The following is a 71,475-nucleotide window of genomic DNA, read 5'->3' as shown; positions in this document are numbered from 1 at the left end:
GTTGTACTTACTCATGTTTGGGGTGTCTCGGAAGGGAACCGAGTCGAGCTGGGCACTAATAGATGTTAGTTACGCTGGAGGGTAGGTTGATAACCTGTGAAAGTATGCTGAATCTCCCCTGCCTTTTTCATATCTTTTATTCCCCCTTTATCGCTTCCTGTGCTGCTATTTCCTTGCGTCGATAGCTTCGAAACCATTGTCTCTTGCAATGTTTCTGTCGTCTTGTTATTACTTTATTTTATTTCTTTCTTAGACAATATCCATACCCAATCTTTGTATATTTTTATTTGTTGGTATCTGCTTTTATCGTTAAAATACAACCAAAAATCTCTATGGATACGACCTCGTTACGTACTACAACCAAAGAATCGTGTATACTTGCACGTGTTATCAACACAGTTTTGTGGACGCAACAGCGCGCAACTACCGCAAGGTGTTTGAGAGAGAGGGAGAAATATGCACACAGAACAAGGGGAGAGAAAATTAGAAAGGGAAAAGAGAAGAAAATTAGTCTGTACAGAATCGTTTTCAGCACGATCAAAGGTTGATCTGTAGTCCAATCGAGGTGAAATTTTGACAGCGTGTTCAACATGAGGGTCTTCAATCTGAACAGTGTAGATTTCTTTTGGAGTTTCCTGCCGTCAAATACAGTGGATAGTTGAGTGCCACTTTTAAGTAAGATCTTTCTAATAATTTTCTTCTTCTATATTATTCTTGTATTTGCCAATACGTATTGTCATGAGATATTATTGTTGAATGTAGAAATGGCAAAAATACTCGCAGAGTGGGTACCCGACCCGATCAGGTCGAGGATTCCCCGATTTGACCAGGGACGATATCAAACCGGAGATTCCAAACGGGTTCCCCGGTGGGGACGGGGATCGGGCCTCCCACCCCATCCCTGATAACTCTCCAAAAGAGAGTTATTTTAGTAATAATTTTGGTTAATTTGTGCTTTAATGTGAAGACATTTGTGTCTAAATTGCATGCTTAAGTGAGGAATTGAGTGAAAAAGATGATTACCACGTTCTAAATCCTCATGTTGTTGAATTTACGCAAGTTCCTGCTTATTTCTCCTATTTTTGGTTTAATTGTACAAAATTTGGAGAACTTGCTGAGGAGCAGCAGAATACCAGGATTAGAGGAGAAATGTCGGAGCGTTGTTGTGCCAGAGCATGTCAATGCTAGAGCATCGGTTGCGGCAGAAATTCCTGGACAGAAGTAACACGCGGGATTTTTACTTATGTCCGTACAACGCACGTTTTACTGAGTTTTCCCCTAATTTTCAGGAGAACTATAACAGCAACAAGATGAAGTTGTCTCATTATCAATCCCCAAGGGGGAAAAGATCCTAAGAGAGGAAAATAGTCCCAAAAATGTGTTGAAGACAAGGAAAGTTGTCCCATTTCGTGAAGAAGTCGATGGGTGGACGTTGGAACTGCTGGTTTCTCATTGAGCTGGAAGTTTTTCATAGGATTTCTCAAAGTTTTTTCACCAAATGAGTTGTTTCTCTCTTTACCCATTGTATTTTCTCCATTTCCCATGAACTAAACCTCATTTTCGGGGGATCCTTTGCTGTAGCTTGTGAACAGAGGCTTTCTAGTTGTTTTTGCTGCTGTTAAATAGAGTTGATGTAATATTTTCATCTTATCGATCTATGCTGGCCACATTTATCAGTTTGTTTGCTCTTGTATTACTCGGAAGGGTATATAGGTAGTGTGTTTGGCTCTCTTTGTGTTTAGTTACTTTTTCTAGTAAATTTGTGGATGCTTAGGGATAAGGTCCGCCTAACCACGCTTATAAACTGTTCTTCATGTTTGGGTATTTAGCAACGAAAGTTGTAGATATTCGTATTTGGATATCTGGAAAGGGAACCACGTCGGTTTGAGCATCAGTAACGATTTTATACTAGAGCATCTTCTGTAAGCGAGTGAAAGCATGTCAGGATCTCCCCAATTTCCATCTCATTAACTGTTTCCTCTTCTGTTCGTTTTGCTACAACATTTCTTTGTGATAATGTACTTTATACACCACATTTCATGATATTCAGGTGGAAATTATTTAACAATTTTGGGTCATTTATGGCTTATTTACATGCATAACTGATGTTTTTATAGGATCAAGCCATTAGAAAGAATTGTAGCATAAGCGATCGATTGAGGGAAAACTAGAGCGAAAAATAGGAGCTTAATTAAGTCACATCAGCGCCGCAGTGCCACCATGTAGCGCCATGGCGCCTGTAAGTTAGAATTTGTAGCAAATCCCGAAGAAGTAGTGCCATAGCACTAGTATACAGCGCCATGCCACCCTACAGACGAAGCTTGGGCCTTTTTCCGTGATGACAGTGCCGCATCGCTGTATTGTAGCGCCATGGTGCTACGAACTTGCATGTCCGTCACAAATCTGGGACAGCGCCATGGCGCTCACTAATGGTGTCATGGCGCTGTAGCAATGTCCTAACTTAAGAGAAATATGAGTGCGCCGTTTTGGAGGACTTGAGGGGATTCTCACATGGGAGAATTGGAATTTGGAGAGGATTGGCTTGAGATTTGAGACAAGAAGGGCGAAGAGACGATTTTCGAAGGCTCGTGATCGTGGAGATTGAGTCAGGGATGGTCAATCGACACTACTGCTTTAGTTTCTCTCCTTTCCCTTATCTTTTCTAGATTTATTATGAAATTCTTTGTGGGATTTTATTGTATTTTCGTGAACATGAGTAGCTAATCTTCTTGTTCTAGGGATTGACGTAGCCGTTGGATTTATGAGTTGGATTTATTAACATTTGTCTTGATTGATTTGTTTTTAATCTATTTGTGCATTTATTTGCTTAATGCTTTTAATCTCTTGATCACGGATTAATTGTTGCTAAATTTGAATCTTACGCTCGGGAGAGATGGTTTAGATTGGAACCTGAATGCATGACTGGGGTAGTTCTAAGATCGGGAGATTTAGAATTATCTTAGAGGTTGTTAAAAGACTAAGACTTAATGCCCTGCTTGTTAATGAAACTAGATATGGATATTGGTTTCTTAATAAGTGGTAGAATTAATTGTGCTCGGGAGAGACTTTCATGATTCTTGTGTTCTAGACTTATAGATTAATTGCATATTCAATCTTGGCATGTTTAATTTGTCCGCTTGTAGGTTCAATTGGTGAAATCACTTCCCTAGGACCCGTTGAAAGAATTCTTTTAACACACAAAAAAATTCAAATAACAAAGCGAATAAAAAATTCTAAAGAAAACTCTTATGGAGAACGAGTCCTAGGGAAGTGATTTCAACAACTGAACCTACAAGCGGACAAATTAAACATGCCAAGATTGAATATGCAATTAATCTATAAGTCAAGAACTCAAGAATCATGGAAGTCTCTCCCAAGCACAATTAATTCTCCCACTTATTGAGAAACTAATATCCCTATCTAGTTTCATTAACAAGTAGGGCCTTAAGTCTTAGTCTTTTAACAACCTCTAAGATAATTCTAAATCTCCCGATCGTAGAACTACCTCAGTAATGCATTTAGGTTCCAATCTAAACCACCTCTCCTGAGCGTAAAATTCAGATTTAGCAACAATTAATCTGTGATCAAGACATTAAAAGCATTAAGCAAATAAATGCACAATAGATTAAAAACAAATCAATCAAGACAAATGTTAATAAATCCAACTCATAAATCCAACGGCTACGTCAATCCCTAAAACAAGAAGATTAGCTACTCATGTTCACGAAAATACAATAAAATCCCACAAAGAATTTCATAATAAATCTAGAAAAGATAAGGGAAAAGAGAGAAACTGAAGTTGTAGTGTCGATTGGCCGTCCCCGACTCAATCTCCACGATCACGAGCCTTTGAAAATCGTCTCCTCGCCCTTCTTGTCTCAAATCTCGAGCCAATCCTCTCCAAATTCCAATTCTCCCATGTGAGAATCCCCCCAAGTCCTCCAAAACGGCGCACTCATATTTCTCTTAAGTTAGGGCATTACTACAGCGCCATGGCACCATTAGTGAGCGCCATGGCGCTGTCCCAGATTTGTGACGGACGTGCAAGTTCGTAGCGCCATGGCGCTACAATACAGTGTTGCAGTGCTGTCATCATGGAAAAAGGCCCAAGCTTCGTCTCCAGGGCGCCATGGCGTTGTATACTAGCGCTGTGGCGCTGCTTCTTCGGGATTTTGCTACAAATTCTGACCTACAGGCGCCATGGCGCTACATGATGGCGCTGCGGCGCTGATGTGGCTTAATTAAGCTCCTCTTTTTCACTCTAGTTTTCCCTCAATCAATCACTTATGCTCCAATTCTTTCTAATGGCTTGATCCTATAAAAACATTAGTTATGCATGTAAATAAGCCATAAATGACCGAAAATTGTTAAATAATTTCCACCTGAATATCATGAAATGTGGTGTATAAAGTACACTATCACTTTGCCCCAACATCTGTTAATACAATATTTCTCTCTTGGAATTTCTTTTTGTGTTTTATAGTATTTTACTTAGTTTAATTATACAAACATCGATTCTCTTTTATTTGCATTTTTTTTTTGGTATTCTTAAGTGCATGCTTAAAGTAACATCCTTAGTCCCTGTGGATTTCGACCTTGTTTATACTACAATCGGCAAGAATATAGTGTACACTTGCACTTGTATTCATCTAGGTTGTGGGAACGCAACAGTCCCCGTCCTCAACCCCGCCCCATTTAACTTTTTATTACTTTTTCTATATTTTTATATAATAATATTAATATATATTAATTTTATAAATACTTTTTAATTTAAAAAAAAAAACTCAAGCTAATACCCATTTAGCCACTTTTTGTTCACTTTTTATACTAATAATAACAAAAATTAATTAAAAAATTAAAAATTAAATTTAAAAATTTTACAAATATATTTATAACGGTGACGGATTATTATTCATAAAATAATATATTTATTGATGAGTTGAATATCACTTGAAATAGTTCATATGATATTTAAAAAATTTTCCTTCTAGGATCCTATGACTATAATCAATGGACAAAACCTTCCACGACTTAGTACACCATAACATCAACTAATTAAAATATATATCGTCAATAAAAAGGTAAGACATTCGAATATCATCTTTTTATTTTACCTAACTTTGAATGGGATCACTGAAGGCTGCGACAATATCTAAATGATGAGGATTACGCTAGATCATTCAAATTTCGATTAGTAAATCAAGAATTGAGGATTCTTGGATTTGATATTTCGACAAAAGAGGCTCCTATACAGTGAAAAGCGGCTATAAACTCTATATGACAGGAAATCAAATCTTAGATTCTTCAAGTCATAACAGGGTGCGGGACTGGTGGAAAACTCTATCAATTTCGTCAAAAATTAAAGTTTTCATGTGGAGAGTTTACAATGATTGTTTACCTACAAGAAATAATCTAAGCAAGAAGGGGATTGAACTCATATCGCTTTGCCCAATCTGCTCGAAATATAGGGAGACCACTGATCATAATTTGTTCCGGTGCAAAAGAGCGAAGCAAATCTGGAAAATGATAAGTCCGAGTATTAATCTCACAATAGATTTCCATAACAGTATTCAAGATAGATGTCTCTACCTGTTGGATTCCCTTTCGAGGATTAAGATCAATGTGGATCCTTCTCGTCGTTAATTGTCTTTCAGAATTGGAATTGGGATTATTGGGAGGGATGAGGTAACATTATCGGCGCATGCGTGAAGGTGTTCGTTTTGCCAAGAATCTATGGGTAAATGGGTCATCATCGATTTGGATTCAAGAACAGTGATTCAGATGGTAAATGGAGAAATTACAGACATGAGCGAGACCGGTACCTTGTGCTCGGACATCCTTGCGTTATCATCTTCTTCGCGAACGATTTTCCTCTTCCAACACAGCTCTCGGGTACACAATTTTGGGGCTCACAAGCTTGTGGCAGAGGTGGTCGCGACCATTTCATCGGACAAATTTTTTCCCTCCTTGGATTGTGCAAGAAGTTATTCTCGATAACAATCAAGTTGTAGCCCACGTGACGTTCAATTCCATTTAATGCAAAAGCTCTATACTTTTCTAAAAAAAAAAACTAATAATAATAATAGTAATGTCTTAATTAAAGCGAGCTATTGGAAAAATTGGTGCCTTTCTTCATTTACTTGAACTAGTGTGCTACCACATGCGTTACACGGAGTATTTTTAACTTAATTAATTTTATAAAAATAATATCACTAATGATAAAAAAACAACAATAAACAAAGAAAAAATTTCAAATGTGTACCTATACCAACTTCATAAATAAATAAACATATATATATACTTTTTTTTATTACAGCATATAAAGAAACAAAACTAAAGGAACTCAGAGTCTACAATACTCGATAACCATAAAGGAAGTTCAACAGTCCACTCCATCTCCAACCTTTCTTCCATCACATAATGCGCAATCTTGTGTGTCGTAGTGTTAGCATTCCTCCTTACGTGTTGAATCACTTGCAATCGCCGTCCACCGTCACAATTTCTAATATCTTCAAGAATCCATGAGATCTCCGTGAAATCATCCATTCTCCGTTGAAGAAATTGTACAGCCTCCATGGAATCCGATTCCAGATGAATCGCATTTGTACCCTCGTTCGCAATTACTTCTAAACCTTCACGAATTGCCATCGGCTCAAGGTAGGTAACTCCCCAATCTTTAAAAATTGGTTTGCACCCTACCCTAACGACTTTTCCTCTTTCGTCTCTACAGATCCAACCGATCCCGCCTCTTCCGTTCTCCGCATGTCATGCCGCATCCGTATTGAGCTTCCAGTAGTTGCCTGAAGGGGGTCTCCATCTACAATCCGTTGCAACTTCTTGGCGACGACTCAGGTGAGCTTGAACGTCCTGCCTCACATTGTGTAATCTCATGGGTGTCTGATTATTGATGTTTGGGTCTGCATTCCTTGAGATACCACCAAATTGTTGTTTGAATTTTAACCATGATCTCTAGTGGAGTCAATTCCATTCATCATATCAACAATATCTAGCTTGTCTCCCCGAAAAAGTGCTCTGTTTCGTGCTTTTCCCAAATTTGCCATGCTACTGTCATTATTCGAGCTCTCTCCCCCTCATTTGTTATCTGAAAAGCCCGGTCCCAGTAGTCTTTGCTAGTCCAACCTCTCCTATCCATAGAAACATCATTAACATTAGGCGTCAAATAAGTTTGCCAAAGTTGTTGGATTTTCTTACACTCCCACGTTACATGTTGTATTGATTCCTCCATTCTTCTACAAAAGATACAAGATAAGTTAGAGATTACTCCCTTTTTAACAAAATTATGTCTGGTAGGCAGAATGTCGTGATAATTCTTCCAACAATGAATTTTGACTTTAGGCATCACTGGTGTTCTCCAGAAGCTCTTCCACCACTGCCTTTGATACTCATCCGATGAGGTTGAGCAATCCTTAGCATCTTCCAACTTGAGACCTAGCTGATAGGCACTTTTAACTGTGAAAACCCCTCATTTATCCAAATGCCACAAAATTGCATCTTCACGACTTGTTTTTGGCAACGAAATTTTAAGGATCATCTCAGCTTCTTCTTGACAGAAATTGTCTATAATCAACTTTTCATTCCACCTGCCTTCTTGCTGCACAAGCTAAGCCACCGTATTGTCTTTAATTGAAACATTAAAATTTTAATATATTTATACATTGTTTTGAAACATATATATACATGGTTTTCTATTAAAGATTTGGCTCAATATTTTGTCTATTTTTAATTTCAAGTTTTTTATGAATTTTAAAGGTATCACTTAGTTTCCATATCAAGGTTCAACCCAACTAAATTCATAACGTCTGCCGATTTTACCATGTCCCCTCTTTTAAGATTTCCCCTCTTTTAAGATTAGTATCTTATTATTGCAAGATAAACATACCTTACTTCAAAATTAAATTGTAACACTGAAATCTATAATTCATAATATAAATTGACTCATGTATCATATTCTCTTGCACACACCATCGAAAGTTGCTTTTGAGTTTATGGATATTGGAAAAATGAAGAAAATGAAAGAGAATAAAAATAGACAAAATAAAACAGGACTCATATGGTGAGTAGAGCAATGAGGAAGAACTCTTTTTCATAATAAGAGAATACAATAGTAACCAAAAAAAAAATCAAATCCCAACTATACACTATCTTTTAGGTACATCAAACTTCATAAAATTGTAAAACGGTAACGTCGCAAGCCTGGAATTCGAGTTATATAGATTTGGCACGTGCATCCTTTGCAACTTGATGAATATGCCACCAACATCTTGAGATGTTTTTTAGATTGAATAATCTTTGAGAGATGTTTTGAGAAAACTAAAAATAAAGTAGTGAAAAGTGTTGTGGAAAAATTAGTGGAAGAAACCTATCTTTATAGTAGTAGAGAATAAAAAATTACAAAAGCATTTGAAACTAACTCTTCAAATTCTAGTATGAATTACAATTAAATAGAAAATTAATTTTATGTTGTAGGAAAACTTTTTGCATTCTAACTTTTTAAATTCTATAAATTTATTAGTATTAATAATAAAAATTACAAAAGCTTTTGAAATTCTTAAATTATTCAAATTCTAGTATGAATTACAATTAAAGAAAATATTAATTTTATATTGTAGGAAAACTTTTTACATTCTAATCTTTTAAATTCTATAAATTTATTAGTGTTAATATTTAATAATTAATTTAATATTTATAATAATATATTAATGGCATAGTTAGTAAATTTAATAAGAAAAAAAGTGTCCAAAAATATTTTTCCTACCACCTTTTTTTTTAATATAGTATAGATATAGATAATAATAGAAGGGTCTTGAGTTAGAGTTGGTTTGTTTAGGACTCTAAAACTGAAACTTGCCTTTCAATTTTTCATTTTATACCACTTTTGATAGTTTCCATACTTCTAGAGAGAGAAAAAAAAACAACAAAAACAGGTTTTTGATTTCCGTGGGCTAAATGAAACTACATGTGGAATCCGGTCATTTCCAGATGACACTGATATGCTATGCCAAAAAGGCCAAAAAGTACTTGAAAAATGTAGGAGGGAGGACCCTTCAAATTTGTCCTTGAAAACCCATTCGTCCTTGCCGCCTAAACCACGTTCTTGGGTGAGGAACCCCAACATTTTCATTGATTTTTTTCCCTACAAAGGAGACTCGAACTACTGCCATAAAAAAAAAAGAGTAAGATGTTAGATTTTCTTAAATTAAACACGGTAGTTTTTTTATATTAAATAGAGTTCTTTTATGTACCGTGGTGGATCCAAATTTTATGTTACAAGGTACAAATGTGTATAAATATAATGGAAAAATATCAATTTTAAGTTTGAATTTTGTTATTTGTATGAATTTGCATGCCAACCTAAACCTAAGTCAATTGGTTAAATCACCTACCAAAAATTCGTTGTTCAAATTTCATCTTTTGATAAATTTTCATTCGAAACATTGTTGAAAAAAATACTCATATTTATCAAACGAATCAGAATATATATATTTGATAATGAAATGGATAGAATTTAGAGAAAAACAACGTTGTAATTAGTTTTTCTTTTTAACATTATAGTTGGTTTTTCTTAATACGTTATAGTTAGTTTCTTTTTACTTAAATTTGTACGTTTTTCAAAAATTATTTAAGGGTTCATTTTCTCAATTAATCAAATTTAATTGAGAAATTTGATTTTTGTTAAATTAGCAAGAGTTTTTGGAGTTTTTTTCTTCAAATCGATGGATGAATTGGTCGAAATTTAATAGAGACACTCATCTCAATTTAAGATTATAAATTTAAAAAAACAGGACTTTTTGAACAAATTACTTATATATTGTAGTTAATCAAGTACTCCTTAAAAATGCATGTGCTTTGTGTAGGCCAAATGCACCTTATTTTCAAATTCTACTGGATCATTAATAAGTTCCCGAGTTCGAGTAATTGAGGAGTCACCTCAACTGGATCATTAATAAGTTCCCGAGTTCGAGTAATTCAGGAGTCACCGCATGAAGAAAAGTTAGAGAGAAAGATGGCATTCAGGGCACCCGTTCTTCGCCATGTTCGAGTTTCGATTCGATTCCTTGCCCTAGCTTGTCGGGTATGCCAATCGCAACCATGTTCCAATGGATTGGTCCGACTATTTTCATCACACGATGATCACCTTACCAAGGAGGAGGTCATTGAGAGAATCATCGTGGTTATCAAGTGCCATCCCAAAGTGGATCTGTCCATAGTGATTCAATCTTATCACTCATTTTCCCTTTCATTTTTCCAGTTGATTGAGTCGTTTTCAAGACTTGTATTGGAAAAAAAGAACTAAAAAATTTGAATATTCGATCAAACAATCTAACAAAATATAAGAAAACACAATACATTGACTAAAGGAGAAAATTAATATATCGAAACAGAAAAAAAACTCAAGCTTTGACGAAGAAAAATCGATAAAAAAAACTCAAGCTTTGACGAAGAAAAAGTTGGGAGAAAGAGTAAGAAATTTTTTTTATATAGTTGTAGAAAATAAAAAGTTACGGAACATTTGAAATTCCTTATTAATTATAATTCAAAATAAATTATAATTTTTTAATTAATTCATAGAAAGAAAGAGACAAAACCTTCATATTTTAACTCTTTATACTCTAACTTCAAGGGTAGTTTACTAGAAAGAGAAAATTAATTTTAGAAAAGTAAAATTTGTAAGTTTGCAGATTAAATATTTTAAAAGAAATGAAAAAAAAAAAGGAAAGTGGCATGTGGAAGGGAGAAAAAAGGGGAGTGAGAAAGAAAAATTAGGACAAAATTGTCCTCAAAATATCTATCAGAATGTTGAAATTAAAAGATAAAATAGAGAGAAAAAGTTTCTCCTATAACCCATATAATATAAATATAGATATAGATATATATATATAGATATAGATGATTGAGATCTCTCCCTCAAAGTTGATAATCAGACAATTGAAATCATTTTTTATTATTCTTTTCGTAACATACACCAAATTATCCAGAAACAATAATGAAGATCCTGATTGAAAAGATAATTAACGAAGATTTATAATAGGAATTAGCATTATTACAGAGAAAAAAAAAAGAATTTCCTTTTAAAATTTTCCAGTGAGGGTACAATTGTGATGCCTACTATATTTCAAACATTGTTTTTGACACTTTATATTAAAAAATAATATATTAACTAATTATGTGTATTAGCGAGGAGAATATGTAGAGGTCTGTGCAAAAAAGAACATGTAGAGCTTTACTTTCCTCTAGAATTTTCTTAAATATTACCATTTTTCAAAATTAATTTTTAACTTTCAAATTATTTTAAAAATAACGTTTCTAAAATTCGTGCACCAGAAATGATCTAATCCACTTTAGCAGGAGGTCGTCTCCATACGTGGCATTGCATATTTTAACATACCGCATATTTCTTAATTTGTAGTAAGTCATCTCTTATTATTATTTTCTTTTTGAAAAATCAAATTTGTGTTCCTCTGTACATTTTCATCACATGTTATAGTCGTCTCTTTACGATCATAATTTTTTAAACTTTCTTATATGATTGATACCTAATAATCTTCCCCGAGCTTTTTTTTCTAGGAAATAAACTTTAAACCAAATCTAACTAAAAGAATCTAAAATGTCATAAATTTTAGAAGCATTATTTTAAAAATAAATATGGAGGTCAGAATATTTTGAAAATAGTAATATTTAAAATTAAAAAAAAGTCCCCCCTTCGAGGTAAACAATGAATTCTTTTTGGAAATTAAAATAAATTAAAGATGTCTCTAGACCGGTTTCGTGAAGAGACTATTACCAAAAACACGTGGCAGACGAAGATGGACTGTTGAGTCCCCATTTCTGGGATCTCTTTTTCCACTTCACTCCTCACCACATTAATCACACAAAACTCCAAAACCATTCTTTAATAAATATTGTTTATAAAATCGAAGAGCCCCGCCGCCACCGCCGCCACCAACGCCCTCCCTCTTTTCCGTTCTGCATATTTCCCGCTCTTCCAATCTTTCTCTCTTCGATCAAATTTTCATTCTCATCCAAATCCCATCTGTTTCATCACAAATTATGATTTCGACCTTTGATTGCTGCAGCAACTCCGCCCTCAATCTCCCTCACGGCCCTTCATTCCTACCCAGCAATCCCTTTCATGTCCGCGAATTTCGTGTATTTCGACGTCGGAGACTCAAGAATCAGCACCACCGCGCCTTCACCATCCGAAGCCAGTTGAACCCATTCGAAACCCTTTTCCATAACTTGGTTTCCCAAGTTACTTCCATCAATTCCTTAGAACTAATCGCTCCAGCTCTCGGCTTCTCTTCTGGCGTTGCTATTTACCTGTCCAATGTGGTGTCTGCAAAGAATTCCTTGGTCTCGGATATGGGCGAATGGATTTTGTTATCCAGCCCCACGCCGTTCAACAGATTCGTGTTCCTTCGCTGCCCCTCTATTACTTTCCCCGGAAGCGACCTTGTGGAGGATGTGAGTGAGAAACTGGTGAAGGAGGAGAGGCATTTTGTGAGGCTTCACAGTGGGAGAATTAAGGCCACTACTGGCGGTGATTCTTTGGAGCACAAATTGACGTACCAAAGATTGTGTATAAGCACCGAAGACGGCGGGGTAATTTCATTGGACTGGCCGTCTAATTTGAACTTGAGGGAAGAGCACGGTTTGGACACCACGTTGTTGTTAGTTCCGGGAACGCCAGAAGGGAGCATGGATAGGAATGTACGGTTGTCTGTGATTGAGGCTCTCAGGCGAGGCCTTTTTCCGATAGTCATGAATCCTAGGGGCTGTGCTGGTTCACCTCTTACCACCGCACGGTAAGCCCACTGCCCTCTTACTTCTTTGCTTCTCTTTGTCATACATAGATTGGCTGGTGGATTGGCTAAGTTTCCTTTTTATACAAGGAGTTTTGTTCTGACTTGGATAGTTTTGTTATTGCAATCATGCTATATTAATATTTTGATTGCTGCGTTTTGCCTCTTCAAACCAGTTTTTACGAAAGTTCTTGTAGCATTAGCTAGGAGTTTCTGATTTATGCTATAGGTATGATGGAAAAGCATGTAGGCAATACTGAGGAAGATTGAGGCTTTGCATTCGGGATTGGATGTGGAGGTCGTGAAAGAGGAGGTAGAAAAGGATACGGATCTTGCCAAGATTATTTAGCTACTACAGACAAACTCGTCAGCGTCCCCAAGTACACACTCCAGTTGGGGACTCTTCTCTCTACAAAGATCACCTTGCACTCACAAAAAATTCATCTCTTATACCAATCGTGTTGCACATGCGAAAAACGGCTAAGTTTCCTTCTTATACAAGGAGTTTTGTTTTGTTTTGACCGAAAGTCACCCATCCTATATTTGAGGTGACTTACAGAATCCTAGCTATATCCTCTTAATGACACTTTAGAAGGGGTTTATTCGGATGAAATGGTTTGATGATGAAGGATTCTTGAAGTTGTTTCTAAATAGCCTCTAGAATTTTACCCAAGTCATCATGGAAGTCTCTATTTGTAATCACTGTTACCTCCTTCCAAGCTATTTTCCTCACCTCTTTGGGCATCTCTGGTTCAAGCGTTTTCTTTTCCCCAGCAGCTTCATGGAGAATCCCTTTCTCAACATTTGTCTCTCTTCCGAGCTTTCCGCTTTATTTTTTCCATTGAGGAAGCTTTTGATATCTGCCCATTTAAAAGATTTTTCCTTGCAGGAACGAGACGAATAAGTTTTTTTTTTCCCTAGCATTCAAGACCGTGTTATGACAAAAAATCTTCTCAAGTGCGCCTCAGTTAACCCGACTATCCTCCCTTTGTGTCTTTTATCAAACTTGATCGGAAGTCTTATTTTCGACCTTAGTAGACAGCTTGATTGATGTCATCTTTTTTTTTTTGATAAGAAACAAAGAGTCTTGTATTCAAGATCAAAAGAAGACCGAAGGCAAACAGAACAGCCTAGAGGCAGAGGGTCGAGGGGACCCTCCCCAAAGAAACTATACAATCAAGGAGTTCCAACTTTGATAAATCAATAAGAAACCATAGTTACAAAAAACCTTCTTATGAGTCGAAGCCCACCAAGAAGCTATATTCTTAATATTCACACTAAAAGAGTCAAAAGAGGCCTCTTTCTCTTCAAAAAGTCTATGGTTTCGTTCCTTCCAAAGCAACCACAGAAGAGCTCTAGCTGCACAATTCCAAAGAACATACGCTTTTCCTTTGAGTCTGAAGCCTCCAAAACCTTCCGCTACAAAATCGTCAATCTTCCTAGGAACATTGATAGCGAGGTCAAAGAGAGAAGCTAAGTAGTTCCACGCCTTAGTAGCAAAAGCACAATGAAGGAAGAGATTATCCACTGTTTCCGCGCTATTAATGCATATAGTACAAACTGAAGAAGAAATGGTCCAATGAGGAAGCTTTTTTTGGATTTTATCAGCGGTATTAGTTCCCCTATAGAAGAGAGTCCAAAGGAAGACCTTCACCTTTTTAGGAACCTTGAAATTCCAAATAAAAGATGCAGTGGCAGAATTCAACTTAGGGGAGGGGGAAGAGATGGCTAGAAAAGCAGATTTTACTGTAAAGGTGCCTCTGCTATCTGCCTTCCACCCGAGTGAATCTCTACCTTGGCCAATAACCACTCCTTCAAGCTTGCTAGTGAAAACTGCCCATCTCTCCATTTCTCTATCAAAAAGGTTCCTTCTCATGCCCACATCCCATGTCATGGCCTCTGTAATCCAGCAATCGGCAATAGACTTCTCTTTCTTGGTGGAGAAACTGTACAAGTCAGGAAAAGAAACTGCCAGAGGAGAAGAATCGATCCAAGGGTCTTCCCAAAATCTCACTGTTTCCCCCGACTCCACTTTGAAAAAGGAGAACTTACAAAAATCCGAAGATGTTCTTTGGATATCGATCCACAGTACCTATGGAAGAGTTCTTAGAGGGCTTCGGCCTCCATCCAAAAGGTTCTTCGCCATAAATGGCTGCTATGACCTTCCTCCATAGGCAGTTTTTTTCATTAGCAAAGCGCCATAACCATTTCATGAGAAGGGCCGTATTTCTCTTTTCAAGGGAGCCCACTCCTAAACCTCCCTGTTGGGTTGGTAATGCAGTCCACGACCACCTTACTAAGTTCCCGATGGGCCTATGTTTTCCACCATTCCAGATGAAGTCCCTCATGAGCTTCTCCATCGAGGAGATCACGGACTTGGGGGCCTTTAACATTGAAAAGAAGTAGATAGGAATGCTGTTCAAGACTGCTTGTGCCAAGGTGAGTCGTCCCCCTTTGGATAAAGTCAAATACTTCCATTTTTCCAGCCTTTTATGCATCTTGTCTACCACTGCCTCCCAGTAACTCTGTTTACGTTGATTACCACCTAATGGAAAACCCAGATACATGAATGGAAGTGATTCCACCTTGCATCCGAGAGTATTTGCCCAAAAATTGACTTAAGAAACGTTACAATTGACACCAATCACGACTGTCTTAGCTATATTTAGAGAGAGGCTTGACAGCTGAAGAAAGATTTGAACAACTCCCCACCAATTCTCCATATTCTTGTGAGAAAAATGACTAAACATCAACACGTCGTCTGCATACTGGAGATGAGTCACTTCAAGACCATTGGAGCCTAAGGAAAAACCCCTAAGAATTCTTCTTTCGTTGCAAAAGTGAATTAGCCTACTCAAGGCATCTCCCACTATAGTAAAAAGGAACGGTGAGAGGGGATCCCCTTGTCTGATCCCTCGTTTCGCCAATATCTTACCTCGTGGTCTGCCATTAATGATCACTGAGAAGTTTGTAGATGAAAGGCAGCCTTGAATCCAGCAACGCCATTTAAGACCGAACCCTTTCGCTTGAAGAGCGGCGTCAAGGAAGGTCCAATCTACTTTGTCATATGCTTTCTCAAAGTCTAATTTGATGAGGAGCCCCTTGTTCTTTTCCTTCTTCCAAACTTCAATCGACTCTTTGGCTACTAGGATGGCATCTAGGATCTGTCTTCCTTCCACAAAAGCTGCCTGTGTGTCATGAATAATGAGGGGGAGGACTTTTTTGAGCCTACTCGCTAGAACTTTTCCCAAAATTTTGTAGAGAGAAGTAACCAAGCTGATAGGTCTATAGTCCTTCACCAAAGTTGGATGAGTCTTTTTAGGAATAAGGCAAATATAAGTTTCGTTTGTCCTTCTGTTGACAATTCCGTTCTCAAAAAAATCATGGAACACCTTCAAAATATCAGGCTTGAAAATGTTCCATGCCTTTTTCATGAATTCGTTGCTCATCCCGTCCGGACCTGGAGATTTGAGTGTGCCCAAGTCTGCCACAGCCCTCTTAATTTCTTCTTCTGTAAAAGGATCTTCGAGCTGGAGTCTTTGAGCTTGTTGTAAGGGGGACCAATTCAGATTTTCAATCATGTGGCACCTGTCTACTGTCATGGAGTATAACCCCTCGTAATACTTGAGAATTTCATCCACTATCTCCTCCTCTGAAAATAACTTTCGACCGTGAGTGGAAGTTAGTTCACCAATATAAGCCCTATTCTTCTTGTGTGAGGTCCATCTATGGAAAAAATGGGAGTTTTCGTCCCCTTCTTCCAACCATCTGATTTTCCCTTTCTGCATCCACATACGTTGCTCTTTAATGATAATTTCCATTAACTTAACTTTTAGATGTTCTCTTCTACAAATCTCTTCGGGAGAAAGGCCTTGAGTTTCTTCTTTCTTATCTATATTATTGATTGATCTCGCCACTTCCGTCTTTTGTATACCAATGTGACCAAATTCTTCCTTGTTCTAGCGGATGAGGGCTCCCTTTAGGCCTTTTAATTTTTCCATAAAGCCATAACCAGGCCAACCTGTCATAGGGTGATCGTTCCACCAGGATTCAACCAAAGGGAGTAACTGGGGAGAATCTAGCCAAGCGTTCTCGAACCTGAAAGGAGTGGGGCCCCAGCGGGAATCCTCAGATGCCAACTGGATAGGGAAATGATCCGAAGTAGTTCGATACAGTCTACTAGCTCGCTGATCTACAAAAACATCCAGCCAGTCTTTAGAAAGTAAGAATCTGTCTAAACCTTGATAAAGTCGGGGAGTCTCTGAAATTGGACCACGTGTAGGAACCATTGACAAGGGGAGGGTCCACTAGATTTAGACCTTCTATAAGATTATTAAAATCTTTCATACTTCGAGTGATACGACCTTGATTCCTGCACTGTTTCTCTGAAAGCCATCTAGCCACATTAAAGTCTCCACCGATGCACCAAGCACCTTGGCATAAGCCTGCCAAATCTTCTAATTCCCTCCAGAAGTCGGCTCTACCTCTAATGGAAGAAGGGCCATAGACCCCTGTAAACCAACCGTTCCTGCCATCAATCAAACTAAACTGTAGAGTAATGGTAAAAGAGCCCGTCACCGGACTAGAGACAGAGACCTTTTGCTCATTCCAAAGAACTAAAATACCCCCTGATATATCTTCCGCATCAAGTGAAAACCAACCCACGTGTCTAGAGCTCCAAATGGATCTAACCAGCCACCGATCGATAGAGCTCTTCTTTGTTTCTTGGATACAAACTAGATCTGGATCCGATTTCTGGATCAGATCCTTCACGAGGGCACGTTTTGAGGCCGCACCCAATCCTCTCACATTCCAAGAGACGATCTTCATTTAGAAACGGAGGGACCCGTATCTATACTCTGCTTAGCTAATATCGCTTCATTCTCCTAAGTAGCAAGCAAATTTCTAACCTCTCTGCTGTCGGAAGAGTTCACATTATTACCCTTTCCAGAAGCCTTCCCCTTTTTGGGAATGGGTCTAATGCACATATTGTGCTCCCACAGCTCCATCACCATGTTTTTCGTAAAGGAAAAAACCTTAAGAGTGGTGGGATCTTTGCACCTTTCCTCTTCTTCCTCTGTCTTATCCTCGTCGGGGGCCTCTGGTGGTTGACTTTCTGATAGTTCAAGATTAGCTACTACTAACTCTGTACTCTGTTCCTCGAGAGGATCCTCTATGGACTGTTCAAAGCAACTAAAGTATCCATCTGGTATTTCTGAAGAGAAGTTCTCAACAGGGGGACTTTCTGGTCTTGGGCATTCCTCACTAGACCAGGAGGATTCTGATGACACTTCTAATTGTTTGCCTTTTTTCTTAGCGTTCTCAGCGATTTCTGCATTTCTGGTTTGCTTTCTCTTCTCCTGACTTTCCTCTTCCGTCGTAAAAACTATCCCTTTCTTGAAATTTGGTGAGCCCTTTTGTCCTTTTTTAAAAACGACCCTTCTCGGTTGTTGTGTGGCCTCTGTTGCTAAAGTACTTATACCTTTTTTTAGAACGCCTCTTTAGTGATAGGTTCAGAAGCCTTTTGCTTGTAACGGCTGTTTTTTCCAAAATTGGTCTCTGGCCTTCTGGGCGCGTCAGTGGGTCCTATTTGAAAACTGTGCTTTTGTACCTCAGTTGCTTCTGTTGTCTTTGTCATGGTGTGTCTCGAGGTTGTGCAGTCTGTTACCAAAAAGGGGGAGGCAATAACTGTTGGGTAAAAGAACCCATCTTCAACTCTCCAAAGGTCTATGAGCTAGGGCTTGGTTTCACCGCCGGACCTCCGTGAAACTTTGCAGCTGCTTCCGGTGAGAAACTGCCGTGGACTTTGGCTTCCTTTCCTATCAACCATTTGACATCTTCGAAGGTCGCTGTCTGTGCTAGGAAAAACAAACCATCATCTTGTATCTTGATACCAGCTGGGATAAAGCCACAATAATTTCCTTTAACTCTAATTGCAACATCCATACATTCAATTCTCGTGGCATTCTAATCGGCAAACTCAATAAAACCTCCGAAAGTGTCACCTATCTTCCGAAAGAGTTCTTCACTCCATAAATGCAGAGGGATATTCCTGAACTTTAACCACCCCCCATATGATGGGACCACTGTGCTAAACTCGTGTCTTTCCTTGTTCCACCTCTCCACCTTAAGAGTCAATGCACCGAAAGTTACCCAACCTTTGTTCGTACAAAGGAGTCTTGCTAGCTCTTCGTTTGGGCATTTCAGAATGGCCTTGTCATCTTGTCACAGCAAGAAGGAGAAGAAGGCGGGTTAGCTGGAGCATTGTTGAGGGCAAGACTAAATGAGCAACAGCAAGATAGGGAGAGACGGGAGAACATTTAGTGAGAAACTCATTTCTTTGCTACTTGAGTATTGCTAGAAAAGCCTCCTTAGTATACCTTGATAATGGAAGTACACTAATATAAGCATTTAGATGGTTTTCTAAGCGATTTTTGGTCATTGAGATACCGAAGGAAGTCTAGTGTAGTTATTGTAGGTCTTGGTCGACATTGACAGCTACATCTACCACACCAGTTAGATGGCATCCTCGGTGTAACTTAGATCGTCAAGATACATTAAAACAACCATCTAACATATAATAAAAACACTCCCTAGTGTACTTCATAACAGAAGTACACCAAGGTAAGCCTTATAAACCATTCAAACGGCTTCCTTAGTGTGATTCTGGTTCTATGGATACGGGAATGACGAATGAATAGCCCATTTGAATCACGAGATGATTCTCTTAGTTGTTTCCTCATGAACCTACCCAAAAGAACAAAAACACGTTCTTTTTCACCAAAAAGATGTAGAAATGGCATTATGAATGGAGGAAAATCATGGAGCGGAAAGTTTTGGCGGAAATTTCAAGGGAAGAAAATATTTTGAGAAGGAAATACGAAGGGATGAGAGGCCTACTATTGTGGATTACTTGGGCATATTAAATAGAATGCACCAGAAGGTGGACCAATGTGTATGGTAGAAGTATGATGCACACTTTCCTATTTGATTTGATGGTTGAAGTCTTCTATTTCCTTGTTCTAGCTACCTTGGGTCATTTTAAAAAAAAAAAAAATTGGTTAGGTTTCTGTCCCCTTCATACAAAAGACCTGATCCAAATGAAGTATTGGTCTTTAGGGCTGTGTGGAATGAGAACCATTCGCCACCCCCTAGTGCCCTCCTCCTCCACCCAAAACGGAAAAAAAAGAATGAAAAGAAACAAGGAAAGATTATGGAGAGAGAGATGGAGAAATGAGAGTGATTTTCAGAAATTGCACTGGGGTTTCTAAATACAGTGACTATCTGATTTCATACTTTCTCATGTGAGGTAGAGAAAAAAGAAACTGATAGTAGAACTCCTTAATTACTCTATTTATGTAGGTTGTTTTCAGCTGCTGACAGCGATGATATCTACACAGCTGTACAGTTCATTAGTAATGCAAGGCCTTGGACAGCGTTGATGGCCATTGGCTGGGGGTATGGTGCAAACATGTTGACCAAGTACCTGGCAGAAGTCGGTGAGAGAACACCACTTACTGCTGCAACATGCATTGACAATCCCTTCGACTTAGAGGAGGCCACCCACACCCCTCCATATCACATGGCTATTGATCAAGACCTCACTGGTGGACTGATTAATATTCTGAGATCTAATAAGGTTTGTTTTTCCTGCACCTGCTTGTTCCCTCATTTAAATATAGTTCAATGTTTATGAAGATATGAAACTTCCATTGTATTTTTGCTCAATGAAGTATGCTTTGTATTGTGTGGCAATGTATGCCTATGGCTTTGTGGTTGTAGTTTCTTACTGGATACTGATAGTAACTGTTGTTGCTAGATGACTTTTTCAATCTGCAGGAACTATTTCAAGGCAAAACAAAAGGCTTCGATGTGGAAAAGGCTCTCAAAGCTAAATCTGTACGGGATTTTGAAAAATTAATATCTAGTGTATCTCATGGTTTTAATTCTATAGAAGATTTCTACTCAAAATCAAGCACAAGGAGTGTGGTTGGGAATGTGAAAATCCCTGTTCTTTATATCCAGGTGCATATTTTACATGGGTTTTTCTTTAAGTTCTGCTATTAAAATGATGAAAAGATATGGTAGATTTTACAAGTTCTATATTCTATTTATGTATACATATCCATAAAATTCTAATCTTGCCGTCCCATTGTAATGTATTATTACTTATTTGACAATTTTAAGAATAAAAAACACCACGGCTAATGAGATTTTGGAAAGTGAAATCATTTTTAAAATCTAGTTCAATTGAAGTTTACTGTTTTGACTCTGTATGTAAGCTAAATAATAATAACGAATATTAAAAAATTAGCCAGGTCTCTCCTATTTTTACAGCATTGTTGTATCTGCGGGAGTAAAATAAGTTCACTTCATTATTAAGGCATCCTAAATAGATGACTTAGCGAAAAAAAAGTTAATGTTTTAATATGATTGAAAATGCAGAGACTTTGTACGCGATAAAACATCTTACCATTTCATGTTTAAAGTAGTTCTGTTTTCAATGAGTTATATTTGTTTGATAGTTGACATCTCTTCCCTCACCACTTCTTTCTCACACATACAAACAAATCAGTTTTATAACTGGTTAAACTGTTGAAATTATCAGAATGACAATGGATCAGCTCCAATATTCTCAATTCCACGCAATTTAATAGCAGAAAATCCATTTACAAGTCTTCTGTTGTGTTCTTATTCGCCGCCTAGTGTTATCTCTAGCATGCAACCTGTTCTATCTTGGTGCCAGAAGTTATCAGTTGAGGTAATGAATATTTTCTCTCTGTGAGCTTGTAACAAGTTAACTTATTACATTGTCTGCCAATATATGGTGAGTCAATTGTTGGTCTTCACTCAGATTTGTTGAATTTAACTTACTTTATTTCATTTTAGGGGATTGAAATGTACATGTTAGAACTTCTCAACCTCACTTAATGTTTATAGAACTTTGAGTTCATCTACGAATTTAGTGGTTCCTAGCTGAAAATGAAAGCACCTCATTTGAAGCTAGGGTGAGCATAGGAAACCGAAAAATCGATCAGACCGACCAAAATTGACCGACTGACGTTGGTCGGTCGGTTTGATGACAATTTCGTTGGAATCGGTTTTCCATAACAAAAAATCTATTTTTAGTCAGTCGGTTTGATTGGAAAACCACTTTTCCGACCGACCGAACGATTCATTGTATTTAGTATTAAAAAAAAGAACAAGAGCATACTGCATTAAATGCAGTCTGCCGTGCTACTGCAGTCTAGGACTGCAACAGCTTTGGAAACCAGCGGCCATTAATGGCCGTTGGTTTTGAGGCACCTTTTTTTTTTTTAATATTTTAATTTATCAACTTCTCTGACATCCTCCCACTTTCTTTCTCTCTTCCCTCCCCTCCATTCTTCTCTTCTCTTTTTTCTCCAGTGTTCTTTTGTTTTTTTCTTCCACTTCCATCTCTCCCATTCTTTTCTTTTCTTCCTCCCATTTCTCATTGTGCATCCCACCCTCACTATCGTCTCCCCCGTTTCATAGCCCACGGTCCCTGTCCCTTCGTTTTTTTTTTTAATTTTTGAGTGTCTGTTTTCCAAAAACACCGACCGACGAAACTGATGGCCGGTTAGCCGGCGCAGAGATTGTTAAAAAACTCAGTTTCCAGATTTGGAAATCGACTAGGTCGGTTTTCGGCATCGGGGTTGGTCAAAAACTGACCCCGACCGACCAATGCTCACCCCTATTTGAAGTAGATAAATGGTTGATGTTGTTATTATAATGGTCAGCATTAATTGACATCTTCCTCTCTACTCTGCTGAGAGTTCTCCATAATTCACGTAAGGACCCTGATAACTAAAAAAATCATGGTTTGCACTTAAAGTAGTGTTTTAATTGGAAACTTCCATTTATTTTTAACCTGAAAGCAAATATATCATACCCTTTGATGTAGAGAGTGAAACTTGTCTCCTTGTTAGCCTTCACCTTCCTCTTCGTTTTTATCCGATAAATTTGAAGGTATGTGGCACCTGCCAGTAATTTCTTACTATTCACAGTTTCACACAACAAAGAGTCTTGTTGGTTCTCTATTTCTCTTGATTCATAGGGTTCGGATTTTGAATGTCTTTTCCACAATTTAATTCTACCAAAAACCTTTTTGGTAGGAAAAATGTGGAGTTACGGTGCATCTCTCCTCGCCATATTCTAATTAGTGTATACACATAGTGGCTTACAGCTGTAGAGCTGGGACTCTTGAAAGGTCGTCACCCTCTTCTCAAGGATGTAGATATTGCCATCAACTCTTCAAGAGGCTTAGCTGTCGTGGAAGGCAGAACAGCTGAAGAAAGAGGAAAAGTCATCAGGCAACTAGATTACAACTGGTCAAATGCTTCAAGTGGATATTACTCAACAAGCTTCAGCAAGAAGAACCTTGAAGAGAGTCACAGTAGTAGCCGTACTCACCTAAGATCTCAAAATTACTCGCAGAGCAAATCACAACTTGAGGATAAGGGATCTCTAGAAATTGAAGTTGGGGTTTTGCACCAAACTAGCTCTGTTAGTGCAGATATGGGGAAAGAGGACGAAGTCAGTTCAGAACATACTGAAAAAGGTCAAGTGTTACGGACAGCTGAAGTGGTTATGAATATGCTTGAGATAACTAACCCTGGCACTCTGACAGAGGAAGAGAAGAAAAAGGTAATACTAGACAGCCTTCTCATTCATTCTGTTAAAATTGCTGGTTTCTTCAACTGTCTAAAGTTCTAAATTATGATAACCTTCATCCTTTCTTTACGCTTTATGTTGTGTGAATAAATGACCTTTCACATTTGATTTATTTATTTATCTAATTTTATTTTAAATCTCATATTGTGCATGAAACAGGGGGAAACTGGGGAAGTTCGAAAACTTTTTTGCCCTCGTTATCATGCACTTTTCCTCTTATTTTTGTTATTTTTTTTTATTTAATATCAATAATATTTGTTGGATGGAGAGCATTCCAATAAAAGTTCATGGCATTCATGTTAAGCTTATTTACAAATTTAATTTTGTTTTGATACTATATTACTGTTTAGCTGATGATTGAGATGTCACGCAACAAGCATTCATGTGAGAAAGTAGTATTAAATTATTTATTGTTGAACACAAAGCCTCTTGGCCTACTGTATTGTAGGCCAAACCCTTTGTTCTTTTACACACTTTTTTTTTTTTACAGTTGCAAAAAAGATTGTATAGTTACAAATTTAGTGTTAGTGCTGACTTTCACATCATTACCTTTATATGTTGTTTTTACCTTTTGTAAACCCAGGTCTGCTGTTTATCTAAGACTTTTCTGTGCTATTCAATATAGAAGAATAATCTATATATCTAACATGTACTTCTATAAAAATAAGAACCCATGTATCTTTCTTTTTTTTGTTTAGTACAACCAATTGGGGGACGGGGGGTTTGAATCTCTGACCTCAAGGGAAGGAGTAGGTGTTAATTAATCTCCTGTAGTAAAAAAATGTGAAGCTTTCTTCGTTCATGATTTTTGAAGAATGAATATGTTTTGTATTTTGTCAAGTTTTTCTTCTTTTTTCGGACTGAGTCCATGACTACATATTTCCATTTCCAATTAAAAAAAAAGAAAAGGCAATGAAGCTAGATTTTGCTGGCTCCTCTATGACTCTGTTAGCCATCCATTTTTAAGAAGTTCTGCTGCCTCTTTGTTCAGGTCTTGAATGCAGTGGATAAAGGAGAAACATTGATTAAAGCTCTGCAAGATGCTGTACCGGAAGAAGTCCGTGGAAAGCTTACGACTGCTGTATCTGGAATATTGCATGCTCAAGGATCAAACTTAAAGTTCAAGGATTTAGTTGGTACTTCTCATAAATCCAATAGCACATTAGATCTAAAAGAAAAGACAGAAAAGAAGGTCCGACATGTGCCGGATGCTGAAGGTTCCTCACATATTGCTTCCCCTTTGCATCAGACGGGATATATTAATGATGTTTCAGATGTCTCTGATAGCTATCAACCTACCAAGGACAAGTTTACTGGGGAACTAGAATCTAAGCCTTCTTCCTCTGATAAACACGAAAATTCTATTGATCAAGATGGTTCTCAAGCAGTTGGTATGAATGATGATGATACTACCGGTTCTATCAGGAAGGAGACCAGTGACTCTAGTAATCCTGATCCTAGTGATGACTTTTCTAGGGAAAATACTGCCCAGTATCTTGATAATAGTGAGAAAGAACTAGATATAGGTGTGAAGCCTAAATTTCCGAGCAAGGCTGAACAGATAAGTAGCCATGTTGTAGCAATTGGTGATAATTACGAAGACCGGGGTGGTGGAATTGCCCAATTAGATGACAAGGAAGAGAATATACCCAAGAAAAATGAAGAGAAAGCTCTAGATCCTTCAAATGATAATAAGGTGGTGTCATCTTTGAAAAGGGAGGAAGCACCTTCATCTCCAGGGTCTACTTCAGAGGCACCAGTAGAACCGGAATATAATCCGAAAGATGATAAAAATATGCAACCTGTTGTAGAACATACTAAACCTGTCATTTCCGAATCAAATGTCAACAACTTTAGTGTTTCTCAGGCTTTGGATGCCTTCGCAGGGATTGATGATTCCACCCAGGTTGCAGTCAATAGTGTATTTAATGTAATTGAGAATATGATTTCACAGTTGGAGGGTTCAGAAAATGAAGGTGAGGACAATAAGACCGAGTCCTTATTGGACAATCATTGCTCACATGATGATATGCCACCAGAGAAGAAAGAACGTGGTAACATGGACTCATCTGTAAAGCCTAAAAGGCCAAGTGGTCCTGGTATTAATAATATCTTGGAGAGGAAAGGAGACTCCGAGAATGATGTAACAAGTGGACAGGAAGAGGAGGAATTCACTCAAGAGCCGGTCTCGATTAATGGGAACTATTTGATTAGATCTCAGTCAGCTGCCCAAGCAGGCGAGGATGGAAATGGAAAGGATAAACTCCTTCATGATTTGGAGGGTAATGCGGAGATAAATAACATACCACTATATATGACTTCAAATTTGCATTTGGATTCTGTTCACAATAATTTTTTCTTGAAATACGTTGCCCCGAACATGCCTACTAGATCACTTGATATGGATACAACTACAGATTTGTTGCTCGATTATATTCCAGAAGAAGGTCAGTGGAAATTCATTGAACAACCGGAAAATGAAAATGCTATTTCAACACGTGAAGGAGTGGATGGACAAGTCCACTCGAATTCACATGCAAAATTGAAGAATACTGATGATGCTATTGAGCCACTGTATATAATCTTAGATGGTGAAAATCAGCCAAAGCCAGTTGGGGAATATCAAACAACGGTTAATGGAAACGAAGAAATTGAAGGTAATGACGGATCAAAAGATTTGGAATATTTTGTTAGAACTATTATATTGGAAAGCTTGCAGGTTGAAGTTGGTCGGAGGTTGAGTGCAGCTAACAAGGACTTACAATTGGGTGTTAACAGAGACATTGAACATGTTGCAAATGTGTTGTCAGTGGCTGTTGTATATGACAGTGGCCGTAGGCAATGGATAGGATGTAAAAACGACGGCATCGCTTCCACTGCAGATAAAATGGGTACTCTTTGTAGCGAGCAGCTTATTACATCAATTTCATCTGCTGTTCAGGAAACTGTCTATTTGAAAAAAATTCTGCCTTTAGGTGTTATCGTTGGCTCTAGCTTGGCAGCATTAAGAAAATCTTTTCATGTGACTACACTGCACGACGATAACCAGGGAGAATGCTTGGCTGTTGATCAAGCCAAGAAATCTGGGGAAAGAAATCATGTTGAAGTTAATAATGGGGGAGAGCCCACTCCAAATGTTACACTGACCAATACAGTTTGTGGGGTAGGAGCGGAAACGAGAAATTTAAATAAAGGTACTGTTATGGTAGAAGCTGTTACAGCTGCTCTTGGGGCATCTGCTTTACTGGTACATCAGCAGCAGCAGGTATATGTTGCTTGGAACTTTTTATTTTTTGTATTGCCTTTTACAACTTGATTTGAATAAATCCCGAATCATATTTTTTCAATTGGGCAACATAACTACAAGGATTAAAAATACTTTGACTAAGTAATAAAAAGTCACCCTTTTCAGGCTTTACAGTGTATTTTTCTTTTGTGCACTTGTGCTGCTTATGTGTAGTTTGCCCTTTGTTGTAGCCTTTTCTGGCCTTCTCTCTTTCAAACCAAAAAACCATGAAAGTATACATACTTGCCCTTAATGCATAGCTTCTTGTTGTTCCATGTTCACTTTTTAAATCTCTTCCTTTGTTCTGGCATTATGTTGCTGCTAGTCAAAACTACTGAGCACTGAAGAAGAAAATTATGTTGTTCCATAAATTTAAAATTGACACTGATTAGTACTTCAACATATTATCCTTGGGATTGGGACTAGTGCTTTTTTACTATTTCCTCGCTAGTTGTGTATATTAAACTCGATATGAATACCGTTGTATTTGTATTTGTGCTTTATATGTGTTGCTGAAAACAAACATGCAGAATTCATGCGAAGCTGATAGAACTACTGAAAGTTCATTTAAGTCCAAGGATATAACTAGTCTTCAGAAAGAGCCAGAAAGGCTGGAGCCTGAAAAAAATCATAACATTGTCACTGCTCTTGCTGAGAAGGCAATGTCAGTTGTGCCAACGAAGGAAGATGGTGAAGTGGATCAAGAAAGGTATTGGCAATAAATGAATGTTATACACGTCTTTTTTATGTACTTCTCTTTTTTTCTCTTAAGAATTTTTTCCCTTTCCAAACAGGGTAGTCGCTATGTTAGCTGATTTAGGTCAGAAGGGTGGCATACTGAAGCTAGTGGGCAGAATTGCTTTACTCTGGGGTGGTCTACGCAGCGCAATGAGTTTGACTGACAGACTTATCTCGTTTCTTCGGATTGCAGAACGCCCTTTGTTTCAGAGGTAATTTTAATTGCAAAACTCTACTGATCTTTCCAAAAAAACTGCATTTCTCCATGCATTGAATGCTCTTGTGGCAACTAGCTAATAACTACTTTGATGTTCTCTTGTTCTAGTCAAAGATAAACAAAACTCCATGAAAACCACCTTCTACAAATAAACATAACTACATAAGAAGAACTGAAGATAATTCCCTCCATGGACTGTTATGTCTAATGATTTAGAAAGCAGTTTTGTTGTTGTTGCTGGCATTATTGTTTACTTCCTCTAAGATCGAGCTTAACTTTTTTGTGGCCATGGTGATTAATTTTGAGAGAACTGTTATTTTTCTTCCCAAACAAGAAATCAAGGTCTCCCTGAGTAAAGGTGAGGCCCATTACAAAATAAGGAAACTATCTCCGAAATCTACTCAAGTTAATATAAAAGTAACAAGATAAGCATGTGTGATTACTGATGAAAGTAATAAACAAACGTTTTCACAATGAGTCAAAATTTTAGAAGGCCCCATGATCCATATGAATTAAATAAAATGATTTGGAAGCCTTATAGGATTTTGGAGAATATGTAGAGCGAGGATTTGTTGCTAAAATGCAACATTCACACTGAAACAATCAACACTTTTAAATAAAGTTGGGATCAAGAAATTTGTTAATTGATAAGAAAAGAAAATAATTCTTTCTTGATTATTACAAATGATTGATGTAAGGCTATATAAATAGCAGTCACAAAGAAGAAACTAAAAATAAATTCTTGTCTATTAGGATAAGGAAATACTTACCTATTAGAACAATAAAACCCTAACCTAAATAAAATAGGAAATCTTTAAAATAAAATAAACTATAATTTAACACTCCCCCACAAGCTGGTGAATGAATATTTTCCATTCCCAGCTTGTTAACGAAATGCTCAAAGTTGTTGTTCAATCCTTTTGTAAGAATATCTGCTATTTAATTGTTTGTTGGTACAAATGGTGTACATATGAGGCCGCTATCTAACTTCTCTTTTATGAAGTGTCTATCAACTTCAACATACTTGGTTCTATCACGTTGAGCCGGATTATGTGCAATACTGATGGCAGACTTGTTATCACAATAAAGTTTTATAGGCCCTTCCCATGGAATCTTCAAATCTTCTAAAATAATCTTTATCCACAGTAATTCGCAGATGCCCAATGCCATTGCTCTAAATTCCGCTTCTGAACTTGATCTTGCAACTACATTTTGTTTTTTACTTCTCCATGTCAACCTTAGAAAGTACAATAGCCAGAAGTGGATTTTCTATCGTTTGTCGATCCTGCATAATTTGCATCTGTATAAACTTCTAGATTGAGTTTCTCGCCTTTCTTAAACAACAATCCTCTCCTAATGAAGTTCTTCAATAGTGGAGTATTCGGTACACAGCTTGAAGATGAATTTCTTTTGGACTATGCATAAATTGACTTACCACTCCTAAAACATACGTAATATCTGGTCTCGTATGAGAAAGATATATTAATTTTCCAACTAACCTCTAGTAAGTTTCCTTATTTACTAGAGGACTCTCTTCTTGGTCTGCTGCCAAGCTTTCCTGTTTCAGAAAGTAAGTCAATCACATATTTCTGTTGTGATAAGAATATGCCTTGTTTAGAATAGACTACTTCTATCCCAAGAAAATATTTCAGTCTTCCCAGTTCTTTAACTTCAAACTCTTGGATTAAACAATTTCTCAGTTTATCTTGCTCATTATTATCATTGTCAGTGATGATAATATCGTCCACATAAACAATCAATGCTGTTACTCCCCCTATAGCAGGATGTTTTTTAAACAATGTATGATCTCCTTGACTTTGTTTAGTCCATCTTCCTCATTACTTGAGAAAATCTACCAAATCATGCCCTAGGAGATTGCTTTAATCCATACAACGCGTTTTTTAATTTACAAACTTTATTTCCTGCTTGCTGATACCCAGGTGGAATCTCCATATAAATTTCTTGTTCAAGATCACCATGTAGAAAAGCATTTTTTACATCATATTGTAACATGTCCCATCCATGATTTACAACAAGAGATAGAAGTATTCGTATTGTGTTCATCTTGGCAACAGGTGCAAAGATTTCAAGGTAATCAACTCCATATGTTTGAGTATATCCCTTAGCAACCAACCGTGCTTTGTAACTCTCGAGTGTTTCATCTGCTTTATACTTTACAGTATATATCCATCGACATCCTACAACTTTCTTGTCTTTAGGCATAGTAACCAACTCCCATGTTTTATTTTTTTCTAAAGCCTGCATTTCAAGATTCATTGCTTGCCTCCATTCTTCATGTTGTATTGCCTCCATATATGTTTTTGGAATATTTACCTGAGTAAGGTTAACTATAAAACTTCTGTACTGACTTGAGAGTTTGTAATATGATACAAAGTGAGACAATGGATACTGAGTATAAGTCTGTTTTCCCTTCTTTAAAGCAATCGGCAAATCCAGGTCTGACTCATCATTAGCAGATATTATAATGTCTGACTCATTATTAGTAGATACTATAATGTTGATTCATCATTAATTATTTTCTCGTCAATTTCAGTTACAGGGTTAGATGGTCCTGGTAAGGTGTCTAAGGGTGGTGGTAAAGGATTTGATATAGGAAATGTGAGGTTGGGAATGGGCAAATCCTTATCTTCCAATAATAGTGCCTCCCCCTGAAGATAAGGTGAAGTAAAGAAGCTGGTGTCTTCATTAAAGGTAACATCAGCAGAGATGAATAACCTTTTTGAAGGAGGATGATAGCATTTATATCCCTTTTGAGTGTTCGAGTATCTGACAAAAATACACTTGAGTGCTCGTGGATCAAGTTTACTTCACTGATGACTGTGAACATGAACAAATGCTACACAACCAAATACTCGAGGAGTCAAGTTATTTGTTGTTCGAAAATCAGGATAATATTTTGATAGGATATTCATAGGAGTTTTATGGTCTAGAGTAGCAGATGGTAATCTATTGATTAAATAAATGGTTGTTAACACAGTTACCCCTCAGAAGGATTTAGGAACATTTCTTTGAAAAAGCATGGCACGTATCACATAAAGGATGTAACCAATTTTTCTTTCGGCCACTCCATTCTGTTGAGGAGTGTCCACACAAGACGACTCATGGATGACTCCATTTTTTTGAAAGAAGGATGTTAAGTTTTGATTGAAGTAATCTCGAGCATTGTCAGAGCGGAATTGTTTGGGTTTGATTCCGAATTGGTTTTCTATCATATGAAAGAATGTTTGAATGGTAGAACCAATATCAGATTGTTTTAAAAGATAAACCCATGAGACTCGAGTACAATCATGAATGAACGCAATAAACCAACGAAATTTGGAAACGTTTGGAACATTGGAGGGACCCCAAACATCAGTATGAATAAGAGAGAAGGGAATTGATATTCGTTTATTATTACTAGGGAAGGGTACATGCTTGTCTTTAGTGATTCACAAACTTCACATTAAATTGACTCAGGATTAAGATTTTGGAATAAATTGGGAAACAATATTTTAAGAGCTCAAAATGAAGGATGTCCTAGTCTATAATGATTCAACAAAAGCTTACTTGAAGGATGATGAGTTTGTAAGGTGAAGGACACTGGAACACTAGTCTGATCGACAAGTTCATTAAGATAATAAAGTCTATCTTTTTCATTAACAAGTCCAATAATCTTCTCATTGCCCTGACCCAGTAAAATACAAGAAGAATAAAAAAAATTACTCTGCAACCTAAATCTTTGATCAAATTCTTTACCGATATCAAATTAACAGTTAAACGTGGTATATGAAGCACATTCTTTAAGGTAATGTTTGAATTTATCTTGATGTCTCCTTGACCAGCCACTGTTACCAAGGTACCATATGCTGTAAAAATTTTCTTATTGCTCGGACAAATACTATAAGAGATAAAATGACAGTTACTATTCGTCATATGGTCTATTGCACCAGAATCAATAATCCATGTACAACGTTTAGGCTGAGAAGTTGTACTCGTCAAAGTTACCGAACCTGTATCTTGACTAGGAGCATTATCCAAAGTTTTTAAGAAGCTCCTTAATTGTTTGATCTCATGTATGTCCAACTTTTTTTGTAATTTTGGACGATTGTGACATTGATACCAAGACTAAATAGCAACTCAAAAATGGAGATCCACGCACAAAACTGAAAAATCAGCACTGAACCGAACCGAAAGAGGGTTGAACCGAATCAAAACCAGTTGAATCGAACCAAAATATGCCGAACCGAACCAAATCTGACTGAAACAAACTGAAACCTTTCAAAATGATCCAACAATGAACTGAACCAGATTGAAAAGCACTGAACCAGCCCAACAACGAATTGAACCGAGCCTAAAGGAGCCGAACCAGACTAACCGGACTTAGAGAATCGAACCAACTGCCGAATTGGCTGAACCGGATTAATTGAACCAGACTATATGAACCGAACCTTCCGGTTGATTGAACCGGATCGACCGAACCGACAAATGTTCTGAAGCAGAAACCCTAACAGATGTTCACGACAACCACACTGAGCAGCTGGCAACATGCTGAACAGTGACTGATGGCGACAAAAGTGCGAATGACGGCAAGCAACACGGCAAGACAGCACCCCGATTTACAAATCACGAACGAACCTGCGAACAGAATCCACGAATAGGACAGTGTCGACGGCGACGGTGGTGGAATCGAGCGGCGGCGGGGAGCGGTAGCGACGGTGACGGTAATGCAGTGGGTTGGGTACAATGAAAATGTTCAAAACTTCAAACCCTAATGGGTACAAAATCCTAATGGACACAAAACTCTAATTTGCACAAAATTTTTAGAGGAACTCTATAGCTCTGATGCCATGTTAATTGATAAGAAAAGAAAATAATTCTTCCTTGATTATTACAAATGATTGATACAAGGCTATATAAATAGCAGTCACAAGGAAGAAACTAAAAAAAATTCATGCCTATTAGGATAAGGAAATAATTACCTATTAGAACAATAAAACCCTAACCTAAATAAAATAGGAAACCTTTAAAATAAAATAAACTATAATTTAACAAAATTTAATTTTGGAATATGGATACATTTTAAGACAATTGCCTCTGTTAATTTAATAGTTTATTTTCTTGGAAAGACACTATCATTCGCAATTCAAAATTTTCATTGGAATAAGTAGGAGAGTAGGACTTAGCAAAATGAGAGGAACTAGCCACATAATTAGCATTGTTTTCGAGGCGCAAGGTGCACCGTAAGGCGACAAGCCTTTTGATCGCCTTGAGGCGAGAGGCGATACAAAACCGACGTCTGATTGAAGCGAGGCGCACCTTAATAAATAAGTAAAAATGATATATATAGTGCATAAATTACCTTAAAAAAATTAATACCTGTAGAGACTAAGGTTGGAGAGAATCCAATGTAATGTATCCTCATTATTAAAGTCTATATATATAGACAAATATACAAGGTTGACCTAATCCTATAAGGAGAAGGTAAATGACAAATTAATATTAATACAAGAATATAAAATATATTAATCTACATACTCTAACACTCCCCCTCAAGTTGGTGCATATATGTTAATCATGCCCAACTTGTTAGACAAATAATCTATTCGTGGTCCATTCAACTTGTGTTCTGTGATTTTTGATATCATTGGGATCACCTCAGAAGTTACGATTGATTTCTTCTCAACCATAACAAACAAACGAACTTATTTGAACAAAACGACAGAACCAGACCAAACCAAATCTGAAGGAGAAAAGAGAATCGAACCAAAACAATTGAACAGAGCCAAGTGAACCAAACCAATGGAATTGAAACAAACGAACGGAACCAAAACCGGTATAAATCAACCAAACCAAACCGAAATGTGACGAACTAGACCAAACCGAACTTGAACCAGATGAACCAAACCACTTGAAACCAAACTGGTTGAATTGGACTGCTTGAACCAGATCAGCTGTTTTCTGAAACCAGAAACCCTAAGTGCTACCCCACGACAAGCAGAGGGGCGAAGGCAATTGGCGGTGACGGAAGCGCACGGGGACTGGCGGCGACGAAGGTGCGAAGGACAGCTAGACGAAACCCACGAATAGTAATTGGAAAACAGCAGCGGCGGCGGTGGTCGGTGGTGGCAGCGTCGGTAGTAGTGAGTTGAGTTGGATAGCAATGAACAAAACCCTAAGGGGCACAAAACCCTAATGGGCAAGAAACCTAGAGCTCTGATACCATGTAGAGACTAAGGTTGGAGAGAATCCAATCCAATGTAATGTATTCTCATTATTAAAGTCTATATATATAGACAAATATACAAGGTTGTCCTAATCCTATAAGGATAAGGTAAATGATAAATTAATATTAATACAAGAATATAAAATATACTAATCTATATACTCTAACAATACCAAAATAGTAAATGTCAACAAGATACATAAAACAACCAAATTATATAAGTTTAGTTCCAAATAAAGACAAGCAACGGCAGAGATTGATGGTGGTGAAGGCTTGAAGCCCGTGAAGGTGAATGTCGAGAGGGAGGGGAGGCAGAGATAGGGTTTGGGTCGTGCAGTGGAGGGTGTTTTACAAAAAAAAAAAAAACACATAAAAAATTAAAAAAGAAAAAAAAAAGCAGATCGCCCCCTAAGGGGGCGATCTCCTTGCCTCAGGTGACAGGCGCGCCAAGGCAAGCGCCCGATTGAAGGCGCTCGCCTCGGCACCTTGTGAGGTGCACCTGGGCGAAAACGCCTCGGCTCTCACCTGAGGCGAGCGCCCGGGTTCGCCTCGAAAACACTGATAATTAGAAGCTCTAAAATCTATAATCAATGGAGATGAATCGAGATATCACAGAACATGAGGATAGTTTCCTAATTCTGCTAACATAGGAATACCTGATAATAGTCTTTAGCAACTTCAAGAGTCAGATCAATTTTCTCTATATTAAATTGGTGCAAGTCAACATTTGCACCTGAAGACCATTGGTTGTGAATCACCATGTTTATTACTTAATAGTTTGACAAGATTTATCACAATAGTCACACCTGACACGAGGTTTCTCAATCTCTTTACGTCGATGATTTGGAACTTTATTAGTAGTCAATTCAATCACCGAAGCAGAACCTTCAATAGTGTCGCTTGTACTTACCAAGCATAATATTACGACGAATCTGTCTCGTCGAACTTCAGAAAAAACTTCACCAATTGATGGAAGTGAATTTCTATCAATGATCCTGCATTTGACCTCGTTTAATGCTTGACTAGCAAGGAATTTGTAAATTCGACTATCTTCTAAAATTTTTTGGTAATGCTTAGAGCCTGCCGAGGATCTCCATTCGTGAGTAACAAGAAGGTCAAGCTCTTGCCAAATTCTTTTCAAAGAAATAAAGTATTTTGTAACGGTATTTGTTCCTTGTCGAATTTCACTCAACTTTAGAGTTGATTCAAAGATCTTTGACCGATTTTCCAAATCAGAACACATTTGATTGAGATTGTCTCATAACTTCTTTGCATAGAATAACACATATAGATGGCACCGATCTCCTCATCCATAGAATTAACTAACCAAGTCATTATCATAGAATTCTCAGTGTCCCAAGTAGCAAACAAAGGATTATCTGGAGTCGGTGGTGCTTTTTTATCTATCTCCAGTAATATAGCCCAACTTTCCTTGCCCATGAAGGTACATTCGAATACTTGGAGACCAAGGGAGGAAACTTTCTCCATTAAGTCGAATATTAATAATTTGGATAGGGTGACTGCTGGGATTTAGCTGAGTTTCAGAAACCTCAACATCAAGAGACTCGTCTGTGTCCGAAGTTACCTCGAACATGGCTGTTGATTCAGCCAAGAAAAGCACACAGAAAAATGTCAACTCGGATAAAAAAACCACAATTGAGCAACGATAGAAACATAAAGAAAATTAAGCAATAGAACTGAACCAGTAACCACCACCGGCAACCACTTGAGTTGCGAAGAAACACCAGCGAATTGGACCGACGACAACCACCCGGCGAGTGAAGAACACTGTGGCGTGAGCAGTGTGTTGAGGAAACCCTAGCAGAGAACGAAACCCACCGCGAAGATGGTAGACGATCGTCATACAAAACCCTAGCGACACCAGTGGCTGAAGAAGACAACTTTTTAGAGACAATTGCTCGGGTCGGATTAGGATTAGGTTTAGGGTTTAATTTCCTGATACCATATTAACTTTGGTAGGAATAATTATTTGTATTGATTTTCAAATGAAAAACAAGGTCTCCAAAAATAAAGGTTAGACACCATAAGGAAATTATCTCCGCAATCTACTCATTACAGTTAACTTATAAAACAAAAAATATATAATCAATATTTACAATAAATGTTTACTAAAAATATGAAACCAACTTGAGTTGAGATTTTTCTTTGTTAGGTAAAAAAAAAAATATTCATGGTTTTCCATACAAGATCTTTATGTCCCTTTCACCATATTGACCCATTTTTTCCTTCATAAATTGATTGAATTTGTTTACCATTTCTCTTCGTTGTAATTTCAGTATTAAAATTTTAAAATTATGGGTTTAGCTTCTCGTTCAGTTCAATGCATGGATTATTTTTTACCTTTTAGATTTTGGTGCCCTTATGGGACCACTTGTTGGCAAGAACTTCGGATCTCTTGGTCATATAAGTTTCAGAAGTCTCAAATTCGAATCTTAATACCAGAAACTCTTGATGTCTCCTGGGTTGGGCGCAGGTGTCTTTGGGTATAGGGAAGCAAAGCTCCGACTCTGAATTCTTAAAAAAAAAAAAAAATTACTTGGATTTTGGTATTACTTTTTGTTTCAGGACCCCTACATGTACGAGCTTCTCATAATCTATATTGTCTCTTTCGTTTCTTTTATCTAATGGTTACTGATTTACTCTGTTTGTCTCAATTGTTCCATAGGATTCTTGGGTCTGTCGTCATGGTGCTTGTTTTATGGTCACCAATTACTATTCCACTGCTTCCAACACTTGTTAATAGCTGGACCACTAAAACTCCTTCAAAAAATGCTAATCTTGCTTGTCTTTCTGGTCTTTATACTGCTGTTACCATACTTGTTATGCTGTGGGGCAAACGAATACGAGGGTACGAAAATCCAGCAAAAGAATATGGGCTCAATTTCACATCTCGGTCTAAGGTACCATTGTGTGCTCTCTATATGTTGTTAAAATCCAGCAACCACTAATAAGTAATAATATTTAGTTCCTTGCCTGCAGATTCTTAATTTTATAATGGCCTTCTTTGGAGGAGTTGCGGTTCTCTTGGGAATACAATTTGTAAATAGATTTCTTGGTTACACAACTCTCTCATGGCCACCTATTCCATCGTTGGTAAACCTGGTTTCATGGTTGAAGCTGTTTGGGAAAAGCCTGTTGCTGGTTGTTCTTGGAATTGTACCATCAATAATTGTTGCAGCAGTGGAAGAGTTGATGTTCAGATCATGGTTAACTGAAGAAATTGCTTCCGATCTCGGATACTACCCCGGAATTATCATTTCAGGGCTTGCTTTTGCAATATCCCAAAGGTAAAATCTTTTGTATGCTCTGAATCTGATACAGGTTTGTTCCATTTCTGGACTGCTTCCTAATACAGTTAGCCAAATTCAATCTACATGTTCCCAATATTTAGATCATGTGTTACAGATGGAGTTAGAAGAGTCTCTGTTTGGCAATGCAGCCATGAGTGTGTGTTGTGGGATTGAAATAACTGAGATAGATGTCGGGTTTCAGGTCGGTGCAATCGATACCAGTTCTATGGGTGTTATCTTTGGGTTTAGCGGGTGCTCGGCAAAGGAGCAAAGGTTGCCTGTCCATTCCTATCGGGTTACGTGCAGGTATAATGGCATCTAGTTTCATTTTGCAAAAGGGTGGATTCATAAGCTACAAGCCCTCCATCCCCATGCATCGTCCTGTTTGGATTATGGGCATTGACACACTCCAACCATTGAGTGGGGCGGCTGGTTTTGCATTTTCTTTGTTGCTGGCATTCATCTTTTTCCCTAGAAACAACCCCATGGACAGGAAGAATTTGAAAAGGCCAATTCGGGAGTAGAAGATCCATTGTAATTCTTGACCGAAACCGTGGCCTGATCGAGGGAGCGAGTGACGTTGGGTGTTCTGGGAGTGTACTTAAGGAAAAAGTACCCCATGAAACTCTGCAGAGGAATGGGGATATGCCTTTACAGAGGTGTTGTTTCTGGGAGTGTCTCAATTGCTATGCTGTCTATATGTTTAAAAGTGCTGCAGTTAGATATATTTGTATCTCAACAGCTGCCTGCACTTGATATTGTTTTGTAAAGCATTCGCTGTATTTATTCTCACATACACACGTACATTTATATAATAAAAGAAATAAACAATATTTTAGTTTTTTTTCGTTTTAATGAAAGAATATTGTAGTAAGAAATTTGCTAGTCAAATAACCTATCTGGTTTACTGTTTTTAGATTTTAAAAAATAAGTTTAGTGGATAAGCAATTCAATTTTATGTTTTTTTAATTAAAAAAAACCTTTTTTAAAATTCTAAGTAAATTTCAAAAATAAAAAGTAGTTTTCAAATCTTTTTTTTCCCAAAACCTCAACGTTTTTTTTTTAATGCTAACCTTTTTTTTTTCCATTTTTACGTCTCCAGACAAATAAAAATTAAAAATTAAAGAAAAATTAAGACTAGAAGTTTTTCCTCTCTGAAATTTTCCCTAAAATTTATTTCGATTATTAACTTTTATTTCTTGTCTAGCACTAAGGGCTAATTAACATCTACTTCTAAAGTTAACTTTCATATCTTCAATTTGCTGTATTAAAAAAACTTTTATTTTCTCTCTAAAATTGTCATCTTTATTTATTTTTTTTTCTCTTTTTTTTTTGGAACTTTTTTGTAATAATGTTGAAGTAAATTTTGTTGGCAAAATATTACACTCCCCAAACTTACTCATATAATAATGTTTGGAAAATCGTAGAGATGATCGATGCCACTTTAGCATTTCCAACTTGTGTGACATCATACCTTTTTTTAAAAAAAAAACCTAGCATGTTGCCTTTTCAATAGATGACATATATCGAACTTAAATAATTTTGTCACTTTTGTGGGATGGTTACACACCCATCTTCTAGTCTTAAAGGTTTGAGGTTCAAGTTTCTATTGCACAAACCACTCTAAAATATTTAGTTGTTACCATTGCGCTCTTAAACTTTCCGTGGTAAAAATTAAACCCTCAAACTTTCATGTCTAAGCTTTTAAGATTTTTGTTTCTTTCTTTTAAGAGTGCTAGTGCTATGCAAGTTGAAAACGGTGAAGTAGAATGGGTTGTCCCACAATTTTTCAAGTATTATTATCGTAATCAATTTTTGTAGAGTAATATTTTGTACATAAATTTCTAATTTAACATTATCCGAAAAAAAGAAGTCCAACATGTGGGGATATTTCTTTCTTTTATGTCCTAACATATCACTCTAAGTTCTCTCCCTACAAAATTAATATTTTCTCAAATTTCTCTCTAAAATATTTTCTAACTTTTTTTTCCTTTTTTTTTTTAATTTATTTTTCATTAGTAAATATATATCTAAATTCTTTAAATTTTCTTTCATGCGACCTTTCTCTCTTTTTATTTTTTGACAAATATATTTCGAACTTTATATCTAAACTATTTTTTTCACTATAATTTTCTATTTTCCTTACATGCCTTTTGTTCTCAACTCTATTCTATTCGGTCGGTTAGTTTTGATAAACATTTCGATTGGAGTCGATTTTGTAAAATTAAAAATCACTTGTTAGTCTATTCGTTTGGTTGAAAATGTAATTTATTTAATAACTTAATTAAAAAAAAAAAAGAAAAAAAAGAAGCCCGCTGCACACCAAGGTGATTAGAACTTTGATTTTTTATTTTTGATTTTTGATTTTTAATTTCTTCACTCTCTCTCTCACCTCTCCCCTTTCTTTCTCCCTCCCTTTTTTTCTCTTTCCCTCTTTCTCTCTCTCAGTCTCTTCCCCCTCTGCTCTTCTATTCCCTTCTCTTCTTCTCGTTTTCCTTTTTTCCCACCTTTCGTCTCATTTTGTATTGGTTTCAACTAAAATTGATCGACTGCTGATGTAGTCAATCGATCGGAGTTATAGAACCGTTCAAAACTACCCATATTGGAGATGACAAAAATCTTGGTGGAGTTTGCGTCTCTGCTTCAAGACACAATAATTCCACCTTGCCTCATATTGATTGTATTTTTTTAATATACATTTTGTTCTCTTTTTTAAACTAAATTATCAATAAAAATATTAAATACTTTTTAATTATTTACACTAGTAAATAAAATTTCAGTAAATTTTGCTATTTTTTATTGTTTAAATTTAACAATTAATTAAAGTTAATTACTAAATTGGTAATTTTCTTTGTAAAGGATCCCATGGACGATGATTCTTGACATTGACCTTGATTCTCCAAATAGGAGAATTGAGTAGAGAAGAGGACAAAAAATTCCTGCGAAATTGAGGATATCGAGGGCCACGTACCAACTCTACTCTGCATATATTTTTCTAATATATCTATCCAACTCTCTGACTTATCAAAATATAAAAAACTAAAAATAGTAACAGTAGAACTATAAATTTTGGACCCTCGTCAATGCATGTCAAATTATATTTTACTAAATTTGAGGTCCATTACAAATTTACATGTATGTAACAAAAACAACAGAGACAACAAAATTAAGGGAAATTGGCTCAAATGACCTTCAAAAGTTTTTGAAATGCTCAAATGACCCACCCTTTAATTGCGCCCAAATGACCCACTTTTAACATAATGATGTGTCAGAAGCAGGTGAAATGACCAAAATGCCATTAAATGTAACAGATGACCACTAGAATAATTCTAATTCCCGGTCGAGGTAGAAAAATTCCCGCCTGAGGTAGCTTCAATGCACGACAAACCAATTTAATGCACACCAACTTGTACCTTAATAATCAGTACATGCCATTACTAATCTCAGAGAACATATGTCCTTATCGTGAATATTCTCTCTGCACAATCCTAAAAAATCTGAAAAGTATTGTCAATATTCTCTTTAGAAGTTTCAAGATTTTGGGAGAAGTAATTCTTTATTTTTTATGCTTTCTCCTTTTTGCGCAATAATCTTGCTTGATGTCTACATTTGAACATATGTGTTTTTATTTGATCCTCGTTTGGTTTATTTTTGTTACAGTCAGAGTAACAATAACTTTTGTTATTTTGTTTTAAACCCATATGTTCATTCCTCCTACACTATGCGTTTTAATTTTCGGGTCATTCTCGAGCGAGGTGATATGATTCTCGGCCAAGAATCATGTTTTTGATGAACTACTAAACTTTCTCGACCGAGGTCAGAGGTTTTCAAAACGGAATGTTTGTTAAACTTACCTCGGGCTTGGCTACGTATTGAACTCCACCTCGAGCGAGAAAATATGTTTCCCGCTCGAGGTTGATGTATATTATATATATATATTCTATCTCTAATTGTCTTTCAATTGTGCTTTGTAATGCAGAACAAAATGGTACCAAATTGAAACCCTCATACTTGGTTACGTCAAACTCGTGTACCCTCGTCGGAGATGAAGAATATTGGATTTTAACGAACGACTACGTGCCGAGGACGATTAAGCCACCAAAATTTGTTCCTCGTGTTGGACGTCGCCACTGCCGCATATTTTTCTTGATTCCATAATTCCCGGCCAAGTTATAATCGACCCCGATCGTAAAATTCAATGAGCTACGAAAATAGAGATTAAAGTTCTATACATTTAATATGGAGGTTATTTTTTATTTCATTTCTGCCAATATTCTCGGGCTCGAACTCGGTCGAGGTAGATACCGAGGTTGGTATTTTTTTCAGTTGTGCAAAAAACCTCGAGCGTGAACCAGCGTACCTCGACCGTAAAATACAATGTTCTTCAGAAATAAAGATTAAAATGATCCTAATATTGAAAACGCAGTCCTAAACTCCATTAATAATTGATGTTTTGTCTCAATGTATCTAAACGAGTCCCTGTTAAATCATAGTCAATATACTTAAATTCATTCGTATTATCAAATTTAACTAAGTTACGTACAAAATAAGAAAACAATTCTAATGGAATATCAGAAAATAGGTCTATTCGCCCAAAGTTGAAAAGCAAGCTGCCTCCTAAAGTGTGTGATCCTAGACTGTCTTAGAGTATCCAATGCGGACCCGGTTACATCGTACTCAAAATACTTGATGCAGAAAATCCAACAGTCGCCACCGCCAATCTGCTGTGGTGCTGACGTAACTCGTCGAATCCGTCATGGTTGGATCGGTAGATTGGGTTGGACTTTCATAACATCACATTTGAAGAGCATTACTGGGATGATGGTGTGCATTACCTTCAAATGATCCTCCATAGCATGATCCGTGGTCATTGAATTCAAGGAGTCCCATACTACGATCTCGCCTTCCTCGAGGTCGATACATACCATTACCCAATGCTTGCCCCTAATGTTAAATGGGATATATATGGCGTCCACTTCCATCCACCTCAAAGGGTAGTCCGTATGAGTGCCGTCAGTATAACCCATGATGCTCTCGTCCCTCCCGTCCCAATCGTACTCGGCCGCTACTTTTGAAGGCAATGAACTATCAGATTGCATGCATGCATATAGATCATCCTTACGTCTGAAGTAGTTCTGTAATGTTAAACTTAACCCAATGAGTCATTAACCTATGCACTATGACCAATTTGAAGTTAGTGGATAGGCATGAACACACGTACCGCAAGAACTAGATCGCCAGTTGTGAACTTCCGAGAACACAGATCAGGCCGCTGCTCAAGCTTCTTTCGCAGTAACATGAACAGCTCATCGACGACCTATGAACAGTACCCAATTTATAAACATGAACGTATACATATTTACTATATTTAGTTGTGGTTAATGACCACTTACCTCGGCTGTGCACCAGTTACCTGGCCTCAATAGGTTGCGGAACCAGGCCTTATTCTTGATGGAGTATACGGTCTTTCGCGTTGCACCAGTTACCTGGCCTCGTACTGCTTTCAGCTCACCTTCTACGCCTTCAAGTTTCTTATCCATAACGGCTACACGCGTGTCCAACACTTTAATTCTTTTCAACACTTTCTTGTTAACCTTCTTCTTTTTTTCTTTGTTCTGTATCGCCTCTCCATCCTGGTTACGATCGACCTCGGCAGCGGTAGGAGCACCAATATTGTCGGTTGGACGGTCCGTGTTTCTGTCTTGACCCTCGAATGCAGTCTCTAGACGTTGATGGACTTCCTCATCAGCTTCTAGTTCATCTGATGCTGGTTGTTCGATTGCCCTATTCAAAAACCTCATCTCCGCTTCAGTCGGTTATAAGCCCCTAATTCTGGCCTGCACGGAAAATGATATCAATACGACACAATTTGAAATAAAGTCATAAAAAAGGGTCAGACTTACTATTGTAGACTGGAATATCTCCCTCTCCAGCACGAGCCATCTAGTCGAGTGACCGCACCTCCACCGGAGCATGCGGGGTACCAAACTATCACTTATCTTCCTGGCAACTCGTCCCATCATGGAAGATATTGTCTCATACGCGCACACCTGCACAAATTACAAATAATGTTAGTAACGATTAGTATGTCCAAATTAAATTAAAAATTTATATATATTTATTTACCTAGAACACCATGAGAAAACATACAGACTGTACGATTTCCTCAACGCCCCCTCAGGTGTCTTCTTCGCAAGTGCTCGCTCCAGACTCCTCATAGTCTTCTCAAATGATAGCCCGCCCGTAAAGTACAAATTCAACAAAGTATACAATTGAGACCTTCACCACGTCTCAATCATCCTCAAAACGAAGCACTCAGCCAAGGTCAGGTCTACATTATCATCGAAGTACATGGTCCTAAGCCTACGAGGATAGGTGTCCTTCATAACGGTGGCTGTCGAATATTTTAGGCCGCTAATTAAATCAAATTCTCTCAGTCCAAAGGACACCTTACTACCAAACAAGTTAAAACTCATGGTGTCCTTGCGACTCTCATTTACCTCCCTAAGCAGCAGACAATGAATTAGTGGCCTGTTAGAGACGAGATCCACATCAAGCAAATGCCCAACTGCAGTCTTCCTAAATAAACGAAGCTGATCGGGGGTAAGTTTCTTCTTAATAGCCTCGGATGTCTTCGCTAGGTGCGATAGATAGGTCAGCTGGGACGAGACATACATCGCGAGAGGGACCTTCGGTACCAAATCCATTTCCTATAAGTAAATACACACAAACATTTACACTTAGATTCAAACCATCAAGTTTACACTAAACTAAACCATATATGGTCAGAAATGAACACTGTTTAATAACTCACTAAATAATTCGGGCAAAATATATATTACTGTTAACAAAGTTTACATTCTGTAATTTTCCTCGGGCACAATCTCGGGTAAGATCGGGCCGGAGAAATTTCACAGAATGTAGACTACACAAAAATATGTAAAGTCGCTCAACGTTTGTAAGCTTCTATCATTTTTCTCGGGTCAACCTCGAGCGAGGTTCTGCCCGAGGTATTCAGCATAGTCTCAACCTTGAGGTTCCTCGAGGTAAGCTCGAGGTTGGATTTCTTTCAAATACCTCGGGCTCAACCTCGCTAGAGGTCAACCTGAGGTACTTGAAAGAAATCCAACCTCGAGCTTACCTTGAGGAATCTCGAGGTTCAGGCTCAAGCATCTGACGAATACCTCGTGCTCAACCTTGCCCGAGATCGACCCGACAAAAATAGCAGAGCTCTCCTCCTTCTTCAACCTCCCAACACACTTAGAACGGTTCCCTCCCACATACCTCAAAACTCAATTTCAGCTCAAAAATCAATTTCAGCAGAACAACAATGAAGGAAAAACCCATAAATAATGGAACGAACAAAATAAAGTAAAATCGAACAGCGAAAACACTCATTCATGTACATGGTCAACAAGGTACAGTGCTGGTGTTCATGAATCAACAGAAAAAAACCCATTCAACATGAAAAAACGCAGCCCTAACCCGACGGGGCAGTGGAAAAATTGAACTTACCTCGAGCGATTTTGAATGAAGACGGAACGGGAGAAGACGACTCACGTGAACGGAGAAGGAGAAGACGACTCACGCAAACGGAAAAGGAGAAGACGAACGGAGAAGGAGAAGACGAACGACCACTGAAAATGGAGAGAAATGGGGAAAGTTAGAATGGTTCAATTTTTTGAACAAAGGGTACTATAGTAATTTCGCTACCTTAAAAAATTAATTTAATATTCAAGTGGGTCATTAGGGCATAATAAAAGGGAGAGGGTCATTTGAACAAAAAGTTTTTACCAAAGGGTCATTTGAGTCAATTTCTCCAAAATTAACTCAGGCTGTCCGAACACTCTGAGGCCAACAGGTCTTCCATTTCCGGCGGCCACTCTTCAATCCAAACCAAATGCTCTTGCCAATGACTTGCTCGACGTGCCAGCAAGTGTGCTGCTCTATTTCTCTCTCTTTGTAAATCTGAAGTTGATTTGTACATTAGGGGGCAGAGAAGCTAATGCATGTGAAATAATAACCCCAGTTTTCGATAGGTTTTCCACATTGAAGAAGATGGAACACTCGAAGTGAGTCTGTTTCCAGCTGAATTTTATGTAAGTTGGACTCCGACACCAACTGAAGCCCTTCAGCCACCACTTCATCCACCGTTAGGACATTCTCTAGATAATTTGTTGCAATAACCATAACCTGTCCTCTGTGATTTCTGATAATTATACCCAACCCTGCATTTATATCGGTAGGAGAAAAGGAAGCATCCGTGTTGATTTTGAAACCCCCTTCATCTGGGGGGCTCCAACCCAAAGCATTTGTTTCGTTAATTTCATTGCGTTGTTGGAGCTGGGTAGAAGGATTTATATTTGCTGTTCTATAGGCTGAGAGATACGCCTCTATCCAGTCGTTAAGATCGATTAAATCCCCCTTGAAAGCACCTCCATTTTGACCAAAGGCCATCGAATTACTTTGGAACCAAATACCCCACATAAAAATGACTAGCTCCTCAAATTCCACGTCACCCAAACTCTCTTGCCAAACTCTAAGCAAGAGAAACACACTATAATGGTCCTCCAAATCAGTGAGATTAGCAAATCTGAAGGTTGCCCATTTTTGCTTTGAGTGCTTGCAAGCCCAGAACAAGTGGTAGGCGTCTTCTCCTTTTCTTTCACAAAAGAAACAACAATTGTGTACATCCACCCCCTTTTAGCGAGATTTTCCCCAATTGGCAGCCTATCAAGGCAAAGACGCCAAAGAAAAACTTTAATCTTGCATGGGATTTTCAACCTCCAAATTTTCTTCCACCAAGCCATCATATGCTCAGTAGAGGAATTAGAAGCTTTAAGACAGGGCTGTTGCATAATCTCCACTCTGTAACCACTCTTGGCCGTATAAATATCGGTTTTTTCATGATGCCAAATGAGCCTATCACCCCCTCTATCTCTTCCAATGGGAATGGATAGAATGCTTTTTGCTTCATCAGGAGAGAAAATTTCCTAGATTGTGTCCCTACGCCATTGAGTCGTTTCAGGATCAATTAAGCTTCTGACTCTAGAATTCACATGGAGCCGAGGAGCAAATTTGTAACAGAGGTTGATTAGGGATCAATTTATCACTATATATTCTCACACTATCCTCATTTCCTATCTGCCACTGAGAACCCTCTTTCAAAAGGTCACGCCCCCAAACAAGACTACGTCAAATAAATGACGAGTTCCACCCCACCTTAGCTTGCATGAACTCGCATGATTTAAAGTACCGCCCCTTGAGGACCCTAGTCAAAATTGAAGATGGGTTATTAAGGATTCTCCAACACTCTTTTGCAAGAAGTGCCTTATTAAAAAGCTCCAAGCCACGAAAACCCATTCCTCCCAAGAACTCTGGTTTACACAGGATTTTCCACCCCACCCATTGAATCTTTCTGTCTTCCATGCCCGCTCCCTACCAGAAACAAGCAATCATATGGTGAAGATCATTAATAAGCTTTTTAGGCAATGACAACTCTCTAAAAGAGAGTTATTCTAGTGTATATTTGGGTGTTTTTATGCAAAGAAATGTCAAGGTGTGCCAGTTTTGGTTCTTAATTAGCCTAGATGGGATTAGAAAATGGAATCTAAGATAAAAGTCCTAGGTCTTGAATGTTTTAGCTAAATATTGCACTAAATGCTCTTATTTTTGGTTTAAACGCACATGTTTAGAAGCAGAAGACTAAACATAAAGAGAGTGCTAAATCCAGAAAAGAGTAGCAAGGCATTTTCAAGACAGAACAGATGAAAGCTGGAGCGAAGCAGAGCTGGAACATGGATTTACTGCACAGTAATAGCCCAGACACGAGATTTACCGTGTCCGTACAAATTTCAGCTGGGTACCCTAAAAACGGAACCTTATATAAAAGAGACATTTAACCCTAGCCGCCACACACAGATCCCAATAGAAGCACGTTTTTTAGAGTTGAAACGACAAGGAGGAGGACTCTTTCCATTTTTGGGGGCAGAAAGCTGATGACGGAAGGGATATTCCACTATAGTTTTGATCTGTCATCATCTTCTTCTTTGACTTTTTTGCTATTTCCCTAAGATGGGTTGTCTTCTTCTTTTACCCATTGTATTTTCTTCTTCATTCATGAGCTAAACCCCATTTCGGGGGAGATTCATATGTTGTAACTGCTATGAAACCAAACTTCTAGCTGCTATATTAGTTTTTGAATTAAGCTGTGTTTATTTCTTATATCTTATTGAGCATTGTTGGTCGCTTTGTTCTGTTTGCTAGCTTCTGTATTGACCCAGGAGGACTTACAGTTTGCTAACTTGCTTCATTAATGATTAGTACTTTTCTATAATATTTGTGGATTCTCAGGAATAGGGTCCCCTAATCATTCCTAGAACTTGTTTTTATTGCTTGGAAACTTAGCAACGAGAGTTGTGGGTATCCATGTTTGGGTGTCTCGGAAGGGAACCAAGTCGAGTTGGGCATTAAAGAGTATTAGTGAGCTAGAGGGTAGGTTGAGAATTCTATGGGTGCATGTTGAATCTCCATATCTGTTAACTTCCCTTTTTTCGCATTATGTGCTGCTTCTTCTTCTTGTTTTCAACTCTACGAAGTGTGTCTGCTATTGAGATTTTTACTGCTTTGTTTATTATATTTGTTTAGTTACGACAAAATATCCATAGTTCTTTGTTTTTACACTTTTGGTATTTGTGAATATAGTTTAAAATATTATCCAAAGTCCTTGTGGATTCGACCTTGTTTAATACTACAATTGGTAATTTCGTGTATATTTACACGTGTTGTCAGCACAGTTGTGTGGACGCAACAAGTTTTTGGCGCCATTGTCGGGGACTTAGTGATTTTATGTTAAACAATAGTGTTGTAGATACAGTGCTTAATCGAGTTTTCTCTTTCTCACATTTTTGTGTGGTTGATTTTTTCGAAGATAGACTTTATTAACTCCTCCTAATTTCTTCTCACTATGACCTTCTTTATTAACCCTAGCATCCTTAGATTCCATATTAACTTTTTTAGAATTTGTACCACCTAAGTATTGATTTCTCCTAGGGTTCATTCTTATAGCTTCCTCATATTTTCTTCTTTGTTCCCTAGGATCAAAAACTAACTTTTCATGAGAAATCCTAGGAGGTTCAAGAGGAATCATACCCGGTTTGGTTGGTGGAGGCAACAACACTTTCTTCTTTTCCTTCTCTTTGTCGTGTGGCTTGGAGGAAGATGAACCTTCCATGGTTCTTGAGTTTGCTTCACGATCGACAATGAAAATCCCTCCAATAAACCCTAAAAGTGCCGAAAAAGAGAGAGATGAAAGGGATTTTGAGAATCTTTGAGATTTCTTGAGAGAAGATTTGAAAACAAGTGAGAAAATTATGGTAAAAATCGTGAATGGGGTGTTTTCAAATTCTAGGGCTTTTTGTTTTATGTTTTAAAAGCTATTAAAGACATAATTGGGTTTAAAATTGGGCCTCTTTTTGATTTAAAAACAACCTAAAGCCCATTTAAACATAACCCACATAAAGCCCACGAAAGCCCTAATCCATAACTCAAAAAAATCGAAATTGTCTCTTAAATTGCGCCTGGCGCAATTTTGACGTGGGTCGGATCTTGATCCTGCAAAATTCAAATGCAAAAACAAAAATTAGATTTGGAATCTACACCAAAAAGCCTTAAAGAAAGTGTAAAAAATTTGTAAAAAGAAAACAACAAAATATTTTACATAAAAACGCCCCCAAACTGTCCGAGGGATTGTTTCCACTGTTTTCTCATGGGTCTTTCAGTATTACAGAGGTTTTACCTCTGTCAATATACTCGCCATAATATTTCTTGACTCGATGCCCATTTACCTTAAAGATATTACCTTTAGAATCCTTTAAATCCACCGCTCTATGTGGATAAACATGTTCAACTACGAATGGCCCTGACCATCTATGATCAATTTAGCTAGTGTGAAGAAAAAGAAAGAAAAGCGCTTCCGGCCCAGGGATGTCCCCACACAGAGAGTTTGCCCCCCCGAGTATGATTGCCATATATCGGGGTGGAAGATGGAATCGGGGCGATTGGCTGCGGAGCCTGATGCAAGCCTTCCCCAGGCGGAATTCATATTTCAGTAGAACCCGGGAGAGCTTTGACTATTAAAAATTCACTGTTCTGGGGTGTTGGTCGAGATAGGTTGGGTAGGGCCCCAAAGGTAGTTGCCCCATCTCTCTTCCACCCTTTCCCGTGATATAGAGTCCCGCACAATTCCGAGACTTAAGCTTACCTGGAAACAACTTTAATCTAGAGTTAAAAAGCAAAACTAAGTTTCCAGGTTCTAAATTCTTGTCTATTATCTTTTTATCATGCCACTTCTTAGTTTGTTCTTTGTACATCTTGGCATTCTCATAAGAAAATTGACGAAATTCATCCAACTCATGTAACTGGAGCAATCTTGCTTCACCTGCAGCAACATAATCAAAATTTAGTTTCCACGTAGCCCAATATGCTCTATGTTCTAATTCTAATGGAAGATGACATGCTTTACCAAAAACAATGCGATATGGGGACATGCCTAATGGAGTTTTATAAGCAGTTCTATACGCCCACAAAGCATCATCAAGTTTAATAGCCCAGTCCTTCCTATTTACATTCACAGACTTCTCTAAAATTGATTTTATTGCCCTATTTGATACCTCTGCTAGTCCATTAGTTTGTGGGTGATATGCAGTAGCAATCTTATGGTGAATGTTATACTTTTTAAGCAAATTACTTACTACTCTATTCAAAAAGTGCGTACCCTCATCACTAATCAAGCATCTAGGTGTACCATATCTAGTAAAAATAAAGTTTTGCAAGAAGAGAGAAACTACCTTGGCATCGTTAGTAGGGGTGGCCAAAGCCTCAACCCATTTCGAGACATAATCAACAGCCAAGAGAATGTAATTCTTACCGAATGAAGGTGGGAACGGACCCATGAAGTCGATGCCCCAAACATCGAAAAGTTCAACTTCCAATATTGGGTTTAAGGGCATCTCATGCTTCCTTGTCAAGTTACCTGATCTTTGACAGCGGTCACATCCTTGAGTGAATATATGAGCATCTCGAAATAGAGACGACCAAAAGAAACCACTTTGGAGGACCTTCGCTACAGTCTTACGTTCAGCAAAATGCCCACCATATGGTGATTTGTGGCATGCCTCTAGAATCTCCTTCTGTTCATGCCCAGCAACACACCTACGAAGAATATTATCAGGTCCTAGTTTAAACAAGAAAGGTTCATCCCATCTATAAAACCTGACATCATGAAAGAACTTCTTTATTTGGTGCTTACTCAGATCATTAGGAATTATTTTGCTCACCAGATAGTTCGCATAGTCAGCATACCAAGGGACTTCAGAAATAGCTAAAAGATACTCATCCACAAAATGCTTTTTAATCTCACAACTATCATGCTGCAAAGAAGACTCTAGCCTAGATAGATGATCCGCTACTTGGTTTTCTGTTCCTTTTCTATCTTTTATCTCTAAGTCAAACTCTTGTAACAACAAGATCCATCTAATCAACCTAAGCTTAGCTTCTTTTTTAGCAAACAAATATTTAAGTGCAGAATGATCGGTAAACACTATCACTTTTGTCCCAATCAAATATGAACGAAACTTATCAAATGCGAAAACAACAGCCAAAAGTTCTTTCTCAGTCACCGTATAGTTCAACTAACTACTATTCAAAGTTTTACTTTCATAATAAACAGGATGAAGAATTTTACCTTTCCGTTGACCCAACATCACACCTACAGCAAAATCACTTGCATCACACATTAGTTTAAATGGCAAGTTCCAATCTGGTTGAATTATGATAGGTGCTGAGCTAAGTGCTTTCTTAAGTGTCTCAAAAGCTTTCAAACAATGTTCATAAAAAACAAAGGGTCGATCCACTTCCAACAACTGACACAAGGGCTTAGAAATTTTCGCAAAATCTTTTATAAAACGGCGGTAGAAACCCGCGTGTCCTAAGAAACTTCTAACACCTTTTACAGTTGTAGGAGGGGGTAGTTTAGCAATCACATCTATTTTAGCCCTATCGACCTCAATTCCTTTTTTTGAAATTCTGTGACCTAAGACTATACCTTCACGTATCATAAAATGGCACTTCTCCCAATTAAGCACAAGGTTAGTCTCTTCACACCTTTTTAAAACATTCTCTAAGTTCTCTAAACAAACATCAAACGACTCACCAAACACAGAAAAATCATCCATAAAAATCTCTACCGTGCTTTCTATCATGTCTGAAAAAATAGCGGTCATGCATCTTTGGAAGGTAGCGGGAGCATTACAAAGACCGAACGACATTCTCCGGAATGCAAATGTCCCATAGGGATACGTGAACGTGGTCTTTTCTTGGTCCTCCGGAGCTATAGTAATCTGGTTGTAACCCGAATACCCATCGAGGAAACAATAACATTCCTTCCTTGCAAGACGATCAAGCATTTGGTCAATAAAGGGTAATGGAAAATGGTCTTTTCGAGTTACCTTGTTTAACCGACGGTAGTCCATACACACTCTCCAACCAGTCACCGTTCTAGTTGGGATCAACTCGTTGTCGTCGTTTGTAATCACCGTCATACCACCCTTCTTGGGAACGCATTGAACCGGGCTAACCCAACTGCTATCTGAAATGGGGTAGATCACTCCAGCATCTAACCATTTTATGATTTCCTTTTTGACCACCTCTTTCATTTTCGGGTTAAGCCTCCTTTGGCACTCGATAGAATTGGTGGCTCCTTCCTCCAGGATGATTTTGTGCATGCAAAATGTAGGGCTAATTCCTCTTATGTCCGCTATGGTCCATCCAATAGCCCTCTTGTACTTTGATAAAACCTGCAAAAGCAAAGATTCATGTTCATTAGACAAATATGAAGAAATGATAACGGGCAAAGTATCGTTTAAACCCAAATAAGCATATTTTAAATGAGAAGGTAGGGGTTTCTTTTCCAATTCTGGAGGTTCAATGATGGAAGGTTGCAAGGCCTTCAAATCCGCTATTGTCGGCTGCAAAAACTCAAAACGCTCAAGTTGGGGCAAAATTGCGCCAGGTGCAATTTTGGATTCTTTTTCTGCGGCCTCCAAATCTGCTTCCAAGTCTTCCACCATCATTTGCTGGAGTTCCTCCATGATTGCTCCTATTGTAGAGCACTCCTCGACTTCATTCGGGAGACGCATCGCATCGAGGACATTGAAGGTTACCTGTTCATCATTGACCTTCATCGTGATCTCTCCTTTCCTAACATTGAAAACCGTATCTCCAGTTGCTAAGAATGGCCTCCCAAGAATGATCGGCACCTCAAGATTTGCTTCACAGTCCAAAATTATGAAATCGGCGGGAAAAATAAACTTATCAACTTTAACAAGCACATCTTCTATTTTTCCTTCCGGTTTCTTTATGGATCTATCAGCTAGTTGTAAAGTGACAGTAGTGGGACGAACTTCTCCTATATTTAACTCTTTAAAGACAGAAAGAGGCATAAGATTAATGCTTGCTCCTAAGTCACACAATGCTCTTCCTAGGTTCTTACCTCCTATTGAGCAGGGGATGGTAAAACTTCCTGGGTCCTTACATTTAACAGGCAATGGATTCCCTAGAGCATCACTACTACACTTTGTCAAGGCTACCGTCTCATGCTCACCTAACTTCTTACGCCTAGATATGATGTCCTTTAAAAACTTAGTGTAGTTAGGCATTTGTTCTAAAGCATCTATGAGAGGTATATTGATATGCAACTGTTTTAGAATCTCAAAGAACTTCTTAAAATGACCATCCTGATTCTTTTTAACTAGCCTTTGGGGGAAAGGTGGAGGAATCTTAATATTACCTACCTGTGGAGTAGTGCTGAGCACTACTTGCTTACCTTTATCCGCCTTCTTATCTTTTTCTTCTGAACTTACAGGTTCTGCTTTCTCTTCTTGTTGTGGATTGAAGGTAGATGTAGGAACAGCTGTAACTACATGAGTTCCTTCGTCTGGAAGTGAGGGTCCTTCATAACTTAATCCGCTTCTTGTGATAACCGCCTTACAGTGCTCCTTTCCCTCACGATCTCGCTTCGGGTTTTCTGTGTGTCCAGGCAATGTACCTTGGGGTCTAGATTTCTGGTCATTTGCAATCTGCCCCACTTGCATCTCCAAGCTTCTTATCGCAGCATCAGTTCTTGTCATGAACTCTTTCATCATGGCCTCCAAACTTGCGTTGTTACCACTTTGCTGAGTAGTATTTTGACCTCTTTGCTGATTGTATTGTTGAGGCTGCGACGCCGGTTGAGTTGGAAAACCAGGAGGAGTATAGTTTTGCTTGTATTGTTGAGCGGGTGCTTGTGCACTTCTACGAGCTACTCCTTGGTTACTCCAGGAAAAGTTTGGATGGTGCCTCCATCCAGGGTTGTAAGTGTTTGAATACGGGTTGAAATTCCGCTGGGCACCTTGACCTACATAAAAAATAGATGCTGGATTAGCTCGACAGTTCTCATATAAGTGGTTATCACCACAATAGACACAAGATATATCTGAAATTTGCAAAATAGGAGAGGGTTCAGGTATCGCCGAAGTGACGGTTTTGGTTTCCTTCTCCATTGTCAACTGCTTTAACATTTGGTTCATAGCCGCCATTTGGGCTTGCATTGAAGCTACTGTGTCTAACTCAAAGATTCCAGCTGATACTTGCTTCTTTGGTAATGACCTTCCTATTTCACCTTGGTCATTAATGTCTGTCATCTTATTCAAGATATCAACGATCTCATTTATCGACTTCTCTAACAACGAGCCATTGGCTGCGGTGTTCAACATCATCCTTGATGAACGATCCAATCCTCTATAGAATTGTTCAATCTGCACACATGCGGGCAATCCATGGCTCGGGCATCTTCTAAGTAACTCCTTAAAACGCTCCCAAGCTTCTTGAACTGCTTCGTTCTCCTTTTGTCTAAAAGACACAATGTCCTCTCGGAGGTCTGCGTTCCTGGTCAAAGTGTGGTACTTTGCCAAAAATTTCTCCGTCAGTTCTGCCCATGTCTTGATAGAATTTGGTTCTAACGCGTTTAGCCAAGTCCTTGCACCATCCCTGAGAGAAAAAGGAAACATTTTTAATCTTAGTGCATCCTCAGAAACACCAGGAAGTTGAAATGCATTAGCTATTTCAATAAAAGATTTAAGATGGGAGTAAGGATCTTCATTAGTCAATCCTCCGAACTGGCCCATTGTCTGTAGCATCTGGAACATGATTGGTTTGAGCTCGAACTGTGCGGCTTGGGGTAAAGGATTATTTATCCCTGAATTTAGGTTGTGGAACGCATGAGTGACATAATTCCGCATGGCTACATCTCGATTATCTGCTAAAAGGATCGGATTAGGAATTTCTCCTGCTCGGTTTGTTGCTCCTTCATCTGCCATATCTCCATTCACAGGTGGATTTTGTGGCGGTGGAGGATCTTGTGCATTTCTATTCATCTCGATGGTCTCTTCTTCTTCAACTTCTTTCTTTTTTTTACTTTCTTTCTCTTTTCTCAACCTCTGCCCACGCTTTCTCCTCTTAAGGGTTCTTTCAATCTCTGGATCAAAGGTCAACCAACCAGACCCTGTGCTCATACACAACTCCCTTAATGGTTAGATATAACAGTTAATTCCAAGGACAGAGGTATGCAACAATCACACAATGAAATAATTCACTTGAAAAGAATATGATTTGAAACTCAAGTCCCCGGCAACGGCGCCAAAAACTTGTTGGGATTTTCTCTACCTTTAAAAAGATTAGAGACTCGTGCAAGCGCACACGGTTACAAGTAATACTCGGAAATAATCCAAGGTCGAATCCTCAGGGACTTGTTGCTTTTCAAAATCAAGTAATGCAGTGAAATAGTTCAAATATGCAATTGTGATTTAGGAAGAAAATAATGGTGAAATGTTGTTGTTTGGGGTTTTAACTATAAGGCAATTTAATGAAACTCAACCTCCTTGTCTCCTACCTTAGTTTTGGTGCAAAACATGGAAAACACACTATGTTGGGAAAATGCACCAGGTGCAATTCCTGACTTTTCTTGGGATTTGAGTTCTACTCTTTCACTACCGCTTTTGGTTGCTGCAGAGACTAGGGTAACCTACAATCATATTCCTATGTGTGATTACAATCCTAGAGAATATCTACTAACTCATTTGCATTATGGGTCAGAGGCCTATTCCTAGGACCATGTTTTATGTGCTTATTCCTAAGTCACATCTCATATTGGTTTCCTATTATTTTACCTAACTCACCTTTCCCAAGGTCGGGCTTTGGTGTATAAATCAAGTTCCCACTGGCCAAATGGAAAAAAGATGTAAAGAGAAGTTTTTAGAAACCAACCAAAAAAAGTGTCAGGCGCAATCTGGCCAAGATCCCGAGCGTGTTGAAAATCAAATCTTTTGACTAAGGCATTCCACAAGGAGGTTGATAACTAATTTAGAACATAATTAAATGAAAGTAAATGCACGAAAACATAAAGAAAGTATTTTTCATTGAATTTAAATGAATAAACGAGCTGTACAAGGAGTTCTAGCTTAACCCTCTTTTCTCTCGAGCGTGAGGGGAGTTGAAACTCGCTAAAGAACTTTAAAAGAACAGAATGAACAAAGAACGGAAGTAAGAACTCGAATTAAAAGCACTACGAAAGGTAAAAGCGTGAAAAACAAAGAAATGAACAACTAGAACATGAAAATAAACCCTAAAAACGTGTTCTACAACTATAGAGCATCTAAAAGAAGATGAAATGAAGCTTGGAAGGGATGATTTGCTGAGGGATGGATGACCTCCTTTTATAGCACCATAGGTTGGTTGAAACTCCCCTCCATTTTAGGTGGAAAAGGGTTGAGATTCACCTAACCACCTCACTTGGACTTGGACTCATGGTTTTAAACATGTGGGAAATGTCCTCCTTGCCCTTCATTAATCAAAACGTGCGTTTTGACAAATTGCCCTCCAAAAATGCGCCAGGCGCAATTCTGCAAAAGATAGAATTCTGTTATTTTCTTCCAACTTTGACCGCATTTATCTCATATTTTTTCTAAAGTACCATAGTTTGACTTTTATGCATAAATAATCTATGTATGTTCTACTTTAAGAATATATGGTCCTTTTTGGAAAATAATAATGGGAAATGGGTCGAAAACGTGGTCAAACAGGGCTACCGACACATGTTTTTGCAGTAAAAAGTCAACCCTAACATATCACAATAAAATGTGATGGGCAAGTTCATGTTTGGAACGACTTCCAAATCTGTCAAGAACTTTCTAAGCCAAACTGCCTCTTTTGCTGCTTCACAAGCTGCAACATACTCAGCCTCCATGGTGGAGTCTGCGATGCATCCTTGTTTAATGCTTCGCCAAACTACCGCTCCTCTGTTAAGAGTGAATACTGACCTCGACGTGGATTTTCTTGAATCCTTGTCTGTTTGGAAGTCAGAGTCGAAGTATCCTGTAAGGATGAAATCCTTAGCGCCATACACGAGCTTGTAGTCCCTCGTTCTCCTAAGATACTTAAGGATTCCCTTAACAGTAGTCCAGTGATCATATCCTGGGTTGGATTGGTACCTATCGACCATCCCTACTGCATAGCAAATGTCAGGCCTAGTGTATAGCATAGCGTACATCAGACTGCCCACTGTTGAAGCATAGGGTATACATCTCATATCCTCAACTTCTTGAGGTGTCTTAGGACATTGTTTCTTAGACAGATGAATTCCATGCCTGAAGGGTAACAAACCTTTCTTGGAATTCTACATCGAATATTAAACAAACATCTTGTCGATATAAGTTGCTTGGACAGGGCTAACGTTCTGTTCTTGCGATTCCTTAGAATTTGGATGCCAAGAACATATTGAGCTTCTCACAAATCCTTCATTTGGAACTCAGTTGCTAGCCACTTCTTTATGTCAGTAAGGTATCCTACATCATTCCCAATGAGTAGGATATCATCCACATACAACACTAAGAAGGCTACAGTGTTGTTGACGACCTTCTTGTATGCACAAGGCTCATCAATGTTTTGGTCAAAACCATAAGATTTGATCGAAGTATCAAATCTTATGTTCCAAGATTGAGATGCTTGTTTCAGTCCATATATGGACCATTTAAGCTTGCAAACCTTTTGCTCTTGACCTTGAGCTATGAACCCTTCGGGTTGAGACATATAAATACTTTCTTCAAGATTGCCATTCAGAAAAGCAGTCTTGACATCCATTTGTCATATCTCATAGTCATAATATGTGGCAATGGACAAAAATATTCTAATGGATTTGAGCATAGCTACAGGGGATAGGGTTTCTTCATAGTCCACCCCTTCCCTTTGTGTGTAGTCTTTTGCCACAAGTCTCGCCTTATAGGTTTGTACCTTTCCTTCGGCGTCTCGTTTTCGCTTATAGATCCATTTGCACCCTATGGGTTTTACCCCGTCAGGTTGATCTACAAGTTCCCAAAAGGAATTGAAGTACATCGACTCCATTTCCAGGTCCATTGCTTTGACCCATTTGTCATTGTCAGTTTCTTCTATTGCCTTTTTGTAGGTCAATGGATCTTCGACGCCGTCATCAGGTACGACAACTTGGGTTTCAGTTAAACCAACGTAGCGGTCAGGTTGTTAAACAATTCTCCCACTACGTCGAGGCACCCTCAATACTTGAGGTGGATGTGACTGACGTGATGTACTGGCTTCATCAACAACTCTTGTTGTAGTGCCAGTTTGATCAACAACTCTTGTTGACGTGTTTGTAGCCTCTTCGGAAATCTCGTTAATCACTACCTTACTTCGTGGTTTATGATCTCGAACATTGTCTTCTTCCAAGAAAGTAGCATTTGTCGATACAAACACTTTGTTTTCTTGAGGATCGACGCATAGACCACCTCTCGTCTCTTTAGGGTAACCTACGAATAGGCATACTTTTGAACGAGGTTCTAGTTTCTTTGGGTTAGTCATGAGCACGTATGCTGGGCATCCCCAAATGCGGAAGTGACATAAACTAGCTTTACGACCCTTCCATAGCTCAAAGGGTGTTTCAGAAACACTTTTTGATGGAACTACGTTCAAAATATAAACCGCAGTCTCCACTGCATAACCCCAAAACGAGTTAGACGACTAAGCATAGCTCATCATTGATCGAACCATATCCAACAGGGTTCTGTTTCTCCTTTCTGATACATCGTTTTGTTGAGGTGTACCAGGGGCTGAGAGTTGGGACGTGATTTCATGCTCTATCATATAGTCCTAGAATCTCAAGTCCATATACTCTCCACCCCGATCTGATCGAAGTGTTTTAATGGTTTTACCTAATTGATTTTCAACTTCAGTCTTGTACTCCTTCAACTTTTCAAGGGCTTCAGACTTATGTTGCATTAGGTATAAATAACTATACCTTGAATAATCATCTATAAAAGAGATGAAGTATTCATACCCTCAAGCTCGGACCACAAAGGTCTGAATGTATAAGTTCTATTTCGTCATTTTGTCTTCAAGACAAGACTCACATGGTGGTAAAGAATCGTTTTCTAACTCACTTAGAATGTCATTCTTAACCAACCTCCCAATCTTATTGAGATTAATGTGACCTAATCTTAAGTGCCAAAGATAGATATTTTCTTTTTGAGAAACTTTTTGCCTTTTATTTTGAGTTCTAGCATTTTAAAACAACTCGGTATTTAAAACTGCTTTAGTTATGGTTGGTCTTAGCACATACAAGTTGTTTTCAAGCAAAGCAGAACAAATATTGACACCATTTCTCGAAATGAACGCTTCATTCAATTGAAATGAAATGGAATACATATGTTCTAACAAACACAAGAAACTGAAATTAAGTTCTTTTTAATTTTAGGAACCACGTACACATTATCTAATAATATATACATATTCTTGGTTCTAAACAACTTGAGCTCCCATACCGCCACAGCTGAGACGACCTCTCCCGTTCCGACCTTGAGAGTCATCTGTCCAGCGTCAAGCTGCCTCCAGGAACTAATTCCATGAAATGAAGAACAAACGTGATTAGTGGCTCATGAATCCAGTATCCAGACGGAGTCATCGTTCTCCACTAAACATGTTTCCAAAACAAGTAAATCATATTTACAATCGTTGGCTTTCTTCTTTCCGGCCAAGTACTTTGGGCAGTTGTGCTTCCAATGCCCGTTCATATTGCAGTGGAAACACTTTCTTTTCTCTGCAACCTTGGTCTTGCCTTTCTTGACAGCAGCAGCAGCGGAGTCAGGTTTAGACCCCTTACCAGCAACCTTCTTCTTCTTAAAAGTCTTACTTCCAGAAGAAAAGGGCGCAGACTTGGTTCCAGAGGACAAACCTTGGTTGAACCTCTTTGAGGTAGCAACATTTGCCTCCCCTTCTTGTCCCTTACTTTTTATAAGAGACTGGTAGGTCTGCAGCTCGTTTAAGAGCGTGGTAAGAGTGTACTCCAGCTTATTCATAACCTCATTGCTGCGGAATGGCAGGAAACTCTTCGGAAGAGATTCCAGAATGAAGCTGACCTGACTCTGCTCTTCTATGACGGCCCCGTTCGACTCAGCACGTTAAAGTGGACCATCAGATTGAGAACGTATTCTCGCACTGAGGAACCCTTCTTCATGCAGGAGTTGTAAACGAACTCAAGGGCTTCATGTCGAGCCTGTGAGGACAGTTGTCCAAACATGCTCTGCAGCGAGTCCATGATATCGTTAATGGTGACCGTGTCCTCGTGCTTCTTAGCAAGCACATCAGATATGCTTGCCAAGATGTAGACCTTGGCCTTGTCATTGGCCTTGATCCACCTGTCATAGACGTTGCACACGGCCACAATGGCGTTAGGCACAGGAGCTTGAGGACAATCCTCTTGCAAGACGAACCTAAGATCATCTATCACTAGAATAGTGTTTAGATTCGATTTCCATTGTTTGTAATTCTCGCCGTTAAGTTTTTGAACCTATATTAGTTTCATGCATTGGCCTTTTAAACCCAGTCATATTTTAACAAAAGTAATTAAGCACCCTAACAAAATTGTTTTGTAACGACGCTTCAGTGTTTTAGATCAACAGTCACCGTAGGGCAGACAGGTACTTCTTCACTGAATTGAGACGTTCTCAACTAAATTTTATACCAGAATAACTCTTATTCCTATTAAATTTAGTCATCGTTTATTTGGTCAGGAAATTGCTAACTGACTTAACAACTCCCTGTAAGTGTGACCCGTCATTTTCGGACCTCAGAGATCTACTCCAATAATCCCGCCGTAGGGAAAGAAAATATTGGAGCAAAACCTAAGAGACCCTTATCCATTTCTGGAGTTTGCCTTGATTTTGATTCCATACAATGAACCCTCCGTAGGGATGGTCGCTCCAGGACAACACGCAGGTCATGTATGAAACCTCACGATGCAAACCAATGGCGGAGACCGCAGGATGTGTTGTCACACGTCCTTCTCCCACTTACTATGAATACTATCTCCATTCACCTCGATATTGAACCATGCAAACACCTTTCGTAGGGAGGCCGCGCCCAGGGCGACACGAGGCCGAGCATGGAACTCACAGTGTGAATATAAAGGAGAACGTGATAGAGAGAGAAAAGTATGTTATATATACTTTGTATATCAAATATATACGCTGTATATTACATATTCTTTTTAGCTCCCACTTAATATTCTAAGACTAGGGTATATTACTTAGATAAATCCCGGCTAAGTGAAATTAACTAAGTGATTTTTTTAGTCGGCCAAATATAACTATTATATTGGTATATGTACAATAATGTTTTAGTTCATTAAACACTTTAATAAACCAACGACATTATTGCATGTATATAAAATATTGACTAATTCAACCCCCAGGTCGGTTCCCAGGTAGAGGTGTTCCCTTACGGTCAGCTTAAATACCTCAACCTAGACAGAACTTTCCTTAGACAGGGTTCCCTTATAGGCAATATTTTATATTTAGTCTTTTATCATTTCAATTTAAACCTAGTTAAAATAAAATAAAAGACTACCCCTAATCATATTAGAAGATATAACCTAAGGTCTAATTAACTTAGACTCTATGTTTGCATGCAATTCTTTATTATAGATTTTAATTTCTTTCTACCACATTTTATAACTCTTATAAAATTTAAGAAATTAAGACTATAATCATGCATTGTAAGCATACATTAATATAACAATTATATTAACCAAAGTAATGTCATGCTCAATGCAACTTTATTTTCATCTAATTAATAGAACACTTATATTAATTATGAAAATAAAACATGCATTCATACATTATAACATTTATAACTATATGATGCATGACCATACATACATACTATATATCAAACATACATATTATGCATGTAACCTATGGTGAGATTTTAAAACTATATGACATACAATATGCAATATTCTTTTAATTAAAATATACATTCATAATGCATAAGATAATTAAATAGCAAAGTTGGAACAGTTTTTGGCACCCTAAGAAAGCAAAATAATACAAAAATAAGAAAACGACTGCAACTGCCCTCGAACCGTGAACCGAAGCCACGGAAATGCACTGAAAACACCCGGGACAGCGCCTCGGTGCCTAAGGGCAGCGCCACGGTGCTACTGCAGCAAAATGCCGCAGCAGCAGCGTCGCGGCGCCATGGCGCTGCACAGCACCGCGGCGCTCCAGTGCAGCGCCGTGGCGCTGTGTGCTGTCCCTACATAGCTCCATGGCGCTGTCTGCGTAGTCTGCTTCGTCTTCTTCGCTATTTTCTGCAACTTTTTGTACAATCCGACGCTACGAACGACTTTCGAGCGACCCGGACTTACAGAATCAATACAGAAATAATATGCCCAAAACACCGGGCTCTTACATGATCAAATCAAGAAGAAAAACGCTATCTAAATGCCAAAAACAGGAAATTTTCCAACCCGCAAACCCATATTTCGAAAATATGAAAACGCCCACCAAAAACATGGATTTTGATCCCAAAAAATCAGAACATCAACCTGGCTCTGATACCAATTGAAAGGATGTGAATCCCGGAGCGGAAGTGGACCGTTGTTCGTGATATTTGGGAAACAAAATCAAAGCGGTTAAGAAGAAAATACAGTGGAAAACTTTACCTTTGAAGAACGTTTCTTCAACGATTTCCGAACGAACACCACCAAACGATCTTCCTTGATATCCTCTTGGGTTTCGAGAACATGCTTGTGGGAGCGTTTCTTTGGAACGAGAGGGAGAGTTTGATTGAGAGCTTGAGAGAGATTGGGAGTTCTCTATTTTTCTTGTTTTGTATCCATCGCAGAAGTGTTCTGCAACCCAAGGAAAAAGAATGGCGTGGGTAACTCCCCACTCCCCTACAAATTTGCAGGGGAGTTTAATATTATTATTAATATTAATAATATATAACATATATAATATATATATATATATATATATATATAAATAAATAATTAATCATATTAATTAATAAATATTAATTAATTATTAATCTAATTAATAATTAATTAACATATATATATATATCAAATAATTAACACTTAATTATTTATCACATAAATAAAATCATATTATATAGTATTTCTCTCGTATAACCTATAGTTTTAATGTACATCTTATGCACATTATTTTTAACCTATATTTTTAATATGAATCTTATTCATATTAATTTTATTTGAATCTCATTCAAATAATTTCTCTCATAATATATAGTTTTAATTTAGATATACATATAATCCCTTATGAAATTTGAACAGTTCAAATTCTTCCAAAAACTTGATTCTCGTTTTACCCGTTATGAGCTAGCAAGGGACTTAATGGACCTACAGATCAGAAGCTTCAACGATGCAAGATTAATCGGTCCAAATCATTGACCGAGTTAATCAAGATTCGTTAACTACAGGTCATTCCACTAAAGACCCGCAGTTGCACTCTTCTCACTGCAGAATGTTTTCGTGTCCATGGATATACGACCATTAATGACGAGTCAATCCTTCACGAGTGCTCGTAACTCAAGTTGGGTCAAATTACCGTTTTACGCCTGAGTTACATCTTACTCCTTAAATACCACTGCTCCTCTAATGAACAACCCGGTTATGGTCAGACCAATAACCAGAAGTCTCTCTCAGGCCAATGAGAGGGTGGGGCCCCTTGTTCAAGTCCCGGAGTCGGCATTTAAAGGAACACTCATCTACTCCCCTAAAGTCGGAGAGGAGGAATTTCATCTTGTGAAGTTATGTTCCCAACTCCTCACTCGGTCTCGTCCCCAAAATGGTAGAAATGTTGAGTCGGCAACTTGGGCCACTCTCACCCATACAGATCAAAGGACGAGCCCTCATGGGCAGGAGTCCATAACTCACTCAGGAATGAGAATGAGTTGCCTGGTCATCCTAAGAAATAACAACCTATTAGTTAACGGTGTTACATCTAAAGATTGCCTATTTCGTGGTCCGGTCTTATACAAACTCATTGTATAGGATACCCCCACTCGCATGTCTCCACACGAACGACCTGGATCGAGTCGTCTGTAACCTTTACAGAGTGGACCGTATCCATAGTGTTGCCAGGATAAGGTACCCAGCCTTATCCATATACTATAGACCCTTTAGGTTATTCACGGGACATTATCCATTCATATATCAGGGGTATATCAAATATATACCCCGTATATCAACTATATACCCAGTATATATACTGTCCCGATTATATCAAAAATAACCTTGGATGTTTAGTTTATTGGATTTTGGACAATGCAAAGCTATAAATTCAACAAAAAAATTTATTGAATAAAACTTTATTGAATATACATTTGTTTTTACATAAATGCAAACTACGAGTTTTGGGCAACACAAAGGAGAGCCCAAGCAGAAGCAAACATGAATCCGCGCAACCCTAATCCGCACCAGCCACCGAATGTGAGGATTGAGAAAATAGTAGATGGGGTTCCTGTTGCTGCTAACGCTGAGGTAGCAGTGCCCTCTCTCAATGCTGTATTATTAGCAGATGACATCGACAGAGAAATCAGGGTGTATGCAGCTCCAGCATTTTATAATTTCAACCCAGTAATCACGGAGCCTAAAATTGTAGCCCCAAAGTTTAAACTAAAGCCTGTAATGTTTCAGATGCTCCAAACAGTGGGTCATTTTCATGGGCATCCTACTAAGGACCCGCATTCGCACCTGAAGTTTTTTATGAGGGTATGCAATTCGTTCAAGGATGAAGGAGAAACAACCCATATTCCAATATGTATAATCTCAGCTGGAGAAATCACCCAAACATCAGTTGGAGGGAAAATCAGGGAGGAAATAGTGTGGCACATTCATTGTTCCAGCATATCAGTAGAAAGGAAGTTATCACCTACGATTTGCGAATCAAGGTTTGGTGGTAGCACAGAAGCCCGCAGAATAATCGTTTGCATCATTAGAAAAGCTGATGAAGCAGTATATGGCCAATAATGACACTACTGTACAAAGCCAGGCCACATCACTAAGAAATCTAGAGCTGCAAGTAGGCTAGTTAGCAGCTGATTTGAAAAGCAAACCTTATGGAGCATTGCCGAGCGATACTGAAGTACCAAAGAGGGATGACAAAGAGCAATGTAAGGTTCTCACACTGCGAAGTGGGAAAGCATTACCTTCGCCACATACGAATGCTCTAGAGACTTTGAGCGAGCCTACTCTGAAAGAATCAGGAGAATCTTAGACAGTGAAGGATACTGAGCCAGTAGAGATAGTTTCACCTACTCCACCAATACAAATTATGGAGCAACCAAGGGAAGTTCGAGACTGTACTAGTGAGAAGGTCACCCCAATGGAGATTAACGCATCCAAGGCAAAATCAACGAAAACTAGAGTACTCAAAAAAAGAAAGCAGGCAGAACATGCATATGCTCCAGCAAAATACAGACCAACACCACCATATCCTAAGCGGTTGCAGAAGAAAGAGCAGAACGTTCAGTTTAAGAAGTTATTAGACGTGCTGAAGCAACTACATGTTAACATACCTTTTGTGGAAGCTCTAGAACAGATACCAAACTATGTGAGGTTCTTAAAGGAGATACTCATCAAGAAGAGAAAGCTGAGAGAGTGTGAGACTGTGGTGATGACCAAGGCCTGTAGCAATATCCTCACGAGCAAAATTCCAGCAAAGATGAAGGACCCTAGAAGCTTCACAATACCCATTTCCATTGGAGGACAGAAAATAGGGCTTGCATTATGTGATCTGGGAGCCAGCATCAATCTCATACCCTTATCCATCTACAACAAGCTCGGTATAGGAGAAGCGAGGCCTACGACAGTGACATTGCAACTTGCAGACCAATCACTCACACATCCGGAAGGGAAAATTGAAGATGTCTTGGTACAAGTTGATAAATTCATTTTTCCTATTGACTTTATTATTTTGGATTATGATGCCGATAAGGAGGTCCATATCATCATTAGGAGGCCGTTTCTTGCAACAGAGAGAGCGCTGGTAAACGTTCACAAAGGAAAGTTGACGATGCGAGTTCTAGATCAGGAAGTAAAATTCTCAGTATACGGCTCAATGATATTCCCAGCAGAAGAGTGTTTAGTGATAAAGATTCTGGATGAAGCATTAATGAAAGAGTTGGAAACATAAGGCCTAAAGTATGCCTACTTGGGTTCGTCAGATACTTTGCCGATCATTATAGCAGCAGCCCTACCCATGGAGAAGGAGCAGATGTTTCTGAGCGTACTAAAAGCCCATCAGAAGGCTATTAGATGGAATATTGTTGATATTAGGGGAATAAGCCCTAGCTTTTGCATGCATAAGATTGCGCTGGAAGAGGTATGCAAGAACTCCATAGAGCCCCAACATAGACTTAATCCAACAATGAAAGAAGTAGTGAAGAAGAAGATCATTAAGTGGTTAGACGCAGGTATCATTCCCAATTTCAGATAGCGTATGGGTAAGCCCAGTGCAATGTGTGCCTAAGAAATAAGGCATGACTGTGGTGGAGAATGCAAAGAATGAGTTGATACTCACGAGGACGGTGATAAAATGGCATATATGTATGGACTACCGCAAGCTGAATAAGGCCACAAAGAAAGATCATTTTCCTCTCCCCTTCATCGATCAAATGCTAGACCGACTTTCAGGACAGGAGTATTACTGTTTTCTAGATGGGTACAGTGGGTATAATCAAATTACAATAGCCCCGCAAGATCAGCAGAAGATGACATTTACTTACCTCTACAGAACATTTGCCTTCAGACGAATGTCATTTGGGCTTTGCAATACCCCAACAATGTTCAAAAGGTGAATGATGGTCATCTTCTCTGACTTGGTAGAATCAGTAGTTGAGGTATTTGTGGACGACTTTTCAGTGTTTAGGAAGTCATTTGCAGAGAGTCTGGACAATCTGAAGAAGGTGCTGCAAAGATGTGAAGAAACAAATCTAGTATTAGATTGGGAGAAATGTCACTTCATGGTGCAGGAGGGAATTGTGTTAGGACATAGAGTCTCTAGAAAAGGCATCGAAGTAGACTAGGCAAAGATGGAGGTAATAGAGAAATTGCCGCCACCTGTGAATGTCAAGGGCATCCGCAGCTTTTTAGGGCACACCGGTTTTTATCACATATTTATAAAAAAATTTTTGAAGACCTCTAAACCTTTTTGTTCTTTGCTTGAAAATGATAAAGAATTTAACTTCATATATGATTGTTTGCAGGCGCTCAACACACTGAAACATGATCTTAGCTATGCCCCAGTAATAACAGCACCAGATTGAACGCAGCCTTTTGAATTAACGTGCGATGCCAGCGACTATGTTGTGGGAGCAGTTCTTGCTCAATGCAAAGGAAAGTTGCTGCATCCAACATATTACACTAGCAACACCCCGGTAGAGGCATAGATCAATTACACCACCACAGACAAGGAATTATTAGCAGTGGTGTTCGCCTTTGAAAAGTTCAGAGCATATCTGGTAGGATCCAAGGTGACTGTCTATACATACCATGCAGTACTGAAATATTTGCTCACAAAGAAGGATGTTAACCCGAGGTTGATTCGCTGGATTCTGTCGTTGCAAGAGTTCAACATAGAAATCAAGGACAAGAAGGGAACGAAAAATTTGATTGCTGACCACGTGTACAGATTGACTGGCCTAGGAACCTCAAAGGAAGAATCAGAGATCAGAGGAACATTTCCAGATGAGCAGGTGTTGGCGATTGAAGTTCTGAATGAGGAAGAGGAGCCATGGTTCGCTGATTTAGCTAACGACATCGCTAGTGGAATATTTCCAGCTGATATGAACAAGCAACAGCTGAAGAAGTTTTTGCATGAGAGTAAATTCTATCTGTGGGACGATCCATTTCTCTACAAAGTTTGTCAAGACAAAATGATCAGAAGATGCAATGTCAATGCTGAAGCACGTCAGGTGTTGACCAAATGCCATTCTGCACCATATGGTGGGCACTTTGGAGGGCAGTGGACAGCAACAAAAGTTTTACAGAGTGGGTACTTCTGGCCGACCATTTTCAAAGATGCCTAAGAATTAGTTGAACACTGTAACGAATGTCAGAAGGTTGAAAATATATCTCTAAGAGGTCTGAAATGCCTCTCACATACATCTTAGATGTAGAACTCTTCGATGTCTGGGGCGTGGATTTCATGGGGCTATTCCATCCATCAAATGGACATCTATTCATTCTGTTAGCAGTTGACTATGTATCCAAATGGGTCGAGGCAGTGGCATGCGCCAGCAATGATGCCAAAGTGGTCGCCAAGTTCTTGCACAAGCATATATTTACAAGGTTTGACACAACCAAAACCGTGATTAATGACGAAGGCTCCCACTTCATCAACAAAGTTGTAGCATCTCTGCTTGCTAAGTACAATATCAGGCATAAAGTCTCTACAGGTTACCATCCCCAATCTAATGGGCAAGCTGAGATATCCAATAGGGAGATCAAAGGAATTTTAGAGAAAGTAGTGAGTGGAAATAGATGAGACTGGTTAATGAATAAGCTAGATGATGCCTTATGGGCTTATCGCACTGCATTCAAAACTCCTCTGGGTACTTCTCCATACAAATTGATTTTTGCAAAACCATGTCACCTCCTGTTAGAGCTGGAGCATAAGGCATTCTGGGCCGTAACGAGGCTGAATTTGTATTATGCTGCAGCAGGACAAATGTGTCGCTTGCAATTATTAGAGTTGGAGGAGTTTCGCATAGATGTTTATGAAAATGCCAAAATATATAAGGAGAAAATAAAACGATGGCACGATGCGAGAATCCAGTCGCGGCAGTTTGAAAAAGGCTAGCAAGTATTGCTTTACAACTCGCGGCTGAAACTTTTCCCTGGGAAGCTCAAATCTAGATGGTCAGGACCATTCTTAGTCTCACATATGTACCATCATGGAGCCATTAAGGTACAAGAAATGGATTCAGGAAGAGAATTCACGGTAAACGGGCAGAGGTTAAAGCATTTCTATGGAGATAACGTGGTGCGAGATGCTGGAGCCCACCACTTCGCCACAGACTGAGGAAAATCTACAAAACCAATAAAGGAGCAGAATTTAATGCTAAATCATTTTCATGCTCCTGCAATTTAATTCTGCATTTTGGATAGTTTAATTTATTAGTATTTCATCTTTACAAATTAATTTCGTTAATGTTGCTTTGCAAGGGGGATAATGTTGAAATCAAGCTAGAGTGTTTAACAAGTCAAGGTTGGAAGCAGCAGTAATGAAGTGGTGTCATTGACGTAGGCGCAGGAAGAGAGCAAGTGGCAGTGCTGCGACGTGGCAGGCGTGCAAGTGAGCTATTTAAAGTAAATACGGCTGCATCATTTCGAGGAGAGAGGTTAGTCTTTTCCACGATTTTGGGGAAAGGAAATTAATTATCACGATTTGGGGAAGATTTCTTTTGATTTTGGGAGGGAAATTTTGAATTGAGAATATTGGGGATCAATGCAAATCCCGGTTCTTTTGTTTTCCTTTTTAAGAGAGTGGATGCATTCATAGCCCAAAATAGCATTATCAACAATGTGCCTTTTCGGGATGAAAGTAATTTGAAAGGGAGATATAATCGCATCCAACACTCTTTTTATAGCACATATTACAAAGAGGAATAGGCTTTGTAATTCGACACTCGAAGGGGGGTCTTCATTTTTGGAATCAACACAATCATGGTGCCATTTAAAGCCCTGAAAATCCAACCTGTTATTAAGTATATTCAGGCAACAATCCAGAACCTCATTGCCCACAATATGCCAAAATTTCTTAAAGAAAATTCCTGAAAAACAGTTCGGCCTCAGGGCCTTATTTGGATGAATTTGGCTTTAAGCAATTAAAATCTCATCTTCACTAAACTTTTTTAGTAGCTCCCGATTAGAGTAAGCAGAAACCCGGGGCTCAACACAGCGAGCAACATTCAAAATATGAGATTCACTTGGGCGCGAAGAAGAAAAAAGGTCACAATCTGGACTTATCTTCCACCCAAGTACTTTGGTGATCAAACAACCCTTTATTTCATTCTTCCGCTTTCTATACAAAGCTTGATTATGGAACCACCTCGTATTACGATCTCCCCATTTGAGCATAAGTCCCCTCGAGCGTTGGCCAGTAAATCTTTTCTTCCTTCAGAATTTGCTCCATATCAGCTTCCGCCCTTTTGATTTCGACCTTACTTTTTGCACATGGTAGGTTTTGAATAGCTTTTTTCAAATTTGCCTAAGCTTTTTTAATTCTATTTCGGTAGTTCCCGCTTTTGTCCCTTCCAGCTAGAAAGAACCTTCGCACAATGCTGAAGCTTACCAACCAGCATATTAGAACTCCCATCAAACTGATCATTGGCCCACCCTTGATTAACTACTGATTCACAATTCGAGTCTTCCAGCCAAGTGTCTTCAAATCGGAAAATACGCTTGAGACCTTTTGGCGGATCGGGAGGTCTCATACAAATCCTAAGTTCCAAAGGCCTGTGATCTGAGGTTTTATAAGCCAAATGTCGAGTAGTACTATTAGGAAAGATCTCTGCCAGGCTGAGTTATAGAGAATTCGATCAAGTCTCTCAAAAACAGTTTTTCGTTAGGTCTCCTATCGCACCAAGTATAAATATCCCCAATATAACCCAGATCAACCAGATTACAATCATCCACTGCATGCCTGAAATCATTAATCAATTTATCATCTTTCGATCGGCCCCCCTTCTTCTCCTTGTGGTGTAGGATTCCGTTGAAATCACCACCAGTCAACCAAGGAGTTGAATCATTTCCTCGTAACCATCTCATCAAGTCCCACGATCTGCCCCTCTTCTCCTCCTCAAGGATCCCATAAAACCCAATCAAACGCCATTGTTGATTTTCAAAATCCACCCAACCATCTATGTGATTTAGGGAGAAAGAGATCAATTTGAAATCCCCTGCCACATAAAAGGGAGACCGCCACTCTTCCCCTTACAGTCCACAACCACACAATTCTGAAAGTCCAGCCAAGATTTGATGTTATACATTTTGTCTTTTGAAGCCTTTGTCTCAGATAGAATAAAAAACTAAGGGTTTCTCTCTTGTACTAAGTTAGACAGGCTTTGGAATGTTGTGGGGAACCCCACCCCACGAACATTCCAGAAAAGGCCTATCATTGTGATTGGCGGGGTTGAAGATCAACCTCCGCCAAACAATTGAAAGCTACAACCTCCCCATGGTCACGTTCTAGACCGCCAAGTTCCACCAGCTTTATTTGCTTCTGTTTTAGGCCCTCCCGTACTTCAATCCCATCTGAAATTTGATTTTCTTTTTTTTCTCTCAACGCTCCTGGGGTCTCAACAATTACCTCTTTAGCAATTATATGAGCCTCTCTTGCTATCCTTTTACAGCCATGATTAGGCCTCTTTCCTTTGCTCAGAATAGGTCCAGGAGAGTTAAGAGGCCCACATGTAGTAGAAGAAATCATGGGCTCCTTTCCTTTACGATCAATATTAGAATTTACATTAAATTTATAATTCATTACTACAGAATCCATCCCTAAAATATCTTGTGTGGCCAGCCTATTAATATTTCCTTCCGTTAGGATTCCTTTTGCGGCAAATGTTGACTTTCCTTTCTCAACTGAAACTTCTATTGGTAATGGAATTTCTTCCATGATTTTTCGCCTGATCTTTGGTTCCTACCATTTCCATGTTAGACCCCTCCGTTGTTTGCTGATCTTGGTTGTTCTCCATCGTCCCTCAGCGGGCGG

General features: G+C 38.5%; 4 protein-coding genes, 1 long non-coding RNA gene and 1 other non-coding gene across 13 annotated transcripts; 3 read left to right on the top strand and 3 right to left on the bottom strand.

The window, feature by feature from the left end:
* Positions 1 to 3,720: 3,720 nt before the first annotated feature.
* Positions 3,721 to 5,983, bottom strand: LOC148208959 (uncharacterized). Of its 3 annotated transcripts, none has more exons than XR_015787392.1 (3): positions 5,590 to 5,983; positions 5,399 to 5,516; positions 3,721 to 4,315 (listed from the first exon to the last, which is right to left on the bottom strand). It is a non-coding gene; the product is annotated as an uncharacterized LOC148208959 (long non-coding RNA). The 3 variants fall into 3 exon arrangements; XR_015787391.1 differs by lacking the exon at positions 3,721 to 4,315 and having other exon boundaries at positions 5,192 to 5,516; positions 5,590 to 5,731; positions 5,823 to 5,983; XR_015787390.1 differs by lacking the exon at positions 3,721 to 4,315 and having other exon boundaries at positions 5,192 to 5,516.
* Positions 5,984 to 11,915: 5,932 nt separating this feature from the next.
* LOC111016991 (alpha/beta-Hydrolases superfamily protein) lies at positions 11,916 to 38,134 on the top strand. Of its 5 annotated transcripts, none has more exons than XM_022292612.2 (11): positions 11,921 to 12,824; positions 20,184 to 20,460; positions 20,661 to 20,846; positions 21,430 to 21,582; positions 23,019 to 23,489; positions 24,508 to 26,781; positions 27,333 to 27,511; positions 27,597 to 27,752; positions 36,667 to 36,901; positions 36,981 to 37,288; positions 37,494 to 38,134. In XM_022292612.2, the coding sequence occupies exons 1-11, from the start codon at positions 12,070 to 12,072 to the stop codon at positions 37,813 to 37,815; spliced, it is 5,316 nt and encodes a 1,771-aa protein (XP_022148304.1). In that variant the 5' UTR covers positions 11,921 to 12,069; the 3' UTR covers positions 37,816 to 38,134. The 5 variants fall into 5 exon arrangements, 4 of the variants coding, with proteins under 4 accessions (XP_022148304.1, XP_087974113.1, XP_022148305.1 ...); XM_022292613.2 differs by having other exon boundaries at positions 12,684 to 12,824; positions 20,222 to 20,460; XM_088117988.1 differs by having other exon boundaries at positions 12,686 to 12,824; positions 20,195 to 20,460.
* A 3,647-nt stretch (positions 38,135 to 41,781) lies between these two features.
* LOC111016993 (uncharacterized) lies at positions 41,782 to 50,849 on the bottom strand. Of its 2 annotated transcripts, XM_088117907.1 has the most exons (8): positions 48,443 to 49,415; positions 45,086 to 46,729; positions 44,807 to 44,928; positions 43,418 to 44,001; positions 43,195 to 43,341; positions 42,685 to 43,128; positions 42,513 to 42,608; positions 41,782 to 42,426 (listed from the first exon to the last, which is right to left on the bottom strand). In XM_088117907.1, exons 6-8 carry the CDS (start codon positions 43,090 to 43,092, stop codon positions 42,046 to 42,048), a joined length of 885 nt encoding a protein of 294 aa, XP_087974033.1. In that variant the 5' UTR covers positions 43,093 to 43,128; positions 43,195 to 43,341; positions 43,418 to 44,001; positions 44,807 to 44,928; positions 45,086 to 46,729; positions 48,443 to 49,415; the 3' UTR covers positions 41,782 to 42,045. The 2 variants fall into 2 exon arrangements, 1 of the variants encoding a protein (XP_087974033.1); XR_015787353.1 differs by lacking the exons at positions 44,807 to 44,928; positions 45,086 to 46,729 and having other exon boundaries at positions 48,443 to 50,849.
* A 127-nt stretch (positions 50,850 to 50,976) lies between these two features.
* LOC148208958 (uncharacterized) lies at positions 50,977 to 53,925 on the bottom strand. The gene has a single exon (XM_088117386.1). The coding sequence runs from the start codon at positions 53,923 to 53,925 to the stop codon at positions 50,983 to 50,985; it is 2,943 nt and encodes a 980-aa protein (XP_087973512.1). The 3' UTR covers positions 50,977 to 50,982.
* Positions 53,926 to 54,160: 235 nt separating this feature from the next.
* On the top strand, positions 54,161 to 54,267 carry LOC148208957 (small nucleolar RNA R71). Its single transcript, XR_015787531.1, has one exon. It is a non-coding gene; the product is annotated as a small nucleolar RNA R71 (small nucleolar RNA).
* A 10,764-nt stretch (positions 54,268 to 65,031) lies between these two features.
* LOC111017014 (uncharacterized) lies at positions 65,032 to 65,892 on the top strand. Its single transcript, XM_022292642.1, has one exon. It carries the CDS (start codon positions 65,032 to 65,034, stop codon positions 65,890 to 65,892), a length of 861 nt encoding a protein of 286 aa, XP_022148334.1.
* The last annotated feature ends 5,583 nt before the right edge of the window (positions 65,893 to 71,475 follow it).

The sequence above is a fragment of the Momordica charantia genome, assembly GCF_013281855.1.
Source record: "Momordica charantia cultivar OHB3-1 chromosome 9 unlocalized genomic scaffold, Mcharantia_2.0 BLBB01000009.1, whole genome shotgun sequence".
Lineage (NCBI taxonomy): Eukaryota > Viridiplantae > Streptophyta > Magnoliopsida > Cucurbitales > Cucurbitaceae > Momordica > Momordica charantia.
This window is presented reverse-complemented; position numbering and strand designations above follow the sequence as displayed.

What these genes read in the sequence shown, in the direction of transcription:
- LOC111016991 (XM_022292612.2), top strand. Translation starts at nt 12,070, where the DNA reads ATGATTTCGACCTTTGATTGCTGCAGCAACTCCGCCCTCAATCTCCCT. An exon ending in CAGAGGAAGAGAAGAAAAAG is followed by an intron (nt 23,490 to 24,507) that starts GTAATACTAGAC and finishes CTCTTTGTTCAG; the next exon opens with GTCTTGAATGCAGTGGATAA. An exon ending in ATTTCACATCTCGGTCTAAG is followed by an intron (nt 36,902 to 36,980) that starts GTACCATTGTGT and finishes CCTTGCCTGCAG; the next exon opens with ATTCTTAATTTTATAATGGC.
- LOC111016993 (XM_088117907.1), bottom strand. Translation starts at nt 43,092, where the DNA reads ATGAGGTTTTTGAATAGGGCAATCGAACAACCAGCATCAGATGAACTA. An exon ending in GTAACTGGTGCACAGCCGAG is followed by an intron (nt 42,609 to 42,684) that starts GTAAGTGGTCAT and finishes TACTGTTCATAG; the next exon opens with GTCGTCGATGAGCTGTTCAT. An exon ending in CTGGCGATCTAGTTCTTGCG is followed by an intron (nt 42,427 to 42,512) that starts GTACGTGTGTTC and finishes TTAACATTACAG; the next exon opens with AACTACTTCAGACGTAAGGA.
- LOC148208958 (XM_088117386.1), bottom strand. Translation starts at nt 53,925, where the DNA reads ATGGCGGCTATGAACCAAATGTTAAAGCAGTTGACAATGGAGAAGGAA.
- LOC111017014 (XM_022292642.1), top strand. Translation starts at nt 65,032, where the DNA reads ATGGAGCAACCAAGGGAAGTTCGAGACTGTACTAGTGAGAAGGTCACC.